General features: G+C 41.7%; 1 protein-coding gene across 2 annotated transcripts; it reads right to left on the bottom strand.

Annotated features, from left to right (window-relative positions):
• Positions 1-33,636: 33,636 nt before the first annotated feature.
• On the bottom strand, positions 33,637-43,777 carry LOC140731279 (tribbles homolog 1-like). 2 transcript variants are annotated; one of them, XM_073052883.1, is made up of 5 exons: positions 43,638-43,777; positions 43,449-43,526; positions 42,440-43,096; positions 40,724-41,016; positions 33,637-37,057 (listed from the first exon to the last, which is right to left on the bottom strand). In XM_073052883.1, the coding sequence occupies exons 3-5, from the start codon at positions 42,728-42,730 to the stop codon at positions 36,616-36,618; spliced, it is 1,026 nt and encodes a 341-aa protein (XP_072908984.1). In that variant the 5' UTR covers positions 42,731-43,096; positions 43,449-43,526; positions 43,638-43,777; the 3' UTR covers positions 33,637-36,615. The 2 variants fall into 2 exon arrangements, with proteins under 2 accessions (XP_072908984.1, XP_072908988.1); XM_073052887.1 differs by having other exon boundaries at positions 42,440-42,974.
• Between the last annotated feature and the right edge of the window lie 28,312 nt (positions 43,778-72,089).

Genomic DNA, 72,089 nt, shown 5'->3' with positions numbered 1-72,089 from the left:
TCTTCAGGTCATGCCACTCAAGAACTTGTGCTAATGTAATTCTGTGACGGTATGTGCTGGGTCATAACTATATGTGCTATATGTATGTACCTGAGCCCCAGAGGACCACTGCTTCATTTGGCTCTATACATCTGTATGGTTGAATGACAATTGAACTTCAACTTGAACTTAAACCTAAATTAGTGGAGATGCTTCCTCATGGATCCAGAGACCCATGCTCAATTCTCAATATCGATGCTGACTGTGTGGACTTTGCATGTTCTCTCTGTGACCATATGACCTTCCCCTGGCTGCTGCATGCAGGGTGGGTGGATTCATTGTCCACCATAGATTCCCCACAATGTGTAAGTGAGTGTAACAGTCTGGGAATAGTAGAAGGGAAAATAACATGGATACTCAGCCAACACTGAGTTGCTGGGCCTAATGGGTAGCATGGTAACACAACAGGTAGCACAACACTATTACAGTGTCAGCGACATGGGTTCAATTCCTGCCACTGTCTGTAAAGAGACTGCACAGTCTCCCTGTGACCACGTAGGTTTCCTCCGGGTGCTTCAGTTTCCTCCCACTTTCCAAAGATGTTCAAGTTAATAAGTTAATTGATCACATCTGTGTGATCGGGTGCTGTGGGGTCATTGGATTGGAAGGGCCTGTTACCATGTTGCATCTCTAAAGAAAGATGAAATAAATAAATCAGTTTGATATTAGACTCTATCATGTGATGATCACTGTTCCCAAACGGCCCTTTATCTACCATCATCGGAAATCAAAGATTAGCTCTATTTGTCACATGTAAATTGAAACATACCGTGAAATTTAAGTGTCGTCACACTTCCAGCGTCAACGTAGCATGCCCACAACTCAGTGACCCTAACCGTACATTTTTGGAATGTGGGAGGAAACCGGAGCAGCTGGAGAAAACCCATGTAGTCATAGGGAGAATGTACAAACTCCTTACAGACAGACGGAAATCGCGCCCCTGTCTACAGCTGGCACAGTGAAAGTGTTACGCTAACAGCTACACTAATGTGCTTCAGGGTTCAGAGAAGTCCTGGTGAATATCAAACTTTGAGCAGGATATTAGAGAGCAAATTGTGCTTAGTAACATAGAGTCATAGAACACTACATCACAGAAATAGACTCTTCAGCATATCTTGTCCATGCCTAACTAATATTCTGCCTTGTCCCTTCGACCTGCACCTGAACCATAGCCTTCTATATCCCTCCCATCCATATACATTTCCAAATTTCTCTTAAATGTTGAAATCAGCCACACATCCACTACTGCCACTGGCAACTCATTCCACATGCTCACTGCGCTCTAAGTGAAGGAGTTCCCCCTTATGTTCCCCTTAAACATTTAACCTTTCACCCCTAACATGATCAGCAACCTCTACTATGATTGAGAGTCTAATTGTAATCCCTCAACATCAGATCAGCAATCCAACCAGTCTTTCTGGCCTGGTGCTTGAACACATCACAATTGTAGCCAACAGAATATTGGCAAACTAATAACCATTGTTTTCTTATCAGTGAGAAACGAATGAGAGTGAATTGTGTTGGCTCATTTATTTACCGTTACTGTGCAATTGTAATTCATTACAGCATGCCACCACTGATCCAGAGATAATTATAGTGGTTCTGCATTCTATACTTAAGCTTAAACACAACCTTCATACAAAAAACAATTAGAAGGAATTGTAATTGTTTATTGATTTAGAATTTTATCAATGAGTCAACAGTTTATTGGTTCACTTTTATGGGCGGAACATTCCTTGTCTTAAGTAAATTGAGAAACTGTTTAATACCACCCATTATAGGCAGAAAAGCCTACGAAAAGTAATGGTACAGCCGATGCTATCACAGGAAAAGCCATTGTCACCATTGAGCACATCTACAAGGAGTGCAGACACAAAAAAGCAATATCAATTATCAAAGACTCCCACCATCTAGGCCAGACTCTCTTCTCACTGTTGCCATCAGGAAGAAGGTACAGGAGCCTCAGGTCCCTCACCACCAGGTTCAGGAACAGTTATTACCCCTCAATTATCAGGCTGTTAAGCTAGTGGGATAACTTTCTCTACAGATTACAGTGGGGATAACTTCACTCACTTCAACTCCAAACTGATTCCACTACAGACTCACTTTCAAACTCTCTAGAACTCATGTTCTCAGTATTTAAATATTTTGTGTGTGTGTGTGTGTGTGTGTGTGTGTGTGTGTGTGTGTGTGTGTGTGTGTGTGTGTGTGTGTGTGTGTGTGTGTGTGTGTGTGTGTGTATTTTTGTTGTTGTTATTATTTTCTGGGCTTTTTTTGCATTTGCACAGTTTGTCTTCTTTTGCACATTGGTTGTTTTTCAGGCTTTGTGTGTAGTTTTTCTTTGTTCTACTGTGAATGCCTGTAAGAAAATGAATCTCAGAATAGTATATGGTGACATATATGTACTTTGATAATACATTTACTTACTTACTGATTAGCATGGTGTTCTGCTCTACAAATATCCATTTGTAACGAGACAGACATTAACAATTCTCTTTATTCTTACTGCTAACACATCTGATGCAAGGTGATTATTGGAATCAAATAAGGATTAGTGAGAGATTATGATTTGGATTTAAGCAAGCACTAACTCATTTATGTGTCATCGCTTGTCACTCCATGTAACATTCTATGAATTAGACTGGGAGATTAAGAATTGTTTAGAATTCATGATGCCTTGAAAGTTCTTGGTTGCAAATGCCCTTTTCAGCCTCCAATGAATCCAAGGTAATGGCTAAATTAGTCTTTGTGTGGGGTGGAGAAAAGAGCACTCATGTCAAAGACAAGGATTAAGAATTGTTTGAAGTAGTTCTTCCAGCAGGGATATACTGCCTATCTGTACTTGGCTCTTAAGAAGGTAAAGCTCTGGCTGTAGATCTCCAGCTTCAACTGTTCAGGAAATTATCTTTAATTTATGATGACACTCTTGCAGGAAATCTTAATTTTAAGACAAGGTACCTTCTGTTAAATCCAGATTTTACAGTAATATGGTTGAAGAGATTCCCAATTCCTTTCATGATGTTTACTAGTGAGACTTGTACTTGTTTTGTGGAAGTGCTATACTCTTCGTCAGGAACCTTCGCACCATCGGCCACAAGCAGTACTTCCTGGTGGCCAAACATTTTAATTCTGATTCCTATTTCCATTCTGACATGTCAATTCATGGCCTTCTCTTGTGCCAAGATGAGGCCACCCTCAGATGGCAGGAGCAACACCTTACATTCTGTCCTGGTCGTCTCCAACCTGATGACATGAACATCGGTTTCTCCTTTCGGTAAACAAATTCCACCCCCGCCCACATCCTTCCCTTTCTCCTATGGTCCACTCTCCTCTCCTATCAGATTCCATAAGACCATAAGACAGAGGAGCAGAATTAGGCCATTTGGCCCATCAAGTCTGCTCTGCCATTCAATCATGACTGATCCTTTTCTCCCCTCCTCAGCCCCATTCTCTGGCCTTCTCCCCGTAACCTTTAATGGTGTGTCCATTCAAGAACCTATCAATCTTGGCCTTAAATACACCCAATAATCTGGTAACAAATTCCATAAATTCGCCACCTCCAACTAAAGAAATTTCTCCACATTTTTGTTTTAAATGGATGCCCCTCTATCCTGAGGTTGTGCCCTCTTGTCCTAGACTCCCCCAGAAGATTCCTTCTTCTCCAGCCATTACCTTTCCCATTCACCTGGCTTCACCTATCTATCACCTTCCAGTTAGCCTCTTTCCACTCCCCCAACCTTTTTATTCTGGCATTTTCCCCTTCCTTCTCAGTCCTGAAGAAGGATCTCGGCTCAAAACATTAACTGTTTATTCCTTTCCATCAGTACTGCCTGACCTGCTGAGTTCCTTCAGCATTTTATGTGACTTGGTTTGGACTTCCAGTATCTGCAGACTTTTCTCGTGGCTTTTCTCAGTTCTTCCATCTCCATCACATCTGTGTTCAGTTTGAGGTTTCTCATCCCAAGAAAATCTCATTGTCCACCTTTTTCAAAAGATTTTGTTTCCATTGATGTTGCCCTCAAACAATCAAACATTGCCCTCTGCCTTCACAAGATAAGGTTCCCCTTCTCCTTATCTATCACCCCACAACTTCCGCCATCTACATTGGGATCCTACCACTCTCACATCTTTCCTTTCTCCCCTCCGCTTTCTACAGGGATTTCTCTGTAGATGACTTCCTTGTCCACTCGTGCTTCCCCACTGTTTTCCCTCCTGCACTTATTCTTGCAAATATTTCAAGTGCTACACCTGCCCCGGCACCTCCTCCATCACCAGCATTCAGTTATTCCAGGTGAGTCAATACTTCACCTGTGAGTCTGTCAGGGTCATCTATTGTATCCTCTGTCACAGTGCAGCCTCCTCTACATCAGTGAGACCCAACATAGATTGGGGGAACCACTTAGTCAAGCACCTTCACTCTACCTGCCATGGAATGCAGGATTTCCCAAAGACCACCCCATTCCCACCCCCTTCTCTCTTTTCCATGCCCCATTCCAGTTCCTCTCTCACTCTTCTCCTCACCTGCCCATCACCTCCCTCTGGTGCCCTTCCTCCTTCCCTTTAATCCATAGTTCACTCACCTCTCCTATCAAATTCCTTCTTCATCAACCCTTTACCTCTTCCACATATCACTTCCCAGCTTCTTACTTCACCAACCCCTCCCCCACACCTTCCCCCTCACCAGGCTTCACCCATTACCTGCAGCCTGTACTCCTTCCCCTGACATTGCCTTCTTATTCTGGCTTCTTGCCCCTTCCTTTCTAGTCCTGATAAAGGGTCTCTGCACAAAACAGCAACCTTCCATAAATTTTCCTGACCCCTGCTGAGTTCCTCCAGCATTTTGTGTGTGTTGCACCTATAGAATGTGTCAAAATTTCCTGAAGAATTTTATAATCAATTACATCAGATTCAAAGTGTAGCCATTGTTGCAGGACACATGATAATCTTATTAAGGGAAAGATAAATGTTGGTCCAAGATCATTGAGGATAACTCCCTCTGATTTCTTCAATAGAGTGTCATTGGACTTTTTTATTATGTCTACCTGAGGTTGCAGACCAGATCCTCAGCTTATCCTCAGTGAAGTACAGTGCTTTCCTAAGACAATAAAGGCAGGTAAATAAAAAAAAGAGGAAGTGATAAGATACAATCTAGTGATCAGGATCAAGTTGAAGGGCTGATCCTGTGTCTCCTGTGGCCCAGTGACGGTAGTCAGCACCCACAAGTTCAAGTTCAAATTTATTGTAATAGACATACCTAACCAGATACAAATTTATTGTAATAGAGATACCTACCCAGGTACCTGATGCTTGGACTGAACAACAAGTGAATCTCTTGACCACATCTGCATGCTTTTATGCATTGAGTTGCTGCCATGTGATTGGCTGATTAGATATTTGCATTAATGAGCAGGTGTACAGGTGTACCTAATAAATTGGCCACTGAGTACAGGTCCATGGATAAAGTCATAGATTTTTACAGCAAAACTGCTAACATTAATATCTTTTTTTATTATTTCCTTCATATATCTTTCAACATTCCCCTCAGCTCCTTTTCCTGTTCCCTACTACTTAAATAGCAGTACAATAAACATCCCAACTGCATAACTTTGGAAAGCGATAGGAAATTGGAGCAGTTCTTCTATATGGAGAAAACCCACATGATTCACAGGCAGAAGGCACAATCTCCACACAGAGAGTAACATGGTTTAGGATTGAACCCATGTCTCTGGTGCTGTGACTGCACCACATGTGCCTTATAAAACACTCTGAAAAACAGGACTGAACCAGGGGCCTTCAGATCTTCAGTCTGATGATCTGCCAACTGAGCTACTTCAGATCTGAAATTTTACACATCTTCCTTAGATGGGCATTAATGAAGGATTCTGGGAGAGGGAAGGGTTAGATTGATCTTGGAGCAGATTAAAAGACTGGCACAATACCGTGGGCTGACGGGCTTGTACTATTCTGTAATGTTCTATCTTCTATATTTTCATCAAACTTTTGTCATCAACTCTGATGCAGTGAGTGACACTGATCTCTGAGTCAAACCTACCCCTGAGACTTCAGCACAACACCAGTGCAGTATGGAAAGTTTGCTGGATCTGCAGTTACTTCCACAAGGATCGTCACCTTGTCCTGGGAGAGAGACTTCTGAATTCCTGAGATACTGAAAGCCAAGCTGTCTGGTGCTTAGTTCCTGGTTGGGTCACCCATGGCAGTAAGATCAAGGGGGAGGTTCCAGACAAAGAGTGATCCAACCAAGACCTCAACGGTGGAGCTGGTAGAAGATGATGACACATCACAATGAAAGTGAAGGCGGAGGAAGGCTACAGTTCCTGAGTCATCGTGGCCTCCATGCCACTGGACTCTAAGCTTGATCTGTCTAGGAACATGTGGTGGCTGCCCATGCATCGGTCTCTCTATGTTAAACGAAGTCACACGTGGGCATTCTCCATTAAGGGAATCTATCCTAACATCCCAGGATTGGCTGCCACAATCTCCTAAGAACCCCTTTAGAGAACATCATACTCTGGTCAAGTTAACGCACTACAGGGAGACTGCTGCAACTTTTAGAATGCTGTCTTTCAGGTCCCGTTTAATGCCTCAGACAGATGTAACAGCATCAATGGTATTTAATGAGCAGTTAAAAGACTGATCACTTCTAATGTCAAGGACAACATCTGCCCCTAGCTCAATGTCGATGAAATAGTGCTTCATTGATTATTATCAGAGGGAATCTCTGTGGAATCCTGCTACCAATGCAGACTTCAAGGGGCTTCATTAATTGTACAGTAGTCAAGGTGACATGATAATGTAGTGATCAGCGTAACTCAGTTACTGTGCCAGCTGTAAGATGAGGGTACAGTTCATGCCACTGTCTGTAAAGAGCTTGTACATTCTCCCCATGACCGTGTGGGTTTCCTCCAGGTGCTCCAGTTTCCTCCCACAGTCTAAAAGACGTATGAGTTAAGCTTAGTGAGTTGTGGCATGCTATGTTGATGCTGGAAACATTGGAACACCTGTGGGCTGCACAGAACAATTCTCACTGATTTGATTTGATGCAGTTTCACTGTTTGCTTTGATATAAGTGTGACAAATATAGCTAATCTGTATCTCTACAGGATTCTGGGACATCCTGAAGTAGTAGAAGGTGTTGAATCCACCAATATCTGTCAAAACACATCAGTCAGAATTTCTTCCCCTTCCTACAGAAAGGGCTGTCAGTTCCAGCCATGTCAAGTCTTCATTCTGCCCATGTTATGCCAAATTGCTAAGCGTATTCCTGAGGGAGTAATACGGTCAAAGTCAAAGTACATGCAGTACCCTCAGATGCACTTTATTAGGCACACCTGCTTGTTGATGCAAATATTTAATGTGACAGCAACTCAATGCATAAACACATGCAGACATGTTGAAGAGGTTCAAAACCACAGAAAACACCTTGTTTATGAAAAAAATCAAAGGTGAATGGCCAGACTAGCTGAAGCAGACAAGAAGGTGATAGTAACTCAAATAACCACACAGTACAACAGTGGTGTGCAGAGCATCACTGAACACACAGCACATTGAACCTTGAGGTAATGGGCTACAGCAGCAGAAGACCAGAAACATACACTCACTGGTACAGAGGGTACCTAATAAAGTGGCCACCTGGAGATTCATTTTCTTGCACACATTTTTAGGAAACTAAAGAAATACAATAGAATTTATCAAAATCTATATATAAACAAAGACCATGTAGCCATCACTGAATCATGGCTGAAGGATGGTTGTAGTTGGGAGCTGAATGTCCAAGGTTACAGGTTATATCAGAGGGATAGGAAGGTAGGCAGAGGGGGTGGTGTGGCTTTACTGGTAAAGAATGGCATCAGATCAGTAGAAAGATGTGTAGGATTGGAAGAGGTTGTATCCTTGTGGGTTGAGTTAAGAAACTGCAAGGGTAAAAGGACGTTGATGGCAGTTATATACAGGCCTCCCAACAGTGGCTGACAGGCGACCACAGGTTACAACAGGAAATAGAAAAGGCAAGTCACAAGGGCAATATTATGGTAGTCATGGAAGATTTTAACATGCAGGTCGATTGGAATAATCAGGTTGGTAAAGGATCTGAAGAGAGTGAGTTTGTTGAATGCCAAAGAGATGGTTTTTTGCAGCAGTTTGCCGTTGAGCCTACTAGGGGATTGGCTATACTGAATTGGGTGTCATGTAATGAACCAGAGGCGAGTAGGGAGCTTAAAGTAAAAGAACACTTAATATGATTGTGTTCAACTTGAAATTTGATAGGGAGAAAGTAAAGTCTGATGAAACAGTGTTTCAGTGGAGTAAGGGAAATTACAGTGGTATGAGAGAGGAGTTAACCAAAGTAAATTGGAAGGAGCTGCTGGCAGGGATGTGCATTTCTGGGGGAAATGAGGAAGGTGCAGGACATGTGTATTCCAAAAATGAAGAAATACTCAATTGGTAAAATAGTACAAACATGGCTGACAAGGGAAGTCTAAGTAACTATACAAGCATAAGAAAGGGCAGATTTCCTTGTGTTTGCATAAAAAAGGGCACACAGCAAGCAAAATTAGTGGGAAGATAGAGGATTGGGAAGCTTTTAAAAAGCTACAGACAGCAACTAAAAAATCATTAGAAGGGAAAAGATGAAATATGAAAACAACTCTTCTAGGCACTAGTGAGGCCTCACCTTGAGTACTGTAAACAGTTTTGGGCCCCTTATCTTAGAAAAGATGTGCTGGCATTGGAGAGGGTCCAGAGGAGGTTCACAAGGATGATTCTAGGAATAAAACAGTTATCATATGAGGAATGTTTGATGGCTCTGGAATCCAGAAGGATGAGGGGGGATCTCATTGAAACCTTCCGAGTGTTAAGAGGCCTAGACAGAGTAGATATAGAAAGGATGTTTCCCATGATGGGAGAGTCTAGGACAAGAGGGCACAGCCTCAGGATAGAGGGGTACCCTTTCAAAACAGAGATGTGGAGACATTTTTTAGCCAAAGGGTGGTGAATTTGTGGAATTTCTAGCCACATGCAGCTGTGGAGGCCACGTCGTTTGGGTGTATTTAAGGCAGAGATTAATAGATTTTTGATTGGACACAACATCAAAGGTTACAGGAAGAAGGCCAGGAGCTGGGATTGAGGAGGAGATTTTTAAAAAAGATCAGCTATGATTGAATGGTGGAGCAGACTTGATGAGCCAGATGACCTAAATCTGCTCCCATGTCTTATGGTCTTATGACAAGCTATCAATGTGCAAAAGAGGGAAAACTGCTCAAATAATAAATAAATAAATAAATAGATAGATAGATAGATAGATAGATAGATAGATAGTACTGAGAACATGAGTTGCCGAGTTCTTGAAAGTGAGTCTGTTGGTTGTGGAATCAGTTCAGTGTTGATGTAAGTGAAGTTATCAACATTGGTTCGGGAGCCTGCTGGTTGAGGGATCTAAGGCTTTGGTACTCCTGCCTGATGCTAACAGTGAGAAGAGAGCATGGCCTGCTTAGTTGGGGTCCTTGATAGTAGATGTTGCTTTATTGAGGCTGTGGACCTTGTAAATGTAGGTAACATTACACTGAGCCTCTGCATCTGAATCACAGACCCAGAATATTTCGCAATTCCTAAAAATTACTGGATTAGGCCAATCTCTCCTAAAGAAGACAAAGTCCGAAAGACTAGACCAGCCGTAAAGAACAAAGTGATGAATGCGAATGATTGTAGGAATAGATGGAAGGTTCGTGATCTGGAGACTGTGACAACCCAGCAACGGAATTGGTTTTGAATTGGAATCAAAAGTACTTGCTTGAAGTAGCCACAAATACTGTGTCATGATCCTCTTGTGACAATGTTTTAGGGAGCTTGAGAGTGGGGAACAGAAAGTTGTGGCTTCTTTTCTTGCTCTGTCTGAAAAATGTGTTCATTTCCCAACAGCAGTCCAGCACTTTACTTTCCCACGGATTTTAGTTCATGACATCTCTGACTCTGTTGCATGTCTCATAGAAAAACTGCATAGAATTAGCCCATGGCTCACTGTAATTCTGATTTGAATCTTGCACAGGGCAATTCATCAGCTATAATAAAATCCAAATACTGCAGAAGCAGAAAATCTGAATTAAATCAGAAACTGCCAGAAAGGTTCAGCAGGTAAGGCAGCATCTATGGAAAGAGAAAATTAAGTAGAGTGCAGGAGAATGAGAGGAGGCATTGTTGAGGCCTAATTTGGTGTATTGTGTGCAGCTCTAGTCACCTACCTAGATGAACGATACTAATAAGATTGAAAGAGTACAAAGAAAATTTACAAGCATGTTGCTTGAAGGCCTGAGTTATAGGGAAAGTTTAAATAGGTTAGGTCTTTATTTCCTGGAGAATAGGAGACTGACAGGAGATTTGATAATGGTATACAGAATTAAGAGAGATATAGAGAGGGAGAATACAAGCAGGCTTCTTCCACTGAGTTTGGGTGAGACTAGAACTAGAGGTCATGGGTTAAATGTGAAAGGTGAAATGTTTAAAGGAAATATGAGGGGGAACTACTTCACTTAGAGGGTGGTGCAAGTGTGGAATGACCTGTGGTGGATGCAGGTTCGATTTCAACATTTAAGAGAAGTTTGGATAAGTACATGGATGGGAGGAGTATGAAGGATGATGGTTGAAGTGTAGGTTGATAAGACTAGATAGAATTACAGTTTGGCACAGGCTAGATGGGCTGAAGGGCTTGTTTCTGTGTTGTCATACTCTATGACTGTAAGGTTGATATTCTGTGCTTGTTTCTTTTTCCACTGATGCTGCATGGCTTGTTGATTGTTCACAGCTTTTTTCAGCCTATGTAATCATCAGATCATAACTTTGTATTCCCTACAATAAAATCCACTACAGATATGTTCAGCCTTTAGGTTAGTACTGCCCCTATATTTTGAAAATGGTGATTCAGTGCTTCTCATGTTTTCATAACTAAATTAACAATACTTGCAATAGGGTTCCTCCTCAGTTGTTTTGGAGGACCCACTAACATCAGCATTTTCACCAGTATATAGATAATGATTTAAAAAGTGGAGGACTATGTAAGTGCAAAGGATTAGATTGATTTCAGAGTAAGTTATAAGATCAGCTCAACATTGTGAGCCAAAGGACCTGTACTATGCTGTAATTTCTATGTTCCTTGTTCAGTTAAGAGTTAAGCTTATAAAAGAAAGATTATTCTGAAAGAGTTAGGTTGGCCCTCTTGATGACACTGTTGAGATTAGGTACCTGGGTTTGAAAGGAGATTCCCAGGAGTCTAACTATCCTAACTAGGCAAAACTATATTGGGAGATACTGGACTACATGACGAAGAGTTTTAGAGAGGGAATTCCAGAGCTTAAGACATTGCTGCTAAGGACATTATTGCTACGGAAGAGTAATTAAAGTTCCATGCCACCAGTCCACATGGGATTCTGATATCAGAACCTAACGATGACTTGTTGACCTGGGGGGGGGAGGGGGGAACACCACCAGCCCTTGTCCTCACTGGGTCTCCCAACCCGACATCTGACCACGGATATCCTTTACCACACATCAACAATGCTGACTTTTGAAGTCAGAGCACAGAGTGGAGGCCTAGATTCTGGTCTGACCTCTAACTCCCCCATATCCCAGGACCTAAAACCTAACTTGACCTTTCGCTCCCCTTCCTGTCCCCAAAAATGAAAGTAAGAAAATATAAGTGTGAGCCTTGACTGGAAAGTTGTTGCAGGTACTGACAGATGTGTCCAAGCTTTACTGCATAAATCAGCTTCTGGGCTTCGGAATCAGGTTCAGAATGAGATTCATTGTCACTGAAGTTTGTTGTTTTCACTATAGCAGTGCAGAGTGTTACGCCTGTACCCCCTCCTTTTTGAGAATCGCAAGATCGCTATTAAGTCAGGTCAGGAGACCCAGGAAATGAGAGAGAGACGTTTGGAATGTCCTGGCCCTCGGCGATACAAAGCCATGGAAAATGGCCATTGTCTCTTGGAGATGGAATTGTGTATTGAGTACTGTACTTCATGGAAGCCCTCAGGGAATGATCAGAGGGGGTTGGTTGAGGGATTGCATCATCCCGACCTGATTGACATCTGAGACCCTGTGAATCAGGATAAAAGAGGGTCTGTGGGAACAGCCCCTTGAGACGCACCAGAAGAAACGCTAGAAATCCTGTAACAGCGTAATAGCGACAGCCGGTGGAAAGCCCACGTGCGTCCTTTTCCATTTGCCTCGGAATTGGTGGGCCTTACCACGGAAGAACAGCTTTAACTAAAACAAAGGAGAAATCAGCCCCAACGACTCTCGAAGGATTGACATCATAAAAGGAATGGGCAAGTTTTAAACTCTCTCTTGACTCCAACCAAAGGCTGCAGCCTGCAGCTTGAATGAACTTGAGTGACTTTTATACTTCCATCAGACAATACATTATCCCCTAGACAACGATAGAGTTACTTCTTATTGATTATTATTATACCCGCGCTTTTAGATTTAGTATTGACGACGTATATTATCTGTATGGTTGCATTGATATTATTTTTGTGTATTTTTATCATAAATACTGTTAAAAACAGTACCATCAGACTTCAACGGACCTCTCTATCTTTGCTGGTAAGTGACCCAGTTACGGGGTACGTAACAAGAGCAAGATGTAAAAAATTACTACATTACAACATTATAACGAAAGATCAGTGGTGCAAAGGAGGAAATGCTTGCACAGAGCATCCTTATTCCTGAAACAATGCATCAGGAAAGAACAAGTCCTTTGCAGTGGTTTTTTATACATTGGTTACGACTGACAGTCTCCTTAGGTTGAAAGGGCATCATCAGTCCTGTATCTGAATCTGATTCCATCTAACTCTCAGGGTAGGCTTTCACTATTATTTTAAAGAACATCATACTAAACCGTATGGGAGTACACAGCCTTGTTTGTCCCCACTGGTGATTGGAAATGGCTCTGAAGACCCTTCATTATCTTTTACTCTGAGCATCACCATCATATGACTGTCAGACAATTGCAATAAACTTTTTGGGCAACCATGTCTTGCCATGATCTTCCATACACCCTTACAAGAGACAGTATTGAAAGCTCTAATGTGATTGCTAAAGATGGTGAGCAAGCTGGACTTCTGTTCTCAGCACTTGTCGTTGCCTTCCTGTAGTCAGATCTTGGTTATTTTTGATCCCTGGGTTCATTTTGGAGTTCTGGGATGAACAAGGCATCTTGAGTCATTGATTTTTAATTTTAAAGTTTAAACAAAGATACAGAGCACTTGAAACTAAGTGAAGAGCTGAGAAGCAAAGCAGAGATTCAGTGAAAAGAAGACAAAAATGGTGTCTTTATACCTTTATACTCAAAATAACAGAAATTCTTCAGATAGAAATAATCCAGTTAATAGATTTGTCTATTAGATAGTTAATAGATAGTTAATAGGTCCTACAGTTTGAGAAGGAGAAAATAAAGTCAGATGTATTAGTACCACAGTGGAGTAAATGGAATTACAGAGGGAGGAGAGAGGAGCTCGCTAAAGTTGCTTAGAAGGAGATACAAGCATGTATGACAGCAGAACAGCAAGGTCTAGAGCTTCCAGAGGCAATTCAGAAGGCACAGGATAGATTCATCCCAAAGATGAAATAGTATTCTAAAGGGAGAATGGTTCCACTGTGGCTGACAAGGGAAGTCAAAGACAGCATAAAAGCAAAGGATAGATTAAATAATATAACAAAAATTATTGAGAAGTTAGAGGATTGGAAAGCAAGTAAAAGCCAACAGAAGGCAGCTAAAAAAAAACCCATAAGGAATGAAAAGGGAGAGAAAAGATAAAATATGGAAGTAAAATACCCAATAATGAAAAAGAGGCTGTCAAACAGTAGATATATAAACAGTAAAAGAGAGGCAAGAGTGGATATTGGACCACTGGAAAGTAAGACTGGAGAGGTAGTAATGGGGGGAAAGGAAATGGTAGACAAACATAATAAATATTTTACATCACCATGGATGTCACTGGCAGAGTGGCAGAAATTCAAGAGTGTCAGGGGGAAAAGTGAGTGTCATTGCTATTACTAAAAACAGGTGCTTGGGAAGCTGACTGAAGGTAGATCAGTCACCTGGACCAAATAGACTACACCCCATTGGTCTGAAAGAGGACACTGAAGAAATTGTGGAGGCATTAGCAATGATCTTTCAAGAATCACTAAATTTTGGAAAGGTTCCAGAAGAGTGGATAATTGCAAATGTCACTCTACTTATCAAGAAGGGAGAGAGGTAGAAGAAAAGAAATGATAGGCCAGTTAGTCTGACCTCAGAGGTTCAGAAGATGTTGGAATCGATTATTAAGGATGAGGTCTCAGGGTACTTGAAGGCACATGATAAAATAAGTCATAGTCAGCATGGTTTTCTTAAGAGGAAACCTTGCCTGACAAATCTGTTGGAACTCTTTGAGGAAATAACAGATAAGATAGACAAAGACGAGTCAGTGGATGTTGCTTACTTGGATTTTCAGATGGTCTTTGACAAGGTGCTACACATGAGGCTGCTTAACAAGATGAGAGCCCATGGTATTACTGGAAAGTCACTATGGATAAGACCATAAGACCATAAGATACAGGAGCAGAAGTAGGCCATTCAGCCCATCGCATCTGCTCTGCCATTCGATCATGGACTGATGCAATTCTTCAAGTCATCCTCATTCCCCTGCCTTCTCCCCATATCCTTTGATACCCTGGCTAATCAAGAACCTATCTATCTCTATCTTAAATGCACCCAATTATTTGGCCTCAACAGCCGCTCATGGCAACAAATTCCACAGATTTACCACCCTCTGACTAAAGTAATTTCTCCACATCTCTGCTCTAAATGGACGTCCTTCAAACCTGAATTCGTGCCCTTTTGTCCTAGAATCCCCTACCATGAGAAATAACTTTGCCATATCTAATCTGTTCAGGCCTTTTAACATTCAGAATGTTTCTATGAGATCATCCCTCATTCTCCTGAACTTCAGGGAATACAGCCCAAGAGCTGCCAGATGTTCCTCATACGGTAACCCTTTCATTCCTGGAATCATTCTCGTGAATCTTCACTTTCTCACACGTCCATCACAAATATTCTCGAATTGATTACATTTTTTTAAGTACACGTCTGTTAAATTCCATTGTTGAATGTACGTATGACATCATTGCGCTTTCAGATCACGCGCCTTTAAAGTTAACCCTTAAGCTTCCAGATAGATTTTTGAAATTTTCACAGTGGAGATTGAGCCCCGTTTTGTTACAGGATCCAGCTTTTGTTAATTTTATTAAGGAGCAAATTTCTATATTTTTTGAATTTAATACAACTGAAGGAATGTCAAATCTGGCTATATGGGACACCTTGAAATTTTTTCTTAGGGGGCAGATAATCTCATATTCAGCAGCCTTGAGAAAGAAAACTAAAGCGGAATTGTCAGTGCTTATCAATAAAATTAAACAGATAGATAAAGCGTATTCAGTTAAACCTACTGAAGACCTATATAAAGAAAGGGTCAAACTTCAATCACAGTATGATTTGCTTCTGACCTTTCCCATTGAACAGCAAATTTTTAAATCTAAAAGTTTATTTTATATACATGGGGAAAAATCTGCCAAACTTTTAGCGGGTCAGTTAAAGGTTGGGATGGTCAGAAGACAGATTTTAAAAATTCGCCGACCAGATAGAACAGAAACTTTAGATCCTTATGAAATTAATAAGATATTTATGGACTTTTATTCTAATCTTTATTAATCTGAATTCTCTGATAGTAATATTATTATGAATAGATTTTTGCAAAGGTTAAATATACCTCAAATTTCGATTCAAGATGCTGATATGTTAGATGCACCTATTAAACAAGAGGAGATAGCCAAGGCTATATCCTCTATGGAATTAGGTAAAGCTCCGGGACCTGATGGTTATACGGTAGAATTTTATAAGACCTTTCATGAAATGCTTATACCACATCTTCATCAAATGTTCACTGATTCTACATCCTCTGGGAACCTTCCTAAAACTTTTTATGAAGCACTAATTTCATTGATTCCAAAAAAAGGAAAAGACCCACTGGAATGTGTATCCTATAGACCTATTTCTTTATTGAATGTAGATTTTAAAATTCTCTCTAAGATTCTAGCAAATAGGCTTGAGAGTATCTTGCCTAATGTTATCTCAAATGATCAAACAGGATTTATTAAAAATAGGTACTCACATTTTAATATTCGAAGATTATTAAATATCATTTATTCCCCCTCAGTCAAAGAATCTGAATGTATTGTATCTTTGGATGCAGAGAAAGCCTTTGATAGGGTGGAGTGGCCTTATCTATTTCAGGTTTTGACGAGGTTCAATTTTGGTCCAGGATTTATTTCCTGGATTAAACTGATTTATCATGCCCCGGTAGTTGTGGTTCTAACTAATAATCAAAAGTCTCTTTACTTTAGATTATATAGAGGTACCCGTCAGGGCTGTCCCCTTAGTCCTTTATTATTTAATTTGGCTTTAGAACCACTTATTATTGCTCTTAGGGATTCTAATTCTGTGCAGGGTATTAGGAGAGGGGATAAATTACATAAAGTTTCGTTATATGTGGATGATTTATTAGTTTACATTTCAAGTCTTAAGAAATTTATTCCTTCTATGTTATCTATATTTATGGAATTTGGTACTTTTTCTGAATATAAACTTAATATACATAAAAGTGAATTATTTCCTATTAATAATTATCTTGAATATTATGATCAAATACCTTTTAATATTGCCAAAAACCATTTTACTTACCTTGGTATCAAAATTACAAAAAATTTTAAAGACCTGTATAGATATAATTTCTTCCCTTTAGTTGAATATACTCAACAGGTGCTTTCTAAATGGTCATCTATGTCGATGTCATTGATAGGTCGAATAAATGCTATAAAAATGGTTATTCTACCGAAATTTTTTAATATATTTCAAGCAATTCCCTCTTTTGTTCCAAAAACATTTTTTGATAAAATAGACTCTCTGATTTTGTCTTATGTTTGGAATAATAAAAGTTCTAGAGTGAATAAACTTTTATTGCAAAGATTTAAAAAAATGGAGGACTGGCTTTACCAAACTTTAGATTTTATTATTGGGCAATTAATATTCATTATATTACTTTTTGGATTTATGATATAGACGACCAAGATCGCCCTTTATGGCTACAACTGGAGGAAAATTCAGTAGTGGGGTTTTCGTTAGCTTCTTTATTAGGAGCTCCTCTTCCCTTTTCGCTCTCCAGAATAGGTAGACAAGCTCTTAACCCTATTATTAAACATACTTTAAAAATTTGGTTTCAATTTCATAGATTTTTTGAATTAAATGATTTTTTATTTTCTAGTAATATTTATTCTAATTTCTTTTTTAAACCATCAACTTGGGATAAGGCTTTTCTAACATGGAAAATTAAGGGAATAAAAACTTTTTAAGATTTTTTTTTACAAGACTAATGTCTTTTTCACAGTTAATGGATAAATATGATATCTCTAATACACATTTTTTCAGGTATTTATAGGTTAGGAATTTTTTAACGTGATTTTTTACCAAATTACCCCTTGGCTTGCTCTTTAAATTTGGTTTATGTTATTTTTCAGTTTAAACCTTTTCAAAAATGATTAATAGCTATCATTTATAAACAGTTAATGAATGCTCGCATATCGCCTAATGATAGGGTTCAACGCACCTGGGAAGTAGAACTTCAACATTCACTTTCAAATAACCAATGGAGTAAAATTTATTATTTAGTCAATAATTCATCTATCTGCGCACGCCATATCTTAATTCAGTTTAAGATAGAACATAGGGCCCATATGTCCAAAGATAAATTGGCGCATATTTTTCCTAATATATGCCCTATTTGTGACAGATGTAACACAGAAGTGGCTACTCTAACCCATATGTTTTGGTCATGTGTAAGTTTAAATAATTTTTGGAGGGATGTGTTTAGAATATTATCTAAAATTATAAATATGGATGTTCAACCTAATCCACTCACAGCAATTTTTGGGATTTTTCCAGAGGAAGCAAGCAAAATGTCTGCTTCCACCCAACATGTGATATAGCTTTTTCAACTTTACTGGCTAGGAAAGCTATTTTGCTACATTGGAAAGAATCTAACCCACCTACTGTTTTCTATTGGCTCTCCTCCATTATGTCATGTCTAAGCTTGGAGAAAATTAAAATCCGGACATTTGATACATCCTTTAATTTTGAACAAGTCTGGCAACCCTTTATTCAATATTTTCACATGATTTAATTTACATTTATTTATTTATTTTTCTTTATTCTCTTGGGAGAATATCCTTATCCATGAAGGTTCGGAGATGACTGGAAGAATGTGTTTTTTTTCTCTCTCTTTTTTTAAAGTTTATCCTCAATTGGACTGCCCAATCTTTCCTTTTTTTTTCTCTTTCTCTTTTTTTGTTTCAGTTTAGTTAGTGGTTTTTTTTTTTCTCTATCAATAAAACTTCCAATCTTTTATTTTACGATTGCTATGAGGAGTTGTAATTTCTTTCTGACCATTGTATATATAACAGCATAATATATTACCTATTTGATTCTGATATTATATACTTTCTGTTTTTACTATTGCTGTTTATATGTCTTTTATATTATCTACTTGTTAAACTCCTCTTTCGATTTGTATATTCTTTATTTGAAAATCAATAAAAAAGATTGAAAAATGAAATCAAAGTTATACGCAATACTCCAAGTGTGGTCTCACAGTGCCTTATAGAGCCTCAACATCACATCCCTGCTCTTATATTCTATACATCTACAAATGAATGCCAACATTGCATTCGCCTTCTTCACCACCAACTCAACCTGGAGGTTAACCTTTAGGGTATTCTGCACAAGGACTCCCAAGTCCCTTTGCATCTCTGCATTTTGAATTCTTTCTCCATCTAATTAATAGTCAGCCCATATATTTATTCCAACAAAGTGCATGACCATACATTTTCCAACATTGTATTTCATTTGCCGCTTCTTTGCCCATTCTCCTAAACTATCTAAGTCTCTCTGAAGGCTTTCTTTTTTCTCAACACTATCCACTCCTCCACCTATCTTTGTACTATTGGCAAATTTAGCCACAAATCCATTAATCCCATAGTCCAAATTATTGACATACATTGTAAAATGCAGCAGTCCCGACTCTGACTCCTGTGGAACTCCACTGGTAACCGGCAGCCAGCCAGAATAGGATCCCTTTATTCCCACTCTGTGTTTTCTGCCAACCAGCCAATGCTCCACCCATGCTAGTAACTTCCCTGTAATTCCATGTTTTTTTTTATCTTGTTAAGCAATCTAATGTGTGGCACCTTGTCAAAGGCCTTCCGAAAATCCAAGTACACCACATCTACTACATCTCCTTTGTCTACTCTGCTTGTAATTTCCTCAAGACACTGCAGTAGGTTTGTCAGACAAGATTTTCCTTTCAGGAAACCATGCTGGCTTTGGCCTATCTTGCCATGTGCCTCCAGGTACTCCATAATCTCATCCCTAACAATCGATTCCAACAAATTCCCAACCACTGCTGACAGGCTGACAGGTCTATAGTTTCCTTTCTGCTGCCTCCCACCCTTCTTAAATAGCGGAGTAACATTTACAATTTTCTAGTCATCCGGTACAATGCCAGAATCTATTGATCCTGGAAAGATCATTTTTAATGCCTCCACAATCTCTCCAGCTACTTTCTTCAGAACCCGAGGGTGCATTCCATCAGGTCTGGGAGATTTATCCAACCTCAGACCATTAAGCTTCCTGAGCACCATCTCAGTCATAATTTTCACTGCACAAACTTCACTTGTCTGTCACTCTTCCCTGACACTGCAGATGTCTTCCAGTGTGAAGACTGATGTAAAATATGCATTTAGTTCCTCTACCATTTCTGTGTCTCTCATTACAATATCTCCAGTGTCATTTTCTATTGCTCCTATATCTACCTTCAACTCTTTTTCACTCTTTGTATACTTAAAAAAGCTTTTAGTATCTTCTTTGATATTAGTCACCAGCTTCCTTTCCTAATTCATCTTTTCCTTCCTAAAAGCCATCTTAGTTTCCTTCTGCAAGCTTTTAAAAGCTTCCCAATCCTCTATCTTCTCACTAGCTTTGGCTTCCTTCTATGCCCTCTCCTTTGCTTTTACTTTGGCTCTGACTTCACTTGTCAGCCATTGTAGTGTCCTTCTTCCATTTGAAAATTTCTTCTTATTTGGAATATATCTGGCTTGTACTTCCCTCATTTTTCGCAGAAACTCCAGCCATTGCTGCTCTGCTGTCCTTCCTGCTAGTGTCCCTTTCCAGTCAACTTTGTCCAGTTCCCCTCTCATGCCATTGTAATTTCCTTTATGCCACTGAAATACCAACACATTGGAACATAGTTTCTCCTTCTCCTTCTCAAATAGAAGATTGTTTGACTAACAGGAGGCAAAGATCCAGAATATTAACTTTTGTGTGGATGCAGTTGTCCCTGTTAGAACTGTTCGCTGCTATCCCAATAATAAGCCCTGGATCACTAGTCACATCAAAGGCCTCCTAAACCAGAAGAAGAGGGCCTTTAAAGATGGTGATCGGTTGGAGCTTAAAAGAGTTCAGAAGGAACTCAGAGTACAGATAAGGGGGGGCAAAGGAGCAGTATAGGAGGAAGCTAGAACAAAAGCTGCAGAAAAAAAGCATGAAGGAGGTGTGGGATGGGATGAAGATCATCACTGGATGCAGTGCAAAGCGGGGGGCGAACATAAGTGGAGATGTGGAGAAAGCAAACCAGCTGAACAACTTCTTCAACAGGTTCGACAGCTCAATCTCATCTTCACCGCAGAAATCCACACCAGGCTTACTTCCCTCACAGGAAAATAACCACTCACAGGAGACCTTGCCCACGCCCAGGATTACGGCTGCACAGGTGGAAGGTCAACTGAGGAAGATCTGTACCAGCAAGGCGGCTGGACCGGATGGAGTTTCCCCACGATTACTGAGGGCCTGTGCGACTGAGCTGGGAGAACCACTACAGCGCATCTTCAACATGAGCCTGGAGCAGAGAAGAGTACCCAGACAGTGGAAAACATCCTGTATTGTCCCGGTACCGAAGAAACCACAACCAAAGGAGTTGAATGACTTCAGACCTGTAGCCTTGACGTCGCACGTGATGAAGACCATGGAGCGGCTGATAATACAGAATCTGAGGCCACAAACCAGGCACGCCCAGGATCCTCTTCAGTTTGCGTATAAGGAGAAGGTGGGAGTGGAGGATGCTATCACGTATTTGCTGCACAAATCACTCTCTCACCTAGATGGGGTCAGTTGTGCTGTGAGGATTACATTCCTTGACTTCTCTAGTGCCTTTAACACCATCCAGCCCAAGATCTTAAGGCACAAACTAACGGAGATGGGAGTAGACTCTCACATGGTGGATTGGATAGTGGACTACTTGACAGATAGACCTCAGTATGTGCGGTTGGGAGACTGTAGGTCTGACACGGTGGTAAGCAGCACGGGGCGCCGCAGGGAACCGTACTCTCTCCGGTCCTGTTCACCCTGTACACATCAGACTTCCAATATAACTCGGAGTCCTGCCATGTGCAGAAGTTCGCTGATGACACGGCCATAGTGGGGTGTGTCAGGAATGGACAGGAGGAGGAGTATAGGAAACTGATACAGGACTTTGTGATATGGTGCAACTCAAACTACCTGCGTCTCAATATCACCAAGACCAAGGAGATGGTGGTGGACTTTAGGAGATCTAGGCCTCATATGGAGCCAGTGATCATTAATGGAGAATGTGTGGAGCAGGTTAAGACCTACAAGTATCTGGGAGTACAGTTAGACGAGAAGCTAGACTGGACTGCCAACACAGATGCCTTGTGCAGGAAGGCACAGAGTCGACTGTACTTCCTAAGAAGGTTGGCGTCATTCAATGTCTGTAGTGAGATGCTGAAGATGTTCTATAGGTCAGTTGTGGAGAGCGCCCTCTTCTTTGTGGTGGCGTGTTGGGGAGGAAGCATTAAGAAGAGGGACGCCTCACGTCTTAATAAGCTGGTAAGGAAGGCGGGCTCTGTCGTGGGCAAAGTACTCGAGAGTTTAACATCGGTAGCTGAGCGAAGGGCGCTGAGTAGGCTACGGTCAATTATGGATAACTCTGAACATCCTCTACATAGCACCATCCAGAGACAGAGAAGCAGTTTCAGCGACAGGTTACTATCGATGCAATGCTTCTCAGACAGGATGAAGAGGTCAATACTCCCCAATGCCATTAGGCTTTACAATTCTACCGCCAGGACTTAGAACTTTTTAAAAGCTATTATTAATGCTTTTTGAGATAGTGATTTAGATGCATATCATATTTTTTTTACTGAGTTAAGTATTGTATGTAATTAGTTTTGCTACAACAAGTGTATGGGACATTGGAAAAAAGTTGAATTTCCCCATGGGGATGAATAAAGTATCTATCTATTTATCTATCTATCTATCTAAAGGGGATTGGTTCAGGGTTAGTGCTAGTGACAGGTGTCATTTTGTATGAGTTGGTAGTGGGACCACTTCTTTTCATGTTATGTGTCAACAATTTGGATGATGGAATTGATGGCTTTGTGACCACGTTTGCAGATGATACAAAGGTAAGTGGAAGAGTAGGTGATGTGGAAAAAGCAGGGAGTTGGCAGAAGGACTTGGACAGCTTGGGAGAATGGACAAAGAAATGGCAAATAAAATATAGTGTCAGAAAGTATTTGGTCATGCACTTTGGTAGAATGAATAAAGGCATAGGCTATTTTCTAAATGGGGAGAAAATTCAAAAATCAGAGGTGCAAAGGGACTTGGAAGTCCTTGTGCAGGATTCCCTAAAGGTTAACTTGAAGGTTGAGTCAGTATTTAAAATGGCAAATGCAATGTTAGCAGGTGTCACTTTATTTGATTCTGGCTATTTTATAGGTTAATTGGTATCAATAGAATTTTGTAATCTCTAGTCTGAGTCTCTAATACTGCTTTTTCTTTGTCTTGTCTTTGTTCTCTCAGCTCTCTCTTGTTTACTTTCTTCTCTTGTAACACTTGATAAAATGACTGTGAGCAAAAGATTCTATGCCTTATTCTTAATTTCTGAAGAAACTCTGGATTACAAATGCATCAAGATCTAACATCATCAATAATGTGTTTACTGGTGTCCTGTATGGAATCAAATATCCCAGACTTCTTCACAGCCTTGGTCCAAATATGGACCTGAATCTACCAAATATTTTAAGGCCTCAATAGAGTGGATGTGGAGAGTTTGTTTTCTGTGGTGGAGGAGTCTAAGACCAGAGGGGACAACCTCAGAATGTGTAATGTCCCCAAATCATCGGCATATACACTTGAGATTTTGTCATAGAGCATATCTAACACTGAGAATTAGACATCAAATGGGACTGGTTCCTGACCCATATTGCTCATTTTGCCCCACAGAACCGTTGGCTCTTTTATACATGTTTTATGGGAATGTCTAGGGGTTTTTGGTTTGTGGGGGAAGGTTATCAGTACTCTTACAGAACTAATGGGGGTACAATTACCAATGGACCCCGCTGTACATCTTCTAAGTGATGACTCCCACCTTTCCCTTACGGACATTTGGGCTTTGATTTTCAGTATCAGCTCTCAAAATAGCCAACGATGGTACACAGAACATCAGGACTTGACTTCCAGGCTTAACTGACCAGACATCTAAACCTGGGAACGCTCAACGTCCATGGATATCTGTATGACCCAACAATCTTGGGCAGCCTGAAATCCATGGATGTCCTCTGCCACATGTCCATAATGACTGACCTTCTAGCGCAGTGTGAAGGTCCAGACTCTGGATGTCCTTTGCCGTATATCCATGTCACTGGCCTTCGAGTACTGAGCAGAGGCCTAGACTCAGGCCTGACCTCTAACTCATCCACATTTCTGTCACTAAATCCAATCTGACCACAAACGACTTCTTGCCGAATTCCTACCCGACAGAAAAAACACCTCAAGACTGGAACTCTGCATAGTGCTCCTTGCTGTTCCAATATCTTCTGACCTGTTTTTTTTTTTGTTGGCATTATTAGCCATTAACCTTCAGATGTGACACACTTCCATTTGAATCTGTAGCTTGGTTCCACGGTGCAGCACTGAGAGAATGTTACATCGTCAACAGCTCTATGCTTTGACTGAGGTGATAAACTAAGATCCCTCAGCACAGATGTAAAATATCCCTTTGCAAAGCTCTGAAGGGCACCAAGGATATTATCTCTATTGCCCAGGCAAACATTCGTCCCTTAATCTACAAAACAATTGGAAGTTGTCACACATACAGAACTCTGGAGGAACTCCCCACCACTAAGCACATCTTTCCCTCTCTACCCCTCTCCGCTTTTCGCAGGGATCATTCCCTCCGTGACTGCCTGGTCCACACGTCCCTCCCCACAGATTTCCCACCTGGCACTTATCCCTGCAAGCGTAAGTGCTACATCCGTCCCTACACCTCATCTCTTACCACCATTCAGAGCCCTAAACAGTCCTTCCAGGTGAGGCAACACTTCACTTGTGAGTCTGTTGGGGTAATCTATTGCATCCGGTGCAGCCTCCTCTACATCGGCAAGACCCAACACAGATTGGGGAACCGCTTCGTCGAGCACCTCCGCTCTGTCCGCCACAACAGACAGGATCTCCCAGTTGCCACCCACTTCAACTCTGCTTCACATTCCCATTCGGATATGTCCTCCTCTACTGCCATGATGAGGCCAAACTCAGGTTGGAGGAGCAACACCTCATTTACCGTCTGGGTAGTCTCCAGCCCCTTGGTATGAACATCAAATTCTCCAACTTCCGGTAATTCCCTCCCCCTCTCTTCCCCCATCCCACTTTCACTCTGCCTCCTCTTCCAGCTGCCTATCACCTCTCTCATGATTCTACCTTCTTCTACTACCAATAGTGCTTTCCCCTTACATTCCTTCTTCACCTTTCCTGCCTATCCCCTCCCTGCTTCCCCTCCCCCACCCCTTGATCTTTCCTCTGATAGGTTTTTCACCTGGCACCTGCCAGCCTTCTCCTTCCTACCCTCCCCCCACCTTCTTTATGGGGCCCTTGCCCCCTCCCTCTTCAGTCCTGACAAAGGGTCTCAGCCCGAAGCATTGACTGCTCATTTCCACGGATGCTGTCCAACCTGCTGAGTTCCTCCAGCTTACGCAAACTCTGGAGGAACTCAGCAGGTGAAGCAGGATCTATGGAGAGGAATAAAGAATCTACATTTTGGACCGAAGCTCTTCATCAGGACTGGAAAAGAGGGTGAAAGAAGCCAGAATAAGAAGGTGGGGGGAGGGGAGGGGAAGGGGCACCAACTGGCAGGTAATAACTGAGTAAAGGTGAGCGGGAAAGTGGGTGGGTGGGGGAGGAGAGGGCAGGATGAAGTGAGAAGCTGGGAGGTGACAAGTTGAAAAGCTAAAGGGCTGAAGAAGGAATCTGATAGGAGAGGTTGTCCACAGGGAAATTCTGCTTGTTGCTGACGAAGCGAAGGTGCTTGACGAGGCGGTCCTCCTATCTGCACTGGGTCTCATTGGTGTAATGGAGGCCACATATGGAGCACCAGATACAGCAGATGACCCTAACAGACTTGTAGGTGAAGCGTGAAGCCTCACCTGGAAGGACTGCTTGGACCCTAAGCGGAGCTAAGACATCAGTGGGGAGAAACAAATTGGAAGATGTCAGCACATTGCAGTGTCTGAGATCATATTGTATGTATAATTTTGACTGCATTCCCTACTTTACAGCAGTGACTACATTTTATTTGTTGTAAAGCATTTTGAGCCATCCAAAGCATGCATGAAATGTTACTTTTTAAACCCTTTGTTTAAAAAGGGTTCTAGAAGTAAGCCTGGAAATTATAGACCTGTCAGTTTGACATCAGTGGTGGGTAAATTAATGGAAAGTATTCTTAGAGATAGTATTTATAATTATCTGGATAGACAGGATCTGATTAGGAGTAGCCAGCATGGATTTGTGCGTGGAAGGTCATGTTTGACAAACCTTATTGAATTTTTTGAAGTAGTTACGAGGAATGTTGACGAGGGTAAGGCAGTGGATGTAGTCTATATGGACTTCAGCAAGGCCTTTGACAAAGTTCCACATGGAAGGTTAGTTAAGAAGGTTCAGTCGTTAGGTATTAATGCTGGAGTAATAAAATGGATTCAACAGTGGCTAGATGGGAGATGCCAGAGAGTAGTGGTGGATAATTGTTTATCGGGATGGAGGCCGGTGACTAGCGGGGTGCCTCAGGGATCTGTTTTGGGCCCAATGTTGTTTGTAATATACATAAATGATCTGGATGATGGGGTGGTAAATTGGATTAGTAAGTATACTGATGATACTAAGGTAGGAGGTGTTGTGGATAATGAGGTGGGTTTTCAAAGCTTGCAGGGAGATTTATGCCGGTTAGAAGAATGGGCTGAACGTTGGCAGATGGAGTTTAATGCTGAGAAGTGTGAGGTTCTACATTTTGGCAGGAATAATCCAAATAGAACATACAGGGTAAATGGTAGGGCATTGAGGAATGCAGTGGAACAGAGAGATCTAGGAATAACAGTGCATAGTTCCCTGAAGGTGGAGTCTCATGTAGATAGGGTGGTGAAGAAGGCTTTTGGAACGCTGGCCTTTATAAATCAGAGCATTGAGTACAGAAGTTGGGATGTAATGTTAAAATTGTACAAGGCATTGGTAAGGCCAAATTTGGAATATTGTGTACAGTTCTGGTCACCGAATTATAGGAAAGATATCAATAAATTAGAGAGTGCAGAGACGATTTACTAGGATGTTACCTGGGTTTCAGCACTTAAGTTACAGAGAAAGGTTGAACAAGTTAGGTCTCTATTCATTGGAGCGTAGAAGGTTGAGGGGGGATTTGATCGAGGTATTTAAAATGTTGAGAGGGATAGATAGAGTTGACGTGAATAGGCTGTTTCCATTGAGAGTAGGGGAGATTCAAACGAGAGGACATGATTTGAGAGTTAGGGGGCAAAAGTTTAAGGGAAACACGAGGGGGTATTTCTTTACTCAGAGAGTGATAGCTGTGTGGAATGAGCTTCCTGTAGAAGTAGTAGAGGCCAGTTCAGTTGTGTCATTTAAGGTAAAATTGGATAGGTATATGGACAGGAAAGGAGTGGAGGGTTATGGGCTGAGTGCGGGTAGGTGGGACTAGGTGAGATTAAGAGTTCGGCATGGACTAGGAGGGCCGGAATGGCCTGTTTCCGTGCTGTGATTGTTATATGTTATATGTTATATGTTACATAAATGCACATTTTTGTTTTTACATAACATTTTTTTAGATATTTATTGCATCAATCTGAACCAGTGAAAAACAGTGTTGCTGAATTCTGCTTGACCCAAAACTTTCACACTTCAATTCCCTTTCACCCCTGTCTAAAAATTTGGCTAACTGACTGGCTGTCTGATGTCTTTCAGTACAAAATACCAAAATTTTAATTACTGTTTGCTGTTCAATATTTTAAGCTTTTATGATTAATGAAATGATGCAGGAACTGAAGAATGAATCAGAGATATAGTCAGCTGTTTGCTAATGATCCAAAGCAATTGTTCCGAGAGAGATTCAGTGTCAGTCTGAGGAAAGTGACTCTCAGTGAAGAACACAAGGAGCCACATCTGATCCTTCCCAGGGCTTTAACTCCTTTGTTTTTGGCTCAGTTTTCTTTGGATGAGGTGATCTGACTGCTCTCCTTTAAAGGGTTGGAGAGATCTTGCTGGAATTCAGCAGAATGTTGAGATTGAACTGATGTTTGATTTGTACTGTAGATAGTAAGCAAATCACAGGAAATGGGGATAAGTACAGGAGATTCATATAGGTATCCATGAGGGAAATCTAGGTGGGACAAGATCAGCCATAATCTTATACAATGGCAGAAAAATCTCAGGAACTGAATGGCTTCGTCTGACGACTGTTTATTCTCCTCCATGGCCTGCTGAGTTCCTCCAGCAGTTTGTGTGTGTTACTCTGGACTTCCAGCAGCTGCAAAATCTCTCGTGTTTCTGTCTTTTTATGACTTTGTTACTTTCTGTGAATTGTGACAAATGTCAACTGTAAATTGTCTAAGGTGCAGACTATTAACTCAGTGATGAACTGGTTTAATGAATTCACCGGGGTAAGGTTTACTTGATTGACTATAGAAGGTCCATTTGGACCAGGTATCAAGATTTTTCTCTCTACTCCAATCCTCACACCAACCTTGATTATAACAAACTGCATTCTGGAATAACCAAGTGATCCAATAAAAACCTGGAAATCTTGAAATTAATTTCACAGAATTAAATGAAGAGTATAGAAACCCATTGATGAATGGAATCACTCCTCTGATGAAGGGTCTCGGCCCAAAACGTTGCCTGTACTTCTTCCTATAGATGATGCCTGGCCTGTTGCATTCCACCAGCATTTTGTGTGTGTTGCTTGAATTTCCAGCATCTGCAGATTTCCTCGTGTTTCTATTTTTAATTCCCTCATCTTTACCCAGATTTTATCACTCACCTACAATGGCCAATTAAACCAGCAATCCATCTATTTGACGTACAAGAGTGCCTGAGTACAGACGAAGTACAAGGAGAACGAGCAAACTCCACACAGGTAACAGTGGAGGCCAGGATTGAAGCCGAGACACCCAGGCAGATGGAGTTCAACCCAGAAAAGTGTGAAGTGATTCACGTTGGAAGGTGGAACTTGAGGACAGAGTACAGTTAATGGGAAGATTCTTGGCAGTGTGGAGGAACAGAGGGATCTTGGGGTCCACATCCATAGATCGCTCAAAATTGCCAATAAATTGATAGGGTGGTTAAGAAGATATATGATGTGCTGGCCTTCATTAATTGGGGGATTGAGTTCAAGATGTTGTTATCCTATAAAGCATGATTAGACTACACTTGAAATACTGTGTTCAGTCTGGTTGCCTCATTATAGGAAGGATGTAGAAGTTTTAGAGAGGATGCAGAGGAGATTTACCAGGATGCTATCTGGATCAGGGAGCATGACTTAGGAAGATGAGTTGAGTGAGCTAGAGACTTTCGCTTTGGAGTGAAGGATGAGAGGTGACTTGATAGAGGTGTGTAAGATGATAAAACACATAGATTGTGTGGCTAGCCAGAGACTTTTTCTCAGGGCAGAAATGACTAACATGAGGGGACAAAATATTCAGGTAGTTGGAGGAAAGTATAGACAAATGTCAGGGATTTTGCACAGAGTGCTGGGTGCATGGAACACCCTGCCAAGAAGTGATGGTAGAAACAGATATATTAGGAACAATAAAAAAATCAATAGAAATAAAGACACTAAGATTGGTCTTAGTGTGGTTTAAAGGCCAACACAACATTGTGGGTCAAAGGGTTCTATACACTTTGTTATATATACATGTCTACTGAGTGTGCAAGAATGCCAGGGTCCAGAGGAAACCATGGGGAAAATGTCCAAACTCCACACAAGTAACACCAGAAGTCAGGACAGAATCCATGTCACTGCAGATGTGGGAAACGTTTAAGCATGTTGACACGCTCACTCTCTAAGTACTTTCAAAGTTGAGATATTGGAACCAACAGGAGGTTATGATTGAGGCATAGGATCAGCCATTTATTTATGCTAAAGGTAGACTGTAAAGTTCTGCTGGACCTTCTGTGTAGACTTCTATATTGAAATTGGCATTAAGGGCAAATACACAGGAGGTTCTACAGATGCTGGAAATCTAGAACAGCATACACAAAATACTGAAGGAACTCAGCAGGTCATGCAGCATCTACTGAGAGGAATAAAGAGCCTATGTTTCAAGCCGAGACCCTTGGTCAGAACTTATACAGCACAGGCTTTTACACACTGTCGGCACTTTATTCCCTTCCATAATTGCTGCTTGACTTGTTGAGTTCCTCCAGCATTTTGTATTTGTTGCTCCTGATTAAGGGCAAATTTACTGAGGCAACATATTAGTTGATGAAACTGAGACAACATATTTGTTGACTTCAGTAGAATTTTCTGTTTTTGTTGCATGCCAACAGTTATAAGAGAGAGATTATGAGCTTGCTAGATGGATATCTGTTACCAGAACCAAATATATATCTTGGAATTTCTGTACAAGGGTCATCTTTCATGTGTAGATGATGACTGGACAGTATCTACAGAAGCATCTGTGTCAGTTTGTGTCATGCTCGGATCTGTAAGTGAGACACTGTTGGAGTTCCAGCAGAAATTGCCACAAGCTTTGAAGTGCAAGCTATGTCACAGCACGTGTTTCATGCTAACAGTTGCAAAAGCTGCCCTAATAATAACCAACAAAGAGCGCTAACACAAGAAAGCAGTATCCATCATCAAGACCATTCTCACTGCTGTCATCAGACAGGAGGTATAGGAGCCTCAGGTCCCACACCATCAGGTTCAGGAACAGTTATTACCCTTCAACCAATAGGCTCACTCACTTCAACTCTCAACTGATCAGTGAACACAACCTGCGGACTCACTTTCAAGGATTCTATAACTCAACCTCTCATTCTATTTATATATGTATCTCTATCTATCTATCTATCTATTTATTTATTTATTTATTTATTTATCATTTCTTGATTCTTTCTGTGTCTCTGTGTGTGCTGACAGATGACAGCACCCAGGTGTGAAGGATTGACAAATTCCCATGTTGAGACAGAGATGAGAATTTATTCTTCAGAACTCTAAATCAACCTCAGTGGCTTAACCCCCACCTCGGATACTCAGACCACATCTCTGTTATGCTAATCCCAGCATACAGACCGCTCGTCAGGCGCTCCAGACCAGTTCTGAAGCAGGTGAAAACCTGGCCAGCAGGAGCCATCTCTGCTCTTCCAGACTGCTTTGAGCACACTGACTGGCACATGTTCAGGGAGGCTGCAACCGATGGTGACTCTACCAACAGAGGAGTACACAGCATTAGTGACCAGCTACATTGGCAAGGGCATCGACAACATCACTGTGTCCAAGACCATCACTACACGCGCTAACCAGAAGCCATGGATGACCGCGGAGGTGCGTGCGCTGCTGAGGACCCGTGACTCCGCCTTCAGAGCAGGCGACAAGGCAGCTTTAACAACGGCGAGGGCCAAACTGTCCCGGGCCATCAGAGAGGTAAAGCATGCACATGCCAACAAATCCACAGCCACTTCCAGGACAGCAGCGACACATGGCGCATATGGAAGGGCATCCAGGACATCACCAACTACAGGATAACATCACCTGACTGTGTGGGTGATGCCCCTCTCCCAGATGCGCTGAATAACTTCTATGCTCGTTTTGAGGTGGAAAATGACGTGGTGGCGAGGTAGTCCACCCCTCCTCCGAATGACCAGGTGCTGTGTCTCACCGTGGCTGATGTGAGAAGAACTCTGTGCAGGGTCAACCCACGGAAGGCTGCTGGACCAGACAATATTCCTGGCAGAGTGCTCAGAGGACCAGCTAGCAGATGTTCTCACTGACATCTTCAACATCTCCCTGAGCAGTGCCACCGTTCCAACATGCTTCAAGGCTGCCACCATTGCCCCCGTGCCGAAGAAGTCAGTCTAAGCTTGCCTTAGTGCCCTAGATTAAAGAGTGAGAATGAGTCAAAGTTTCAGCTACATGAGTCTATCAGGTAAGTAAGTCTCTGGCTTGTAGTTAGCAACAATGTAAATGAAAATAGAATTCTTTTTAACAGACAAGTGCTCAAATTAATGTACAACAGAATAAGAAGCCCTTAGAATCATACCAGAGAACATTATTAATGGAAGGAGAAATAAAATGCATGCTAGCACTCCAGATCATAAGACATAGGAACAGAATTAGGCCACTTGGTCCATTGAGTCTTCCTTCCCATTCCATCATGACTTTTCTCTCTCAACCCCATTCCATATCACCATATAACAATTACAGCACGGAAACAGGCCATCTCGGCCATTCCAGTCTGTGCCAAACGCTTATTCTCACCTAGTCCCACCGACCTGCACTCAGCCCAAAACCCACCATTCCTTTCCTGTCCATATGCCTATTCAATTTTACTTTAAATGACAATACTGAACCTGCCTCTACCACTTCTACTGGAAGCACGTTCCACACAGCTACCGCTCTCCGAGTAAAGAAATTCCCCCTCGTGTTACCATTAAACTTTTGCCCCTTAACTCTCAACTCATGTCCTCTTGTTTGAATCTCCCCTACTCTCAATGGAAAAAGCCTATCCACATCAACTCTATCTATTCCCCTCATAATTTTAAATACCTCTATCAAGTCCGTCCCCCCCAAATTTCTACGCTCCAAAGAATAAATACCTAACTTGTTCAACTTTTCCCTGTAACTTGGGTGCTGAAACCCAGGTAACATTCTAGTAAATCTTACGCATTCTCCTGCCTTCTACCTATAACCATTGACCATTGTTAATTACAATTGCTAATCAAGAATCTACCAACCTCCGCTTTAAATATACGCAAAGACTTGGCCTCCACAGCCTTCTGTAGCAGTGAATTCCACAGAATAATCACCTTCTGGCTAGAGAAATTCCTCCTCATCCTTGTGTTAAAGGGACTTTCTTCTATTCTGAGGCTGTGCTCACTGATCCTAACTCCCTCACAATAAGAAACATCCTCTCCATGTCCTTTCGATATCCAGTAGAGCTTCAACAATATATTTAAGACTATTTTGGCACTTAGCTGACAGCAGGAAACACAAAGAACCATGGAGTTTCCAACCCTCTTCAGTTCTGTGTTGTAACAAGAAGTGTTAAATCCGGGAGCTGGTTGCTGGTGTTGAAGGGACACAGCAGAATGCCAGTGCTATCTGTAATGTTTCTGGTATCCTTCAAAGAAAACCAGCCTGTCAGTTTCCTCTATGGACAGGTTAGTCACCAGGTGAAAACAACATTCCATGTAGCATGGTAACTCAAAGCATAATTGTAAGTACATCAATTCAAAGATGATGCCCCTCTCAAAATCATTACAGAGCATAATTTACTTATCTCAGTATCTCTGCATCAGGTGAACAGGAGAAATTTCATACAATTTCAAATAGTCTGGTTGAGAGGTGTTACATCAACAATCTCACACTGAATCTCAGTAAGACCAAGTAAATAGGTGCAGCCTTCAGGAAGGGGAAGTCGAGGGAACATACACCAGTCCTTGTTAAGAGTCAGCAGTTTCAAGTTCCTGGGTGTCAACATCTCTGAAGTACATCCCAGGCCCAACATGTGATGCAATTATGAAGAAGGTATGCCAGTGGCCATATTTCATTAGGAGTTTGAGGAGATTTGAAATGTCATCAAAGACTCTAGCATATTTCTACAGGTGTACGATAGAGAGCAATGTAACTGGCTGTATCACTGTCTGATATAGAGGGGCCACAGCACAGGATCAGAACAAGCTGCAGAGGGTTGAAATCTCAGCCATTCAATCATGGGCACTAGCCTCCTCATCATCAAGGACATCTTCAACAGTAACGGCTCAAGAGGGCAGCATCTATCATTCACCACCTAGAATATGCCCTCTTCACAGCAGCGTTGAATACTAAATATACAATCTACCACCTATCAAACATTGGACTTCCATTAACATAGCACACAAGACATGATTTATTCAGGTATTTTTGACTTTATAACTGTTCTTTGAGAATTGTACATATTTACATAGTTTACATTTCTAAAATAGTGTCTAGTATTCATCAGCAGGACGTCACTGCCAGTATTGTTTCGTATTTGCCAGTAGTAATATTTTTCAAAGCTGTATCATAGATACGATAAGCTGTAACCATGAGCACACCAGAGAAATAGAAATATTTCAATGTCCGTTAAACCTCTAACCTCATGATTATTATCTGACAAGTATTGCTTGCAAGGATTGACACAGTTGCTTTCACACATCAGCACAATATTTTCTAACAATATGGAACAGAAATGACAAGACACCAATTACATGGACACTGTACATGAGGTATAAACAAAATATACACAGCAGTTAATGAAGGTTGCAACATTCAACTCTAGCCTGATCTTGCTGCTTTGGTTTCACCCCTACATGTGATGACTTTATTGAAGAGCTAGTTAACGAGCTCTTTAACAGATTGAAGAAAAACAATCTTTGAGATTACGAGCACAACAAAAGGGACAAAGCAAAAATTGATCATGGTCATCAAGTGAGAGAATGTATGGATATCTGTATAACATTTTAAAGTTCAACACAATCGTCTTAAGTGATGTTTCACAATGATAAAAAAAACTAAAAGCTGAGATATGTTTACAGTTTGCCTAAGCTCTCAAGAGGTTCTCAAGTAATGAGTGCAGGAGTAACATCAGTGCTTTTTAATGTAAATTGTCCTATAAGGTTTTGTAACTGTATTAACATATGTACCCTTCCACAAATTTGCTCTTAAAGGTCCTCTTTTAAGTTCTGCAAGGAAACTAGGGAGAGGGCAAAATCGGGCAAATACTTCACAATAACTAATGTATTCTCATGGTATCCATATCACATTCTGAAACAGTCAAGATCAAAAAGCCAAGCAACAATGAAGTATTTTGACTCTTCTCAAAATTATTTGCTTCATTCATGTCAAAATTAATGTTTGCACTTGAAGAATGGTACAGATCTCTTTCACTTATATCTTCTTTTAAAGACTGGCTGTATCTTAAAACAGCATCACCATATTAATTCAAAGTAGATGTTCTACATCAAAAAGGGCTAGTAAAGTTGAAGGGTTTTCCTATTTGCTTCTTGAAAGTTTCCACATCCTGAATTTAACAATATCGAAAACTCGGAGTGCATTATGTAACTATGCTACAATTGTTCAAGAACTCCAAGCACTTTTGTACACTACCTGAAAAGATTGAACATGCTTTTTATATGTACACACGCAGCAACTGTTTAATCCTATTGGTCAATATTACCATTTGAGATTGACCAGTTGTCAAAATGGTAAGTTTCAGAATACTTCAAAATCATCTTGAGCAGCAACACTATTTGTGGTACATGATGAGAAGGAGGAATTATAGGGTTGTGCCATTATCCGAAGCTGATAGGAAGAATGTTTTACTAAAAAGAGGGATGATTCATTGACTGCGTTATATCAAACTTACATGTAATGTGATGGTTAATGCAGTCAGTCATAGAATGAACAGGGCTAAATGACTACATAAAAGAAAGCACAAGTACTGGGAGGTTCTATCAGCATTTCTGGGCTCATTTCGCCTCAGCCCACCACATCTGCCTGATTAAAGGCAGGAGCCCGCAACAGGCAGGAAGTCAGATGCTGGCACATCTGACCTCACACTTCCTATTCAAGATGCCATTGAGCCCAGTGGCTGTCGTGCTGGAGAGAAGTTCCAAATGTGGTTTGTAGTGAAGTATTAAAGTTCATAAATACTTGCTAGTATTTTAAGATGTTTTTAATTAAGTATATTTTGATATTTTTAATTTTGCAAATCTTTCTATGGTTTTTGAATGCCCAGGGGTAAAGTATCAGCAAATTACTTGATACCTTTCCAACTCATGGGAAACTTCTCAGCAAGGTCAGCTTATTTGGTCCTCAGCATCTGGAAGAGCCCCAGCCCTTGTTCCAAAGCTTTCCACTTTGTGAGGCCAATCAAATGGAGTTTATGCTCACTCCCCTCATCGGTGCCTTACCTCCCTGTGACAAATTCTCCCTCACACACTCGTCAGCTCCCACCCATCAACACCTGAGGACATTTATAGTCATCTACCTACCAACAGAAGCAGCTGTCTCAGTTCAGGACCACATACCCATAAATACATCAGCTGATCCCTATTTTTACGACATTTAAATAACTAACTTCCATTTATCAGAAGGTTCACATGATATCAAATTGGTCATTGTACAGTGCATAGCTTAAGAGCACCCTAAGGGTACTAGTTCACATTGCCAAGCTTCAATGCCCTCAGTGGGTTGGCACATACTCCTGGATGGCCCCAAGTCTCAGCGTTGTCATGGGACAGAATGGCCCATGCAGGTTCCGCTCTGAACTCTAAAGAAACCCCGTCAACAGCCTGACTCTTAGAAAACAGCCATGAATGAATCCACCAGTCTTCCCAAATAACAGGCCAGTCCACAGAAAGGACATATTACAAAAAACAATCACATACAAATTAACGAAATTCACAGCCTTTTCAATGTTGAACAGGTAATAAGTTAAATGCCTGTATTGGTTGCCTTTTAAATATATCTTTAAATGAATAAATAGTTTAGGAATTGATATGAGGATATGAATTTCAACTGCACCAAGGATTCCAAAAGAGTTCTAACAAAAGTTAGAGTTAAAAGGGTATCTCAGTTCCTCTCCCCGCAAATGCTGCCTGTTTATTCTAATCTACACTGACGTTACATTGGGATCCAACTAAACAACTGTTGTTGTGGTAAGTTGCACACAGAGAGTTAAATACCCACTCAGATGATGTTTGTTCTACACGTTAGGTGAATGGAACAACATTCAATAATAAAAGATTTGGGTGGACAACCTTAGAGTCCTGACTCTCTTCCTGTCGATATAGAAATTCCTCACTTTGGTGTCAACAGAGCCTTCCTGTCAGTCGTTCGCAGGCTTAGGAACAGTCTGGTCAGAGGTGGGATAGTCCTGATCAGCAGGGGCTTGCCGAGAGGCGGCCTGGAACCAAGGGTGCATCAGGATCTCACTAGCTGTCAGTCGCTCCAGGGGCTCACGCCGCAGTAGGCTATGGATCAGACACTTGGCTTTGGGTGAGACGCTGTCCGGGATACAGAAGTGCCCGCGCCGGATCTTATTGAAAAGGGCACTGGGGTCAGAATCGTGGAAAGGATAGCGTCCCACCAGGAGGGTGTAGAGCATGATGCCGAGACTCCAGATGTCCGCTGCCTTCCCAGAATAACATCCACTCGTGTTCAGTATCTCTGGGCTTACGTAAGCCGGACATCCATGCTTATCAGACAGGGAGTCATCCTTTCCCTTCAGGATATGAGCATCATCCAAGTTTTCCAGCCTCAGCCAGCTCCTGTGGGAATGGCAGACAAATAATCAGCACTGTGCTTAAAAACAGTACAAGGCAAGAATGGATGTGAAAACCAGCCACTCTTTAGTGAAATACCACTGCCCCGTTCCACACACACAAACACACAACACAGATGTGTTGCATGCATACACACTTGTGCTTACCGAATAACTCATCCCCTCACATTTACTCAGTGAACACTTTGGACAGAATTTCTTGTCTTCCCTTTTCAAAGTTCTGCAGTAATTTGATTTTGTAAAGCTGCTGAAAGTATTTATGCTGTTTGATCAGTATTGATGATATTCTAAATAAAACAGCCTTGTAAAATTTGAATGTGTGAACATTTAAATGCAGATTTCACATGTTGCTTAGTGCAATTAAAAATACATATTTTTAATAGAGTAAAAGCTTTGGAGCTAAAAGGCCATATATTTATAACAAGTACAATTAGACTGATGCTATGCTTAGCATTTGCAGCTACTGAAGAGCAGATCAATCAGGTGATTGAAGGGATGTGCCCTACATTTGAAGCCGGAATCTGTGGAAAGGGCAGAATGTTCAGCTCTTCTGTTTTGTAAATGGAAAACATGATGTGTGTGTGTGTGTGTGTGTGTGTGTGTGTGTGTGTGTGTGTGTGTGTGTGTGTGTGTGTGTGTGTGTGTGTGTGTGTGTGTGTGTGTGTGTGGTATCTGTGTGTGTGTGTGTGTGTGTGTGTGCGCATCTGTGTGAGTCCAAGAGAGTGTGTGTGCGTGTGTGTGTGTGTGTGTGTGTCTGTCTGTGAGTCTGTATGTGAGTCTATGAGTGAGCACATGTGTGTATGAAATAAAAACACAAAATGCTGGCAGAACTCAGCAGGCCAGACAGCATCTATGGGAGGAGGTAGTGATGACATTTCGGGCCGAAACCCTTCATCATATGTGTGTATGTATGTGTCATGTCGGTGTGTGTCTATGAGAGTGTGTGTGTGTGTGTCTGTGAGTCTGTATGTGAGTCTATGAGTGAGTGTGTGTGTATGTGTGTGTGTGTGTGTGTGTGTGTGTGTGTATGTGTGTGTGTGTGTGTGTGTGTCGTGTCTGTGCGTGCATCTGTGCACGTCTGTGTGCGTGTGTATATATTATGGTCCCTTATGACATTGAATCAACAATCAGCACCTGCTTTGACAATGAGAGTACCTTGCATTGCAACACCACCCACCCTGTGTTGCCAAATCTGTAGCACATGATGAAGGGGGAAAATATAACATGCATCTTGCTGGTTGCGGTAATTCACATCTTTCTAACTAATGTGCTATATAAATACTGCTGTTAACCTTAATACCTGATAATGTGGATTCTCACGTGAATTATATACAACCTACAGCAGCGGAACATTACTGGCTGAGTTACAGACAAGGGGGTTTAGCTACAAAAATATAGGCCAGTTATTCAAAACTGTGAAGTGTGATGCATAGAAATTACTTCTCCTGGAGTACTGAGTCTCTCAATTCTCTACCGCTGGGACTGCTGGAGAACGTACACATAGTTAAAGTGGCGAGAGAGATAAACATTTAAAAGTTTATAGGAGCTGGGTGTAGAAGAGAACATAAATTCAAGGAATTTGCAAGATGCTGAAAATCCAGAATAACACACACACAAAATACTGGAGGAACTCAGCAGGTCAGGAAGCGTCTCTGAAGAGGAATAAACAGTCGACATTTCAGGCCAAGACCCTTGAAGCCATGATGGTAGTGAGTGGCAGGGTGAGCTGGAAGGCTCTGCTTCTGGTATGTTCTTACACACCACATAAACCTTCACCCACCCCACTTCATCAAACTCTACCACCAAACTGTCACACATTCGTGAGTTTATTAAGCTTCCTCTAAAAGGCACTGCACAATTCACCTAACTGTCCCATGCTACAGTCTAACCTCAACTGTGAAATAAACAAACTGAAATAGAATTGGAATTCACTTACCTCACCATACAATAATTATAACTCAGGCCAAATTGTTTTGTTAGTCACATAAAGAGGGTAATTTTGCTTAGGCAAATACTGTGGTTTATATCTGAGACAAGACCTTTTCTGCAGTTTAAGTAGCAATTTTGCTTTCGTTTGTAAATGCTGAGGGAAGATCTGAAATGGGAACATGCAATCAAATCTTTAATCACCATAGCTTTTGGGAATGGCCCCCTTAAGAATGTTGCTGCAATCCTGTGCTTAAACATCTATCAAAGCTGCATGCATCATTAGCCACAATTTTAAATGTTTATTATTTCTATTAATAATTTACTCATTTAAAAAGGCTGTAGATAATAGCATTTCTGTAAACCTGCACTTGCCCAACTCCAGTCTATAAATGTTTGATAACCTTGTGCAATATGCTTTATTCATCTAAAATAAACAATAGTTTTGAAATATTGAGAGACCCATTGAGTTTTGTCTCTATTGTTGCAAATATATAGAATACAATTACAATTCACTAAAAAAAATTTAAAATTATTTTAAAACCAGGAGAACAAGTGGATGCAGGTCTGATTTCAACATTTAAGAGAAATTTGGATAGGCACCTGGATGGGAGGGGTATGGAGGACTATGGTCCGGGTATGAGTCAATGGGACCAGGCAGGATAATAGTTTGGTATGAACTAGATAGGCATGAGGGCCTGTTTCTGTGTTGTGGTGTTCTACATCTCTAAAAGAATAAATCTATATGTAAATCATTGCAAGATGTAACTATTTTATGGCTTATTGCCTGAGAACACCAGAAGAACTTTAGGGAAGTATTAACCTATTCCCATATAGATATTCCCCTAGTAGAAACTATTCATTCAGTATTTTGTGTGTGTTAAACCATCCTGAGGTTCTATACTGAGCATTTAGTAAAGCTGTACAACTTTCCTTGATCTAACAGGAGCACAGAAATATTGTCTAAACACCTGGAGATTCACTGAAGCATTTACAAATTCACAAAACGGTTACTGATTACTATTTTGGAAATGTAGTCTTTTTATTTAACAGGTGATTTAATAATCATCTTCTGACCGTGCTTATTAATTAACTCTGGTTTATAAAACTCCAAACCTTATTTGTCACCATATACTCATTTTCTTGCAGGCATTCTTTGATCCTTTGGAATAATATCCTATGCTTAAGAAATCAATTATTTTACCAGTCACGTCTAGAAGTTGTACTAACATGGCATTAAAATTTCAAAAAGGAGTCAGATTAACCAATTTCAATTAAACATGTCGGTTATATTACAGATACAGCACACACAACCTATTAAAGAAACCACATTCAGCACAAGTGTAATCTGAGGGTTATGACGTGCTTTTTTCATTCTGTGTAAAAGATTATGGTGGCTTCCAAGGGATTTTAAATTAATTTATTCACTGACTGCGTGTACCACATTTTATGGAAGATCCACCACCGCTCGTTGCCCTCGGTTCGTTTGAAGAGGGCGGTTAGGTGGAGCACGATAGACGCAAGGATAACAGATTTTCTTACGGACTTTGTTTTGGCAAAATGTGATATTTTCATAGCGTTACTGTGGATAGCTTTTGTGTTTTTTTTAAGAATCAAGTTTTGTTAAGATTACTAGCCCAGCAACAGAACCAGCCGCTCAGAGCTGGGATTAAGGTGAATGCAATCGCTTTGTTTTCGGTGTTGGATGCACCCGTTTTGAACGCACCTCTGCTCATCAACAAAGACGAATTTCCTGAGTTTGAGGTCTCGCAGGACGATGCCGGAATCGTGGCAATGGGCCACAGCCGAGACGATCTGGTGAAAGAGGCGCGCCGCTTCCTCCTCGCCCAGGCGCTTGCGGTTCCGCATGTACGAGTGCATATCGCCATGGCCCCTCTCCAGCAACACGTAGCACTGCCGTTCCCCGAGGATTACTTCCTCGATCGCAGTGATGTTGTCGTGGAGTGACATCTGCAGATACGGTCCGATTTCACCCTGGTATTGCCTAATGTCAAAAACCTGTGGATGCGAAACAACGTCTTATTTCTAAAACACTCAACGCGTTTGCTATTTATGCGAATGGAAAGGTGTTTTAACCCTTATTTTATCGAGCAAGTCGCAAAATCCCGAGTTTAGGCAAATTAACACGTTAACACAAAAGCAAAGTAGTGCTTATCCGCTAAAATCCGATTTGATAAATGTTGATGATACCTGTGCGGAACTTTGATCTGATCCAAAAGGTCATCGCTGGGCCACCGTTCACACAAATGCTGACTATTTCCAGCAGTTGGAGTTAATAATTCAGAACAGGTGGTGAGTGGTAAGGAAAAAGCTGCTTTTAACTGCTTCGCAACACACACACAAAATGCCGAAGGAACTTAGCAGATCAGGCAGATAGAACGTAGAACAGTACAGAACAGAAACAGGCACTTCGGCCCACAATGTTTTGCCGAATCAGCTAAAACGTACAATAAAATAACAAAGACCTACCTCCTACCTGCACAATGTCCATAACCCTCCATCTCCCTCACATCGGTGTGCCTATCCAAATATTTCTTAAAACCCTCTAATGTATTTCCCTCTACCACCATTGCCAGGCAACACATTCCAGGTATCCACCACTCTGAGTAAAATACTTAGCCCTCACATTCCCCTTGAACCTACCCCCGTCACTTTCAATGCATGCCCTCTGGTATTAGACATTTCAACCCTGAGAAAGATACTCTATGATCACTCTATCTATGAACGATCTGGGTCCAAAACGTCGACTGTTTATTCCCCTCCATAGACGCCGCTCGACCTGCTGAGTTCCTCTAGTATTTTGTGTGTATTGCTATAGATTGCAGAGCCTCCTGTGTTTGCAAAGGGGAAACGAGGGGTGCAAAACAAAAAAAAAGCCACAGAAACTGGCAGGGGAAGGGCAGGTGGGATTGGCTGGACAGGCATGGAAATTATTAGACAAGGTGTCAATAATACCTGTCAAAGGTTAATACGTGTCAAAGGTTACGGGGAGAACGCAAGAGAATTGGGTTGACAGGGATAATAAATCAACCCTGACTGAAAGTTAGAGCGGACTCTATGGGCCGAATGGATTAATTTTGCCCCTATGATTTATGGTCAGCATGGAAACTGTGGGCCGAAGGGCCTGTTCATGTAAAATGTCCTTTAATATCGCGATCGCCCCACTCATTCAGGAAATCTCATTGCTGCCCTCTAGATGGCGGCACCGCCATGCGCTGCTTAAATACACTAAACCGCATCCCGTCAGATGGTAAAACGCCTCAAGTTGGGTACAAACTCCCAACTAATTTACGCAGCGCCGGGGAGTCAAACACACAAGGCAGGAGAGGAAGAGAAGTTATTAAAATTATGTTCTGAAAAAGGCAACCCCATCTAAATATAAAACAGTCGTGACTTTTTTGGAGTGTTTTTTGTTCCATACCTTGCACACAAATTCCTTCCCGGTGTGGCTCCCGATTGCCCTGAAGACATTGTCCCTCTCTGGGTTTTGTAGCAAGAGGTAATTTCCTATCCGAGCCCACGCCTGGCTGCTGCAGGGGCTGTTTGGAATCGGGCTGGGGGATCCCGGGGCGGAGAAGTAGGCAGCGTCCGGGGAAGAGTCGCTCAGCCGCGGGCACTTAGGAGCCGGCTCTTCGGCCTCCAGTCGCTTCGGTCTCCATCTGCCATTGCGGAGGATTGGGATGGGGCTCGCCCTGTGCACGTTTAAACTCATCAAAGGGAGCTGGAGATCTAAACAAAAAAAAAGCCGAAGGAATCCTTCTCCAAAGCAGGGAAGAGCGGGTGGGTTTTTTTAATTTCACTGTGGTTTGCAACAAGATTGTACTCCGCGATGCGCAAGGAGGACGGCGGACGCAACTTGTAGGGATGTCTCTTTCATTCCTTGATGGCGAACACCCTTCCTCTAGGGTGGTTGATGCAGCAAGGAGAGATCCTTGAAACAGTTTGCCCGGCCGCTTCTGCAGGAAAAAAAATCAAAAATACATCCAATCCACTGTCCCCGGTACCGGGATGAAATGACTCGCTCGTTTCTCCGGCAGCAGGCAGCGGCGCTTGTTTCCAAAGCAAGGTCGCGGGTGTTCTGTGCAAAAACAAAATAGCCTCAGCACTTGTGTGCAGGTGGTTCACGGGCGAATTACCTCGGGGTAACCGGTCGGGGTGAAGGGGCGCATTGCAAACTTTAACCGGTCTCCGTGCTTGTAACCAGCAGGGGTTGCAACTGGAATCAAAGTTGCTCTGTTCCACAAAAAGTTACAGTAATTTAGAGGGAGGTGGGAAAGAGAGAGAGGGAGAGAAAGGGAGAGAGAATGCCTCTGTGGAATGCAGGCTGGCTCACAGTGTGTCTGAATATAACAGTCTGCAAGATTGCAACATCACCCTCTGGATGAGAGTCACCAAGCAATAGAGAGCGGCAAAAACACAGATACTTTTACCTGTTCTACGCAGTCTGGCACCGCCCTCGACAGATTCTTTGTTGAAGCGGCGTATCGATTTATTTGCTTCTTATCCCACTGTACACGGACAAAACAAATTTCGAAACAGATCAAGATTTGCAGTATTTTCTATATTACCTGAGCAACAAAAATACTTTTTCTATTCATTTCACGATCTAACCTACTTACCGCTGTTAATGCACAAAACAAAAGATTTCTTGAAGTCATGAGCCTATCAAACAAAGTGATTTGTAAGTTTTCCCTCCATTATTTCTGAGCGTAACCTTACATATATTACGGTAAATTCTCTCCTTTCACAACACAATCATGACCATCACATGGGCTGTCTTGAATGACGCAAGGTTCCAGTCTAGGCAACTCTCTTGACGTAGAGGCACGTTAAATGACTCTCCAACGGCACCTATACCAGGTCATTGCAACGGGCAAATGTATTTTTCTTGAGGCGTTGTGCAATAGCATTTCAAAGTAACCAGGTCGTGTTTTACCCGTGAGAAAACAAAGCAGACTAGTGCAAAAATGGAGGAAGTTGGATTTGAAGTAATCCAAGACCCTAAAATTTAACACAGCTATTTTAATCGTCGTGCGCTGATCATCAACAAGATCTGACACCGAACCAGATACTGTATCAGGATAGGTGCACAGCCAAAGGTAATTTAGGTAACATCAAAAAGAAGTGGCGAATTTTACAGATTACAGGTCCGGACCTTTGAAGCACATACTGTTTGTAGTCTTTTGTTTAAGTCGCAGTATTTCTGATGAGTGTGTACATTAAACTTAAATAGATAAATAAATTTAAATGCAGATATTTAAGCTGAAATTATTTTATAAAGACACTTGAAAATTAAAATAAATGCAAAGATTGAAGTTAATTCATGAAATAAGATATTTGACTAATGTTATCCCATCCTTAAACAAGATAGTCACCGGATTGAAGTTTCGTGAACGAGAACCCCAGCCCTTCCTAGAGGTCGAAGATTTTGGAGAATACGTTCAATTTTTTTTGCCTTTTGATTCTTGACTTTTTATGTAGGCTTAGTAGCTTCTTTCCTCACAACCACTCCACTATCTGCTCTGCCACTCTGTTTCCCATCCACCTGCAACTGGGGTTTAAATCTCTCCATCCCCTTCCCCCATGTACCCATGCAGTATTAACAAACCTACCTGCCAAGGGTATTAGTACCCCTCCAGTTCAGGTGCAAACTGTCCCTTCTGTACAGGTTCCACCTTCTGTGGAAGAGAGCCCAATAATCCAAAAACCTGAAGCCCTGCCTCTTGCACCATCTCCTTAGACTGTTAAACTGTAATAATAGGCATCTTTTAGTTTCAAGAGACCATGGATTTGTGCCTTGGAAAGTTTCCAGGGTGCAGGCCTTGGCAGGGTTGCAAGGGAGACCTGCAGTTGCCAATGCTGCAAGTCTCCCCTCTCCACACCACCGATGTTGTCCAAGGGAAGGGCAAGGTCTGATACAAGGGCCGTGTCGTCACAGAGCAATGTGTGGTTAAGTGCCTTGCTCAAGGGTACAACATGCTGCCTTAGCTGAGGCTCAAACTAGCGACCTTCAGATCACTAGACCAACACCTTAACCACTTGGCCACGCATCAACACTGTTAAACTGTATGATCTTCCTATATCTAGCTTCACCATATGGCGTGTCATTGCTCTGTAGGTCCTATCCTTTAACTTAGCATCTAACTCCCTGAACTCATTTTGCAATACCTCGTCACCCTTCCTACCAAGGTAATTGACACCAACATGGACAAGGACCTGTGGCTGCTTAGCCTCCCACTAGACTCGATCCGAGATCTCTCTGACCCTGACATCCGGGAGGGAATAAACCACCCAGGAAGCTGGTTCTCATCCACAGAACCTCCTGTTTGTACCTGTAACCAAAGAATCCCCTCCCACTACAGCTGCCTCCTCTCCCCCTTCCCTCTAAGCCACCTGCCCTGGCTCATCCCCTAGTAGGAGATCTAGTATTGCACTCTCTAATTAGATATATTTCTTATTATAATTCTTACCGTACTTGTTTTTATTTATTTTTATGTATTGCACTGTACTGCTGGCACAATGCAACAAGTTTCACCAAGTATGCCAGTGATATTAATTCAGATTCTGATTAATGCATCCCACAATTTTGTCAACAAGTTATTTTTTGATAAGTTATTCCTGCTCTTGTAAGAAAGATGTCCGGGTTATAACCATGTTCTTCGTTCTGTTGAGTGGTTCAAACCTTTACAAAGATTTATGAAGCAGAACTGATGTTCCGCTTTATCTTATAACAGGATGCTGAGTTTCTGAGCGATGTGGAATGCAAGTACATTTGGTGAGAACCTACATTACTGACAGCTAAAGCTAATGATTGGAGAATTCCACCAGGCAAGCAGAAGGCCAAATACCTCCCATCTCCTAATTGCCTGTAATTTTCATAAGGATCACAAACCTCTGTAGAAATAGAATAAGTAACTGGGAATTGTGCTGACAAGTTGATTGTGTTGACCTTCATTAATCATGGGATTGAGTTCAAGAGCCACGAGGTAAGGTTGCTGTTCTGGAAAGCTCTGGCCAGACTACACTTGGAATATTGTGTTCAGTTCTGGTCTCCTCGTTATAGAAAAAATGTTCAAAGGAGATTTACCAGTAAGCTGCCTAGATTAGACAGCATGTCTTATGAGAATGGGTTAAGTGGACTAGGGCTTTTCTCTTTGGAACAAAGGAGGAGGAGAGGTGACTTGATAGGGGGGGTGCACAAGTTGATTGAGTGTATAGCCAGGACAAAATGGCTAAAATGAGGTGGATATATTTTTAAAATGATGGAAGAAAGTTTAGAGGGGTGTTAGAGGTACATTTTTTTGCATAGAGAGTATTGTGTTTGTGGAATGTCCTGCCAGGGGTGATGTAGAGACAGATACATTAGGGGCATTTAAGACAGCTGTAGGCACATGAATGGTAGAAAAATGGAGGGCTACACAGGAGGGAAGTGGTAAATTGATCTTAGAGTAAGTTAAAAGGTTGGCTCAGAGGAAGGATCTGTACAGGCCTGTTATGTTCTATGTCAAGTTTTGATTCCTACTGCTCCAAGAATGATCTTTTGATGTTATGTTGTGGAAGGGGTTTGAGCAGGAATGTAAATTATGCTGCTTTAGTAAAAATCTACCGTACTAGATTGATCACTTGCTGAATCAACTGGACTTACTACTTTTTTTGGCCACGGTCCTTTGATTTGGTATGTAATGGTAGTTATACACATTGTGTGTTTAACAGTGACGTGATTGGTGGGAGACAACCATGACTGCTACCCACTCCCTTTGTTCGCTGCAGTGTATTCAATTTATCATCATCTATACCTCACAGGGTTAACCTTTGATTCTCTGTATCCACTGTCTCTGGGCACTAGGTCACCCTCAGAAGGTAGGCTGACAATTTTCCATCAAACTCTGACCTCATAGCACCATTTCGTCATTTTGTCTACTTAACCTAACGCCAGATTGACCAAAGCCATACCTTTTGGTCTTGTCACCCTCATACCTCTTCCCAATTTACCTCCATCCCCCATTCATCCCCAATGTTGATTGGAGGCACCTTTGTTGAATTTATTCTTCATTCTATCCACCACAAAAGGTGGGAACTCCCCAGTGGCCACACGTGTTAATTCAACTTCTCATTCTCATTCCAACATATGGGTCCTTAGCCTCCTCATGATGATGCCACTGTCAGGTTGGAGGAGCAACACCTCATATTCCATCTGGGTAGCCTCCAACCTGATGGCATGAACATCAATTTAACTTCCTGTAATTTCACCCCCTCACCCTTCTTTCTTGTTCCATTCCTCATTCTGGCTTCCCTATTACCCCTTCTTTTCTGTGCACCTGTCCATCACCTTCCTCTAGTGCCCATCTCCTTCTCTTTCTGCCATAGTCTACTAAGGTATCCTATCAGATTTCTTTTTCTTCGGTCTTTTGCCTCTTCCACCTATCACCTCCCAGATTCTGCCTTCATCCCCCTAACCCATTCACCCACCTTCCCCCTCACCTGTGACCTGCCAACTTGTGCTTCCCATCACCCCACCTTCTTATTCTGGCTTCTACCCTCTTCCTTTCCATTCCTGAATGTCGACTGTTTATTCCCCTCCATAGATGCTGCTGAGTTCCTCCAGCATTTTGTGAGTGCCACTTCTTTTTCAGTTCAGCACCCAGACTGAACATAATGCAACACAAATCTTTGTATTTCATTGATCCTATTCTATCCAAAAATAAACCTCAGATGTTTTTCGTGTCTGGATCAGTTAACCTCAACAACTCCTTTCTATCACTCTCAATGTGCCTGAAATCTCATGCACTGTCTGATACACACAATTGAATTCTCCAAGGTTCTTCTCACCAGCAGTACTTTACCAGTGTTTTTCCACTGAAATGTCATCATCTGCTTTCACCATTCAATTTTCCTCATCAAGAACTTTGTGCCTCTGATCTCCTTCTTGAAAAAGAGCAGGACGTCTGGATTAAAGAATACTAAAAACTGAGAGAAAGGAGAATAAATAAAAAAGAGAGAACCCAAATAACAGTGAAAGACATTAGTTTCCAGGCAGTGTGAATAAAGGACATGAAGGCTTTAGATGGTTCAGAAGGGAGAGGGAGAGAGGCAAAACAGGTGGGGGCATAGCGCTATTGATCAGAGATAGTGTCACAGTTGTAGAAAAGGATGAAGACATGGAGGGATAGTCTATGACGTTTCTGTGGGTGGAAGTTAGGAACAGAAGGCTTCACTAACTCTACTGGGTGTTTTTATAGACCACCCAATAGTAACAGGGACATCGAGGAGCAGATAGGGAAACAGATTCTGGAAAGGTGTTATAGTAACAGGGTTGTCATGGTGGGAGATTTTAATTTCCCAAATATCGATTGGCAGGTCCCGAGAGTGAGGGGTTTAGATGGGGTGGAGTTTGTTAGGTGTGTTCAGGAAGGTTTCTTGACACAATACACAGATAAGTCTACAAGACAAGAGGCTGTACTTGATGTGGTATTGGGAAATGAACCTGGTCAGATCTCTCAGTGGGAGGCATTTTGGAGATAGTGATCACAACTCTATCTCTTTTACCATTACATTGCAGAGGGCCAGGAACAGACCAGTAAGGAAAGCGTTTAATGGAGTAAGGGGAAATATGAGGCTATCAGGCAGGAACTTGGAAGCATAAATTGGAAAGAGATGATCTCAGGGGAATGTACAGAAGAAATGTGGCAAATATTCAGGGGATATTTGCGTGGAGTTCTGCATAGGTACGTTCCAATGAGACAGGGAAAGGATGGTAGGGTGCAGGAACCGTGGTGTACAAAGTCTGTTCTAATCTAGTCAAGAAGAAAAGAACAGCTTACGAGAGGTTCAAAAAGCTAGGTAATGATAGAGAGCTAGAAGATTATAATGCTAGCAGGATGGAGCTCAAGAAAGAAATTAAGAGAGCCAGAAGGGGCCATGAGAAGGCCTTGGCAGACAGGATTAAGGAAAACCCCAAGGCATTCCACAAGTATGTGAAAAGCAAGAGGATAAGACAATAGGTCAGAGAATAGGACCAATCAAATGTGACAGTGGAAAAGTGCGTATTGAACCAGAGGAGATAGCAGAGGTACTTATTGAGCACCTTGCTTCAGTATTCACTATGGAAAAGGCTCTTGGTGATAATAGTGATGACCTACAGCGGACTGAAAAGCTTGAGCATGTAGATACTAAGGAAAAGGATGTGCTGGAGCTTTTGGAAAGCATCAAGTTGGATAAGTCACTGGTACCAGACGAGATGTACCCCAGGCTACTGTGGGAGGCGAAGGAGGAGATTGCTGAGCCTCTGGCAATGATCTTTGTATCATCAATGGGGATGGGAGAGGATTGGATGGTTGCGGATGTTGTTCCATTATTCAAGAAAGGGAGTAGAGATAGCCCAGGAAAATATAGACCAGTCAGTCTTACTTCAGTGGTTGGTAAGTTGATGGAGAAGATCCTGAGAGGTAGGATTTATGAATATTTCGAGAGGCATAATATGATTAGGAATTATCAGCATGGCTTTGCGAAAGGCAGGACATGCCTTACGAGCCTGATTGAATTTTTTGAGGAAGTGACTAAACACATCGATGAAGGAAGAGCAGTGGATGGAGTGTATATGGATTTCAGCAAGGCATTTGATAAGGTATCCCATGCAAGGCTTATTAAAATAGTCAGCAGGCATTAGATCCATGGGGACATTGCTTCGTGGATCCAGAACTGACTTGCCCACAGAAGGCCCACAGAAGTAGTTGTAGACGGGTCATATTCTGCATGGCGGTCGGTCACCAATGGTGTGCCTCAGAGATCTGTTCTGGGACCGCTACTCTTCGTGATTTTTATAAATGACCTGGATGAGGAAGTGGAGGGATGGGTTAGTAAATTTGCTGATGAGACAAAGGTTGGAGGTATTGTGGACAGTGTGGAGGGCTGTCAGAGGTTACAGCGGGACATTGATAGGATGCAAAAATGGGTTGAGAGGTGGAAGATAGAGTTCAACCCAGATAAGTGTAAGGTGGTTCATTTTGGTAGGTCAAATATGATGACAGAATATAGTATTAATGGTAAGACTCTGTGGAGAATCAGAGGGATCTTGGGGTCCGAGTCCATAGGACACTCAAAGCTGCTGCGCTGGTTGACTCCGTGGTTAAGAAATCATACGATGCATTGGCCTTCATCAATCGTGGGATTGAGTTTAGGAGCTGAGAGGTAATGTTGCAGCTATATAGGACCCTCATCAGACCCCCCCCCCCCTTGGAGTACTGTGCTCAGTTCTGGTCACCTTACTACAGGAAGGATGTGGAAACCATAGAAAGGGTGCAGAAGAGATTTACAAGGATGTTGCCTGGATTAGGGAGCATGCCTTATGAGAATAGGTTGAATGACCTTTGAACAATGGAGAGTAAGAGTTGACCTGATAGAGGTGTATAAGGTGATGAGAGGCATTGATCGTGTGGATAGTCAGAAGCTTTTTCCCAAGGATGAAATAGCTAGAATGAGAGGGCATAGTTTTAAGGTGCTTGGAAGTAGGTACAGAGGAGATGTCAGGGGTAAGTTTTTTGCACAGAGTGGTGAGTACGTGGAATAAGCTGCTGGCGAAGGTGGTGGAGGTGGATACGATAGGGTTTTTTTTAGAGACTCCTGGACAGGTATATGGAACTCAGAAAAATAGAGGGCTATGGGTAACCCTAGGTAATTTCTCAGGTAAGGACATGTTCTTGCACAGCTTTGTGGGCCAAAGGGCCTGTATTGTGCTGTAGGTTTTCTATGTTTCTAAGCTTCCTTTGACTTTAGTATATGAATCAGAATCAAAATCAGGTTTATTATCACTGGGAAGTGATGTGAAATTTGTTAACTTGGCAGCAGCAGTTCAATGCAATACATAATCTAGTAGAGAGGAAAAAATAGAATTAAAAAAAATAAATAAACAACTAAATCAATTGCAGTATACATATATAGAATAGATTTTTTTAAATGTGCAAAAACAGAAATACTGTATAGTTAAAAAAAGTGAGGTAGTGTCCAAAGATTCAATGTCCATTCAGGAATCAGATGGTAGAGAGGAAGAAGCTGTTCCTGAATCACTGAGTGTGTGCCTTCAGGCTTCTGTACCTCCTACCTGATGGTAACAGTGAGAAAAAGGCATACCCTGGGAGCTGGACGTCCTTAATAATGGATTCTACCTTTCTGAGACACCGCTCCCTGAAGATGTCCTGGGTACTTTTTTGGCTAGTACTCAAGATAGAGCTGACTAGATTTACAACTTTCTGCAGCTTCTTTCAGTCCTGTGCAGTAGCCCCTCCATACCAGACAGTGATGCAGCTTGTCAGAATGCTCTCCATGGTACAACTATAGAAGTTTTTGAATATTTGTTGACATGACAAATCTCTTCAAACCCCTAATAAAGTATAGCCTCTGTCTTGCCTTCTTTAACTACATCGATATGTTGCGACCAGGTTAGATCCTCAGAGATCATGACACCCAGGAACTTGAAACTGCTCACTCTCTCCAGTGATAAAATGGCCACTGAGATATACACAATGGCCATTTTAGCAGGTACACCTGTGCACCTGTATGTTAATACAAAGAGCTAATCAACCAATCATGTGGCAGCAGCTCAATTGATAAAATAATGCAGACATGATCAAGAGGTTCAGTTGTTGTTCAGGCCAAACATCAAGGAAGAAATGTAATCTCAGTGACTTTGTGGAATGGTTGTTGGTGTCAGACGGGGTGGTTTGACTATTTCATAAGCTGCTGATCTGTTGTTTTCATCTGTTTCCAGCCTCTAGAGTTTATGGAGAATGATGCAAAGAAAACATCCAGTAAGCTATGTTCCCACTAAGCTGTGCGTGTGTGCATGCACACACGTTTTTCAACCAGCGCACAAAGGAAATTAATGTGCGCACAATAGGTTAGTTACCTAAAATAATGTAGTACAGTCGGCCCTCCTTATCCACGAATTCCACATCCGCAAATTCAACCAACCGCGAATCGCAAAAACCCGGAAGTGCTCTTCCAGCACTTGTTGTTCGAGCATGTACAGACCTTTTTTTCTTGTCATTATTCCCTAAACAATGCAGTGTAACAACTATTTTACATAGCATTTACATTGTATTAGGTATTATAAGTAACCTAGAGATGATTTAAAGTATACGGGAGGATGTGCGTGGGTTATCGTGGATCGGGATCGAAAAAAATCGGAAGTTCTGTTACTAAGTAAGTCAGAACAGGTACATCCGGTATTATTTAGCGTCAGTTAGTCAAACGTTTGTCTTAGTATATAGTATATATTTTACCTTTCTATGCATATAAGACACTTAATGTTTCAGTGCTGGGCTCAGGGACGGAAGTTCCCGAGTTCGATATAGTGACAGACCGCTGCCGAGTGCGCTCTCCACCGTGCTGGGTTGATGTGGAGAATCAAAAACCCAAAACCCCAAAACCCAATAATTAAACCACTGCGTTGCTTAGTAATAATTGTAGCTTTCATTGGGGTAGAGCCTTTCTCACTTTATCCTTTAAAATTGTTTTGATCATTAACCGACGTAGCCTAACGCTTTTCCAGTGACTGATGGCGTTTCACCTCTTTCTGATCGCTTTATCATTTCCACTTTATTTTCAATCGTGATTGTGATTATTTTCGTGAACAGAAACATTGCGGATGAATAAAAAGATTGAAAAAGAAAAGAAACATTGCGGATTCAGACCTCTGCCGCCGGGTCCTAATGTCCACCGCACTGATACAGGCTAAATAAGGTCTGGGGTTCCACAGGGTCCTAAGATCCACCGTATTAAGCCAGGTTGAATAAGGAACTTGAGCATCCGCGAATTTTGGTATCTGTGAGAGGTCCCGGAACCAATCCCTCGTGGATAAAGAGGGCCAACTGTAATTAATAATTATACTTATTGAAAATAATCTCTTAGCTAAATGTTTCTGTTAACTAGTTAGTCGGTTTTCAAATACCGCAATGCACGTCACTAATTTACGTCACCTCACCTTTCCTGTTCCGGTTTGTACAGCTGCATCACGGCGGCAGCCATCTTTGGCGGACAGAGTTCATATCATAAAGTTTCAAATCCTGTAGCTAGCTTACTAAGCATTTATTGAAAAAATATTGATTCACTGTGTCGAATTCAAAAGAAGCGAAGGGCGTGAAGTGCAAAAGAACTGCAAATTTGTTTAAAGCTGAATGGCTTAACAAAACAGTAGAAACTGCTACACCGAAAGCTCATGAGGTCGTGAACGTTCAGCTACAAGAAATATTTATGTATGATTCGGAAAATGGAGTTATCTGTTTGTATCGTCGTGATGCGAAAGTTGCTGGAGAATTTGCTGGTGGAAAGAAGTGGTATGATATTTGGAAACTTGACTTTTTGAAGCGTCATTTGACAAGTAAATCGCATTTGTTCACTTCAATCTAGACACTTTGCATTGCAGGCAATAAGAAAAAATTATGAGGCACTGATCACGTACTTTGAAGATCAGTCAAATGACCTTGTGGCTAAATACTGTCACAAGAAATTGATAAACATCACATACAAAGTAGCTTTACAGGTTTTAAGTGATGTCTTTGATGAACTGGCTGCACTGTGCAAGATTCTGCAAAAGAGTGGCCTGACACCGATTGATTCACTTCATTTTGCGCAAGGCAAAATTAACAAGATAAGAAAGCAGTGTCTGGGAGACAATGTTTCATGGAGTGACAAAGTTAAAATTTTGCTAAGCCAACTGTGAAGAAAAAATCACAGTAGATACAAGTTTGCTGTTGACTTTCATAAAAAGTCTTTGTATTCATTTAGAAGAAAGGTTTCCTGAAGATGAGGTACAAGGATGGTCAGCTTTTGATTTCTCTGCAATTGCAGATTGCGACTTCACATTTGGTGATGAACAAGTTAATGCTTTATGTCTAAAATAACATGATTTTCTAGCTGAAAATACTGTAATAGTTAGCCTAATGAATCAACTCAAAAACAAGCTGAGAAATCGTTTAGGTGAACATCATTTGGATATGTTAGTGAGAATCAAAAGCTATCAATTGGATGGAAGTTTTATTAGTCTAGATAGAATTTACAAAGACAGAAATGCCAAATGCCAAGGACAGGAGAGAGAAAAAAATAACTGAGTGACTTAAATATGTACAACAACACACACAAAATGCTGGTGGAACACAGCAGGCCAGGCAGCATCTATAGGGAGAAGCGCTGTTGACGTTTCGGGCCGAGACCCTTCGTCAGGACTAACCGAAAGGAAAGATAGTAAGAGATTTGAAAGTAGTGGGGGGAGGGGGAAATGCGAAATGATAGGAGAAGACCGGAGGGGGTGGGATAAAGCTAAGAGCTGGAAAGGTGATTGGCGAAAGTGATACAGAGTTGGAGAAGAGAAAGGATCATGGGACGGGAGGCCTCGGGAGAAAGAAAGGAGGGGGGGAGCACCAGAGGGAGATGGAGAGCAGGCAAACAACTAAATATGTCAGGGATGGGGTAAGAAGGGGAGGAGGGGCATTAACGGAAGTTAGAGAAGTCAATGTTCATGCCATCAGGTTGGAGGCTACCCAGCCGGTATATAAGGTGTTGTTCCTCCAACCTGAGTTTGGATTCATTTTAAATATGTATGTTATTTTGTTGTTATTCTGTGCGGTTTTATGTAAAATATTTTGTAAACCTATATAAACTGTGCCATGTGTGCATTCAGTGCACACATGCTTTTGTCACAGGAAAAAAAATTTGCACACATAAGATTTTTTGAGCACACTGACTACTAAAAATTAGAGGGAGCATTGCCAGTAAGTGACAGTTCTGTGGGTGAAAATGCCTTGTTAATGAAAAAGGTCAAAGGAAAATGGCCAGATTGGTTCAAGCTGACAGGAAGGCGACAGTAACACAAATAACCACATGTTAAAACAGGTTTACAGAAGAGCATCTCTGGGTGCACAACACTTCAAACCTTGAATTGGATGGACTACATTAGCAAAAGACCATGAACATGCACTCAGTGACCACTTTGTTAGGTACTGGAGCTCTCAACTTGGTACCAAGGGAGCTCTCAACATTGTAAATAATTTAATTAAAAACACCTGAATGGATCAAACTATGAACTTAAGTTATCAATGTCTGCATAAAAAGAAGTGTTTCTATGACTAGAGTAGCCTTTTGAATCACAGTATTATGTATGTAGAGGATGAGGTCACAGTTCTTTGCTCATTTTCTTGCTGATGTACAGAGGAATAAAACCAAACCAACATAGAACAGTCAGTATAAAACATTGTCGATCATTTCAAATTAATATGTTTTTCATGGAAAATCACATCATCTCTGGCTCAGCATGATCCCGGGGAAAAATGTTTAAAATACAGAATATTTGATGATAAGGCACTGGGACTGTCATGGTTCGATTAAACAACACACAATAAGAGATATCTGTAAATTGTCATATGCAAAGTGGAAAGATGTTACTTTGCAAGCATACTTTGATTGAACTTCAAGTTGGCAGCACGAAGCAGTTTGCAGCGGCCTCTCCGGAGTTGATATCTGTTATTTGTCAAGTGGGGTACCGTGCACAATCCTAATCTGATGAAAAACAGACGTGGGAGCACGGCAGAACATCTGGAAATCTCCAGGAAGGCCTTCTTCAATGCTGCTGCTGTTGTGAGGTCCGGGTCTCCGCTGGGAAGAGAGACCCGGAAGGATTGAAAGGACTCGGGATCGCGTTGCCGGTGGCCGGTGGTGGGGGCTTTGTAGTGCACTCGGCAGAGGATGGTGCTCAGAGAGGCTGTGCCGGAGGAGGTGGTCGGACGTACTCGGAGTCCGCTGCGGTTGGGGTGCTTTCACTGTGTGCTGCATCTGCAAGGCTGAGTCCATCGGCACCGTGGAAGTCCATAGCGGGAGTATTCCCTTGCCGCCTGTGTGGGATGACGAGTCTATCTGGACCCTGAGGACTTGTGGAAACTGTGTGGTGGTTTCTTTTGAACTTAAAGTCTTTTAACGTTTTTGGACTATTTTTACTGTGCCAATGGTCTGTTTTTTTTAATCAATTATGGTATTGTTTGAGCTGTTGTAACTATGTGGTTTTGTGTCGGTCTTGTAGCTTTAGTTTTTGGTTTGTTAGGTGGTAGAGTTGGTCTCCTGACTTGGTGTGTCTGAGTAGTCTTGTTTTGTCTGGTGGATTTGGAGCTCCTTTCCGGGGAACGCGCTAAGACAGCAGCGCGATATTAATATGCAGCAGCCTCTCCGGTCTCTGGATTTGGGAATTGCCAAACGTTATGTGGATTTTCTGGTGTAGTCTGTTTTGTCGTGTGCTTTTGTGATATCATTCTGGAGGAACGTTGTTTCATTTTTTAACTGCATTATAGTTGTGGTTTCTAAATGACAATAAACCAAAATTCAATTCAATTCAATAATATATACAGTTCTGTAACTAAATAATATTCAAAGATTCTAAGTACATTTATTACCGATGTATGCAGTATACAATCCTGAGATTCGTCTTCCCAAAGACAGCCACAAAACAAAGAAAACTATAGAACCCATTCAAAGAAACCATCAAGACTCCTCCATGTGCAAAAAAGAACAAATCAGTCAACCAGACAAAAAAAAACAAGCAAAAAAATCACAGAATATAAAAGACAAAATTGAAAAGAGTCCAGGCATATTCAGTACTACTCAGTATTCGTTATCCTGATTCAAAATCATCCAAAATAGCAGCAATAAAAGGAGCGATGAGAAACCAGAGCACATCATAACGTGAACTGCAGACTCCAATCCACAAACCATGTCAATCAAACCTTCTCCAAGATCCAGAACTCCGGCACCATTCTCCGACAGCATTGAAGGAGAGAGAGAGAGAGAGCTTTCAAACACAGGGGCCATCCTTTGGGAGCAGCAAGTGAGAGATCGTCGCACACAGACACCTTCCTCTGACAGCAGCAAGCAAGAGATTGGTAGGCAAACTCTCGCCTTTCACACTCAGCTCAATGATTGTAATCTTACCTGGCATTTTAATCAGTGAGATCGGAGAGAAATGGAGTCAATCATGGGCCCCATCTCCAGGCTTTTTGGCTTCAAAGCCATATACTTCACTCAAACCCTCTGAGGGAGCAGTATGTCACTCATGTCATATACTAGATTACTTATATAAAAGCAGCAGGTTATTTCAGGGATTTCTGACTAAAGTAAAATGTTAATTAAATGAGCAGTGGAAGGGTCTACAACTGATTCTGATCCCAGACAAGTGCAGATGAAATGAATTACAGTTCAGTGAAACTCACTTAAACTCACAAGTGCACAGTTATGGAATGAGATTGGCATTGGGTACAATTCTGTTTGCGAGAAAATACCTCACTGTGTACATGTACAGAATGGTAGTTAGGTGAAATTCCAGCAAGCAATAGTACAAGAAAGTGTCAGATTGTGGAGATGTGGTAAAGACAAAAAAATAATTGTGCACAGATATAAAAGACTTAGTCACTCAAGACATGGTCCTCTTCTCATTACTACCATCAGGGACAAAGCCCAGGAGCCTAAGGACCCACACTCAATGTTTCAGAAACGGCTTTTTCCCCTCCACCATCAGATTAATGAACACTATTTCACTGTTTTTTGCAAACAAGAGAAAATCTGCAGATGCTGGAAATCCAAGCAAAACACACAAAATGCAACAGGTCAGGCAACATGTATGGAAAAGAGTACAGTCGTCATTTTGGGCCTAGTCTGCTGAGTTCCTCCAGCATTTTGTGTGTGTCACTATTTTTTGCTCTCATTTTGTACTTTGTTTAAATTAATTTTATATATATTTTTTCCTGTTGTAATTTATAGTATTTTTATGCCAGTGATATTAAACCTGATTCTGATTCTGATTAAACCTCAAAGTCAGAACACTGCTTAAATTTTCTTAATAAACTGTGTTCAATCAACTTGATGTGATACTCAGGAGTTATATGCAATGCAGGAATGGGTCAACATCAAAAAAGATGAGAGTCATTGTGTCTTGTATGTTTACTTTTGAGAATGTGCCCTAGTATCTATTCACCCCAGTGGTATGCAGAAGACTCCAGAATGAAGAATCATCCTAAATACTGGTTGATCCACATTCATAACATAGAAGAGTTTTACTCTTAATGCTGTTTGGAGCAAAGCTTCAATAATTAACAGATTGGTCTCAAGTAGTTCCAACAATGAGTCATTCCAATTGCATCACCTTTCCCACTGCAATCTAATGCAGTTAACAATTCTGCTTGGCATTCACTAGAAATTACGAAATAACAAAGATGACACAGATCCATTTATTTAAAGTGGTACTGTTGAGTGTTCTCAGTAGGTCCATGGGCAAGTGACTGTCAATATTGGCAGTCCCCAAGCTGTAGACTCACTTTAAAGGACTCTACAACTCATGTTCTCAGTATTATGTTTACACTTATTTATTATTTTATTTGCACAGTTTGTCTTCTTTTGCACATTGGTTGTTTGTCAATCTTTGGTTCTGTGTAGTTTTTTGTCAATTCTATTGTATGTCTTTGTCCTGCTGTGAATGCCTGCAAGAAAATAAATCTCAAGGTAGTATATGGTGACATACAGTATATAGACTGTGGTAACAGTGGACAACAAATTTTTTTGAAAGTGCTGTTTCCTCGGAAATTTTTTAATGTTTTATGATAGACTGGTTGAACTGAACACAAATATAATTTCAGACTACTTGTATCACGTATGGATTTGGAGAAACAAATTAACTTTTTGATGGTGATTTTCAGCAACCCAAAATCCACAAGAAACACCCAAGAGTATTCAGAAAGCAAGGTCTTTGTTGTCCGGTGTAATAAATTTACTTCAAATTTTGATTAAGTCACAGGAAGAACTGAGGTTCTATTCCAAATCTGTGTTGGATTATCCAGTTTATAATTTGTGTGTTCCAGATTACTGTCCTCATGGTTTGGAGGATTGAAAGTTGAATCTGGCCACCCAGTAGTACTGAGTAGAAATGATTTTGCATGGAAAGAGGATAAAAAGAAATGAGAATCTTTAAAATCTTCATTACGTCTTTGCTTGAATTCAAAGTGGTCATATCTCACGTACAAGCCTTAACATTTAACATCTTTAAAATTTAAGATCATAAAAATTAGCCCCTTAAAGGTAAAGATAGGTAGAGCAAAGGAAAAAAATTTCATTGTCAGCTTGGATGTTGAAGGATGTTGATGGCTATATTTTTAGCAACACGTAATGCCACTAATGTACGTCTTTCAGGTGAGATATACTAACAAGTCTGTCTCAGCAGTCCTAGGTGAAATCAACATGATGTTATTTCAAGGAAGGGTGGGGACAACAGTCCTATGTTTGCCAGAGCCACAATTTCAGACTCAGAATCAGAATCAGGTTTATTATCACTGCCATAAGATGCAAAATTTGTTTTGTGGTATTTGTACAAAGCATACATAAAATATCACAATAAAAATATATATCAAAAACCAGAGGTCAATGAGCCAGACCTCATTGGAAGATCAGAGGTGGAGAGGGTCAGCAACTTTAAGTTCCTAGGTATTACTATTTCAAACGACCTGTCCTGGGCCCAGCACGTAAGTGCAATTATGAAGAAAGCACAGCAGTGACTCTACTTCCTTAGGAATTTGCATAGGTTCAGCATGACATCTAAAACATTGACAAACTTCTATAGATGTGTAGTAGAGAGTATATTGACTGCTTGCATCACAGCCTGGTATGGGAACACCAATGCACAGTAAGAAAATTTTACAAAGATTAGTGGATACAGCACAGTCTATGACAGGTAAAGTCCTTCCTACCAGTGAGCACATCTACAAGAAACATTGCCACAGGAAAGCATCATCCATCATCAGAGACCTCCACCACCCAGGATATGCTCTCTTCTCACTGCTACCATCAGAAGAAGGTACAGGAACATCAGGACTCGCACCATCTTTGTTAACTAGTAAGTTTAGAGAGAATGCCAAGCAGGATGTTGGAATGCTCCTCCTGCAGGATGTGGGAAGTCAGGGAGACCTCCGGTGCCTCTGACAATGACACCTGCAAGAAATGCATCCAGCTGCAGCTCCTAACAAACCGTGTTAGGGAACTGAAGCAGGAGCTGGATGACCTCTGGATCATTCGGGAGAATGATGAGTTTATAGATAGTAGTTTCAGGGAGGTAGCTACGCCAAAGGAGCAGGGCACAGGTTGTGGTCAAGCGAGGGAAGGGGAAAAGGCAGGCAGAGCAGGGCTCCCCTGTGGCCATTCCCCTCAACAACAACAACAAGTATACCAATTTAGATACTGTTGGGGGGGGGGGGGGGTTGACTTACTTGGGACAAGCTGCGGAAGCCGGATCTCTGAGTCTGGTTCTGCAGTGCAGAAGGGAGGGTGGAAGAAGAGGAGAGCGGTAGTGATAGGGGACTCGATAGTTAGAGGTACAGACAGGAGGTTCTGTGGTCGTGACAGAGACTCCCGGATGGTTTGTTGCCTCCTGGGTGCCGGGGTCAGGAATGTCTCTGATCGCATGCACAGCATCCTGAAGTGGGAGGGTGATCAGCCAGATGTCATGGTACGTTTCGGTACCAGTGATGTAGGAAGAAAGAGTGAGGAGGTCCTGAAGAATAAGTATGGAGAGCTTGGTAGGAAGTTAAAATCAGGACCTCAAGGGTAGTAATCTCAAGATTGTTACCTGTGCCATGTGCCAGTGAGGTTAAGAATAGGATGCTCTGGAGGATGAACATGTGGCTGAGGAATTGGTGTAGGGGGCAGGGTTTCAGATTTTAGGATCATTGGGACCTCTTCTGGGGCAGGTGTGACCTGTACAAGAGAGACGGGTTACACCTAAACTACAAGGGGACCAATATCCTTGCAGGGAGGTTTGCTAGTGCAATGGTGGGGAGGGGGTTTAAACTAGATTTGCAGGGAGATGGGAACCAGAGTGCCAGAGCAGATAGTGGAGCGGGGTTGAAAATAAATGATGTTAAAAGTTCATGCAAAGTCAGAAATAGAAGGGTTGTGTGTGGTGGTAATAATCTTCTGAGGTGTGTCTATTTTAATACGAGGAGTATTGTGGGGAAGGCAGACGAGCTGAGGGCATGGATTGACACATGGAATTATGACATTATAGCCATTAGTGAAACTTGGCTACAGGAGGGGCAGGACTGGCAGCTTAACATTCCAGGGTTCTGATGTTTCAGACGTGATAGAGGCAGAGGGATGAAGGGTGGGGGGCTGGCATTGCTAGTCAGGGAAAATGTTACAGCAGTGCTCAGGCCGGTCAGATTAGAGGGCTTGTCCACCAAGGCCATATGGGTGGAGCTGAGAAACAAGAAAGGTATGACCACACTAATGGGATTGTATTATAGACCACCCAATAGTCAGCGAAAATTGGAGGAGCAAATCTGCAGAGAGATAGCAGACAACTGCAGAAAACATAAAGTTCTGATAGTAGGAGATTTTAATTATCCACATATTGATTGGGATTCCCATACTGTTAAAGGTCTAGATGGGTTAGAGTTTGAAAAATGTGTTCAGGAAAGTTTTGTAAATCAATATGTAGAGGTACCAACTAGAGAGGACGCAATATTAGATCTGCTATTAGGAAACAAGTTACGACAGGTGACTGAAGTGTGTGTTGGGGACCGCTTTGGGTCTAGTGATCATAAAGCCATTAGTTTCAATTTGGTCATGGATAAAGATAGATCTGGTCCTCGGGTTGAGGTTCTAAACTGGAAAAAGGCCAAATTTGAAGAAATGAGAAAGGATCTAAAAAGTGTGGATTAGGACAGGTTGTTCTCTGGCAAGGATGTGATTGGTAAGTGGGAGGTCTTCAAAGGAGAAATTTTGAGAGTGCAGAGTTTGTATGTTCCTGTCAGGATTAAAGGCAAAGTGAATAAGAATAAGGAAACTTGGATATGGAGGTATATTGGAAATCTGATAAAGAAGAAGAGAGTGATGTTTGACAGGTATAGGCAACAAGGAGCAAATAAGGTACTTGAGGAGTGTAAAAAGTGCAAGAAAATACTTAAGAAAGAAATCAGGAGGGCTGAAAGAAGACATGAGGTAGCTTTGGCAGTCAAGGTGAAGGATAATCCTAAGAGCTTCTACAGGTATATTAAGAGCAAAAGGATAGTAAGGGATAAAATTGGTCCTCTTGAAGATCAGAGTGGTCGGCTGTGTATGGAACCAAAAGAAATGGGGGAGATCTTAAATGGGTTTTTTGCATCTGTATTTACTAAGGAAACTGGCAAGGAGTCTATGGAAATAAGGCAAACAAATAGTGAGATCATGGAACCTATACAGATTAAAGAGGAGGAGGTCCTTGCTGTCTTGAGGCAAATCAGAGTAGATAAATCCCCAGGACCTGACAGAGTATTCCCTCAGACCTTGAAGTGTTGAAATTGCAGGGGCCCTGGCAGATATACTTAAAATGTTGGTATCCACGGGTGAGATGCCGGAGGATTGGGGGATAGCTCATGTTGTTCCGTTGTTTAAAAAAGGCTCTAAAAGTAATCCGGGAAATTATTGACCAGTAAGTTTGACGTCAATAGTAGGTAAATTATTGGAAGGAGTACTAAGAGATAGGATCTACAAGTATTTGGATGGACAAGGACTTATTAGGGAGAGTCAGCATGGCTTTGTGCGTGGTAGGTCATGTTTAACCAATCTATTGGATTTTTTCGAGGAGGTAACCAGGAAGGTGGATGAAGGGAAGGCAGTGGATGTTGTCTACATGGACTTCAGTAAGGCCTTTGACAAGGTCCCACATGGGAGGTTAGTTAGGAAGATTCAGTCGCTAGGTATACATGGTGAGGTAGTAAACTGGATTAGACATTGGCTCAATGGGAGAAGTCAGAGAGTGGTAGTGGAGGATTGCTTCTCTGAGTGGAGGCCTGTGACTAGTGGTGTGCCACAGGGATCAGTGCTGGGTCCATTGTTATTTGTCATCTATATCAATGATCTGGATGATAATGTGGTAAATTGGATCAGCAAATTTGCTGATGATGCAAAGATTGGAGGTGTAGTGGACAGTGAGGAAGGTTTTCAAAGCTTGCAGAGGGATTTGGATCAGCTGGAAAAATGGGCTGACAAATGGCAGATGGAATTTAATGCAGACAAGTGTGAGGTATTGCATTTTGGAAGGACAAACCAAGGTAGAGCATACAAGGTAAATGGTAGGAGACTGAGGAGTGCAGTAGAACAGAGGGATCTATGAATACAGATACAAAATTCCCTAAAAGTGGCATCACAAGTAGATAGGGTTGTAAAGAGATCTTTTGGTACATGGCCTTTATAAATCAATGTATTGAGTATAAGTGTTGGAATGTTCTGGTGAGGTTGTATAAGACATTGGACAGGCCGAATTTGGAGTATTGTGTGCCGTTTTGGTCACTTAATTACAGGAAGGATGTTAATAAGGTTGAAAGAGTGCAGAGAAGTTTTACAGGGATGTTGACAAGGTTTACAATGACTTGAGAAACTGAGTTACAGAGAAAGGTTGAATATGTTAGGACTTTATTCCCTGGAGCATAGAAGAATGAGAGGAGATTTGATAGAGGTGTATAAAATTATGATGGGTATAGATAGAGTGAATGCAATCAGGCTGTTTCCACTGAGGCTAGGGGAGAAAAAAACCAGAGGACATAGGTTAAGGGTGAAAAGGGAAAAGTTTAAAGGGAACATTAGGGGGAGCTTCTTTGCACAGAGAGTAGTGGGAGTGTGGAATGAGCTGTCAGTTGAAGTGGTAAATGCAGGCTCACTTTTAACATTTAAGAAAAACTTGGATAGGTACATGGATGAGAGGTGTATGGAGGGATATGGTCCAGGTGCAGGTCAGTGGGACCAGGCAGAAGAATGGTTTGGCACAGCCAAGAAGGGCCAAAAAGCCTGTTTATGTGGGGTAATTTTCTATTGTTCTATCAGGTTCAGGAACAGTTATTACCCTCAATCATCAGGCTCTTGAACAAAGGCAATAACTCAACTTCACTTGCCTATTATTAAAATGTTCCCACAACAAATGGACTCACTTTCAAGGACTCATCATCTCATGGTCTTGATATTTATTTACTTATTTAGGTAGTTATATTTGCATTTGTACCATTTGATGTCTTCTACATCAGGTTGAATGCCCTAAATGGGTTGTCTTTCATTGATTCTGTTACAGTTAATATTCTATAGATTTGTTGAATATGTCCACAAGAAACTGAATCTTAGGGTTGTATAAGATGACATATATATACTTTGATAATAAATTTGCTTTGAACTTTGAACTTTTTAAATTAAGTAATGCAAAAAGGGAGCAAAAGTGTGAAGTGGTTCATTTTGGTAGGTCAAATATGATGGCAGAATATAGCATTAATGTTAAGACCCTTGGCAGTGTGGAGGATCAGAGGGATATTGGGGTCTGTGTCCATAGGACGCTCAAAGCAGCTCCTCAGGTTGACTCTGTGGTTAAGAAGGCATATGGTGTATTGGACTTCATCAGTCGTGGAATTAACTTTAGGAGCCGAGAGGTAATGTTGCAGCTATCTAGGACCCTGGTCAGACCCCACTTAGAGTACTGTGCTCAGTTCTGGTCGCCTCACTACAGGAGGGATGTGGAAGCCATAGAAAGGGTGTAGAGGAGATTTACAAGGATGTTGCCTGGATTGGGGAGCATGCCTTATGAGAATAGGTTGAGTGAACTCGGCCTTTTCTCCTTGGAGCGACGGAGGATGAGAGGTGACCTGATAGAGGTGTATAAGATGATGAGAGGCATCGATAGTGTGGATAGTCAGAGGCTTTTTCCCAGGGCTGAAATGGTTGCCACAAGAGGACACAGGTTTAAGGTGCTGGAGAGTAGGTACAGAGGAGATGTCAGGGGTAAGTTTTTTTTACTCAGAGTGGTGAGTGCGTGGAATGGGCTGCCGGCAACATTGATGGAGGCGGATATGATAAGGTCTTTTAAGAGACTTTTGGATAGTTACATGGTGCTTAGAAAAATAGAGGGCTATGGGTAAGCCTCGTAATTTCTAAGGTAGGGAAATGTTCCGCACAACTTTGTGGGCCGAAGGGACTGTATTATACTGCAAGTTTTCTATATTTCTTAAAATAGTGAGGTAGTGTTCATGGGATCATTGTCTGTCCAGAAAACTGATGGTGGAGAGGAAGAAGCCGCTGCTAAAACGGTGAATGTGTGTCTTCAGCCTCCTGTACCTTTTCTCTGTTGTAGTAATGAGAAGAGGGTATGTCCTGGGTAGTGGGGGTCCATAGCAATGGTAACTACTTTTTTGAGGCACCACCTTTTGAAGATGTCTGCGATGTGGGGTGTCTAATGTCCATGATGGAACTGGCTGTGTTTACAACCCTCTGCAGCTTTCTTCAATCCTGTGCCCCTCCATATCAGGCAGTGATGCAATCAGTCAGCTCTCCACAGTACATCTGTAGAAATTTGCTGAAGTCTTTGAGACATACCAAATCTCCTCAAACTCCTAGTGAAGTATAGCTGCTGACATGCCTGCTTCATAATTATATCAATATGTTGGGCCCAGAATAGATTCCTACAGATGTTGAATCTACATGATTCGAAAATCCAGATAACCTAGTTAAGGCATAGAAAAGTCTTAATTATCCAGGTAACCTAGTTAAGGTGCAGAAGAGCAGGCAGTGTGAGTGACTTATTATGCCACATTGCAGGAAAGATATGATAACACTCGAGAGGATTTAGAGGGCATTTACAAGGATGTTGCTAGGGAATATATTAGTTATAACGATTGATATGGTTGTGTAGAATTGTTTATTTAGAATGGAAGAGAATTAATTAAGTGGTACAGGAATATGAGATACCTAGATAAGGTAACCATAAATAAAATATTTCCTGTATCAGTGAGCTCAATTCACAGGTACAAAAGTTGAAAGAATTTGGAAGAAGGATTAGTATAAGAAAGATTTTTTCACCCAAGGAGGAGCAGGATGTCAGTTATTAGAAGGTAGAAGAGTAAAACCTCACCATTAAAAAGTTCAATGTAAATTTATTATCAAAGACATATTCGCCATATACATCCCTAAGATTCTTTTTCTTGCAAGCATTCACAATAAATCCAAGAAACACGATAGAATCAATGAAAGACTGCACCCAACAGGACTGACAAATTACAAGTGTGCAAAATCAAAACAACAAACTATGCAAATACAAAAGGAAGGAATAAATAAACAAACAAATAAGCAATAAATATTGAGAACTTGAGATGAAAATTCCTTGAAAATGCGTCCATAGATTGTTGGAGCAGTTCAGTAATGCAGTGAGTGAAGTTCATCAAAGTTATGCCCTCTGGGCCTGATGCTTGTGGGTAATAACAGTTGTGAACCTGGTGGTGAGTGTGCTGCGGCTTCTATACCTTCTTTCTGACGGCAGTAGCAAGGAGGTGGCATGGCCTGCATGGTGGGGGTTGTTGATGATGGATGCTGCTGGCCTGCAATAGCTTTCTGTGGAAGAGGCGGTTTTTGTACAGGTCACACCTGCCCTAAAAGAGATCCCAATGATCCAGAAATCTGAATTCCTGCCCCCTGCTCCAATCCCTCAGCCACATGTTTATCCTCCACCTCATTCTATTCCCATACTCACTGTCACATGGCACAAGCACTAATCCGGAGATTACTACCTTTCCAATCCTGGTTCTCAACTTCCTTCCTAACTCCCTGTAGTCTGTTTGAGCTGGGCTGAATCCACAAATTTTTATAGGCTTTTCCATTCAAGGGCATTGGTGCTTCCATACCAGCCCATGATGCAACCAGTCAATATACTCTCTACTACACATCTATAGAAGTTTGTCAAAATTTTAGATAACATGTCAAATCTTCACAAACTTCTAAGAAATTAGAGGTGCTGCTGTGCTTTCTTCATAATTGTACTTATGATCTGGGCCCAAGACAGTTCCACCAAAATAATAACACAGAGGAAGTTAAAGTTGCTAACCCTCTCCACCTCTGATCCCGATGAGGACTGACTTATGGACCTTTGGTTTCCTCCTGAAATCAATAATCAGATTCTTGGCCTTGCTGACATTGAGTGAGAGGTTGTTGTTATGGCACTTTCTTCTTCTTCTTAAGTCTGTCACCTGTACTGGAGCATAAGTCACTGACAGCAGCTCACCAGATTCCTGTGTCCTGGGCTGAAATGTGATCAGCCCCATGGCTTCTGCTTTCACCCCACAACATGTCTTCTAGGTGAACATCTTTCCTCTCACAGAGATAAGGTCTCTAGAGCTTCTGTACATGTTTCTGTAGCTCTGAGCTTTTACAGGATAGGGCTGCTTGCCTCGTGCCCAACCCTCCTCCTTTTGCAACTGAGTTTGACACCAGATACCATGGACACCATTCAATCTCCCTGCTATATTCTGATTTGTCACCAGCCAAATGTGGTGTTGTCAGCAAACATAAATATGGAATTGGAGCTGTGCTTAGCCTCTCAGCCATAGGTAGAAAGTGAAAAGAGCAGAGTGCTAAGCATACAGTCTTTTGGTGGACTTGTGCTGATGGAGATAATGGGGGAGATGTTGCCAATTTGAACTGGGGTCTGCAAGTGAAGAAATCGAGGATCCAGTTGCCAAGGTCTTGAAGCTGATTGATTCGTTTTGGGAGATGATGGCATTCAATGCTGAGCTGTAGTCAATGAAGTGTATCCTGGTGTACGCATCTTCACTTTCCAGATGTTCCAGGCTGAATGAAGAGTCAATGAAATGGCATCGGCTGTGGATGACCTGGAGTAGATTTAAGTCACTTCTCAGGCAGAAATTGATAGGTTTCATCACCAATCTCTCAAAACAATTCATCATTATAGATGTAAGTGAAAATCATTGAGGCAGGTTACCACATTTTCTTAGGTACCAGTATAATTAAAGCATGCGGATGTCTCAGAGTGACAAGGCAAGAGTTAAAGAGAATTTTTAGCCTCTGACTGTATCGGATCATGTTTTTAGTATCTGCCTGCATGGGGGTAGGAAGAGAACAGCCAAATATTCAGACTTCCCAAAATGCAGTCTAGTGATCAAAAGGTAGGAATGTCTGGATGTGCAGATGTAGGAAACAGGAGTAATCTTATTAGTGAAGTGGCTAGCACAATGTCTTATAGCACCAGTTGGGGTTGATTCCAGCCACTGTCTGAAAGAAAGAAGTCTGTACATTCTCCTCATGACCGTATGGGTTTCCTCTTAGTGCTCCAGTTTCCTCCCACATTCCAAAGACATATGGGTTAGGTTTAGTGAGTTGTGGTGCCACTTGTGGGCTTCCTCCAAGCGCAATCCTTGGACTGTGTTGGTCATTGTTGCAAATGACACATTTCATTGTATGTTTCAATTTAATCTTTAAACATCTTTCACCTTCTATGGATCAGCAATGAGCTAATGGCTATGCTGGCAATACCCAATGCTATTTTCTGTGATTATATTAATATTTGTGTAAATATTAATATTGATACATCTATACACAATCTGTTAGTTGTTTCTCACAACAGAGAATACACTTTGAAAAGTATTTCTTTGGCTGGGCTGGAGTGTAGTGTAATGTTGTTGTCAAGTTTGGTTGAGTTATCGACAACTCATGACAACCCTAAAGGTATTGTAATTGTCCACAGGGCTTCGTGGCAAGATACGGAAGTAGATTCCCAACCTTTTCTTCCACGCAGATACTGCTGCTACCCAGGTTTCACTTTAAGAGGTTGGTCGGACGTGATGACTTAAAGGGTTTTCAGTGGCTTTTGTTCAGTTTTTTTTGTTTTCAATAAATAAGTTGCTACAGCTTTTCTAAAACATAAACAGCCTCCGCCATTTTATTTGTGAAATCCTACATTGTTGACCTCAATGCTCAAGGATGATTCTGGAGTTATTGCAGTCACTTTGAAACTGCCAGAGTTTTGGGAGCAAAATGCCATCGCTTGGTTCGTATAAGTTGAGGCCCAGTTTGCCCTGCGAGAAATCTCCACCAATAACAGCAAATATTTCTATGTAGTAGCCCTGCTCAACAGTTCCATGGCTGTGAGAGTAGTGAGTCTGCTTGAACACTGCTTCTCCTGCATAGTGCACTTAAAGGCAATATCCCTAATCAAGAGCTTGACTGGTCACGGACACGACCAGGGCATTTGATGAGAGCAGACAAGCTCCTTCCAATGCGACCCTACTGGCACATCTGCTCCCCAGTGTACCTATTACCATTATGACTGACGCTTCAGACAATGCAGTGGGCGCTGTGCCCGAACAGTTGGTTGGAGGTGTGTGGCAGCTGCTCGCCTTCTTCAGCCAGCAGATCCATCTCCCCCGAAAGGATGCACAGCACGTTTGACCGTGAGCTCTTGGTCTCTATCTGGCTGTCTGCCATTTTTGTTTTTTTCTTAAGAGCTGCCATTTCACAGCGTTTGTTGACCACAAACCTCTCGTGTACATGATAGATGGCCAAAATATCAGACCCTTAATCTGTATGGTGGCAATGCACTGGGCCTACCTACCAGAGTTCAGAACTGATATACCATTTATCAAAGGGAAACATAATGCCGTGGCTGATTGCCTCTCACAGCCAGCTGTTCAGGCTGGCATGGCTGCCGACCAAGTTACTGACCCAGAGGTTCAGGCTTACAGATCAGCAGTCACATTCCTGTGATTGATTGATATTATCTTTGGGGAAGCTAAGGTTTCTCTCCTGTGCAATGTCTCAACTGGTTGCCCTCACCCCATAGTGCCCACAAAATGGAGGTAGACTGTTTTGACTCCATACATGGCCTCTTGCATCCATGCCGGAAGGCCTCACAGAAACTAGTTGCACTAAAGTTAGTGTGGCATGGCCTCAGAAAGGACATGCATGATTGGACTGCAGCTTTTGTGGGGTGCCAGCGGGCAAAAATTAATCATTATGTTCAGGTGCCATTGGCACCTTTTGAGGTCCCTGAACAATGGTTTGACCATGTCAGTGTGGAACTTGCTGGTCCCCATTATGGTTTCACATACCTCCTTATCATGGTGGACTGTATCACCAGGTGACCAGAGGTTATCCCTCTAGCATCGACGACGGCTACAGATGTGGCTCGGGCATTGATCAGCAACTGGTTTGCTTGGTTTGGTACCCCATCTGATATTTCCTCTGATCATGCTCCCCAATTCATATCAGATATCTGGTCTGTGATGGATCATACCTCAGTGTTAGGCTACATCATACCTGCAGCCCAAAGGCCTAAGTGAGTGGTTTCTTCGCTCCTTAAAGGCTGCTCTGAGGGCATCCCTGATGGATGGGTGTTGGCACAATCATCTCCCATTTGTCCTGCTGGGGTTTAGAATTGATCCAAAGGAGGACCTGCAGTCATCCACGGCTGAGTTGGTATATGGGCAGCCATTATGAGTGCCTGGTGATTTCATCCCTGATGCCAGGACCACTTGGTCGGCCTCTCAACAGCATTCCACCATCCTCAGTAAATTCAGTTCTTTTTCATCTATTCCTGCTTCCCATTATGGTGTGCAACACTCTTGGGTTCTTGCTGACCTACATTCTACCTCGTTTGCTTTCGCCTGCCATAATGCTCACCAATATTTTTTTAGGTCCCTTTACAATGGCCCATTCTGTGTTTTGGAATGGAGAGAAAAGACTTTTATCGTAGATAAGAAGGGTAAACCTGAGTATATTTCAGTTGATTGCCTTAAACAGGCCCAACAAGATTTGGAGGACTTCACTACCATGCCCCTGCCATCATGGCATGACCATGAGTGTGACAACACATCTCTGGATGAGCCAGAGGCATCTGCTGTTCCACCACCAATGGAATACAGGACCCGCGCCGAGTGGCTCATCTGAGCTCTGGACAGGCTGGTTTTAGTGAATTCTGGAAGGCCTGTGTCGGGTAACGTATTTGGGAGAAATGTACACAATTCGCAACCACTGAAATTGAGTTGGGGTTTCACTTTGAGAGGCTGGTGTGACGTGATGATGTTATTACGTAAAGGTTTTTAGCACATTTTGTGTTCAAATTTGTTGTTCAATAAATGAGTTGCTATGACTTTTCTGAAACATAAAACACCTCAGCCATTTTATTGATGAAAACCATAGGAGAAACATGCAAAATAAAGGCTTTTTCTCATGTGAACAAAATCCATTTTGGAACTATTTTAATGCTAAATAAGATATTTCAATTCTAATGACATATCAATATATTTGAAATGAAGTGGAAAGGCTGAGCAATTTCAAATTCCTGGCTGTCAATATCTCTGAGGATCTAACCTGGTCCCAATATATCGATGCAGTTACAAAGAAGGCACAACAGTGGCTATATTTCATTAGGAGTTTGAGAAGGTTTGGTATATCTCCAAAAACACTCAAAATTTTCTACAGATGTACCCTGGAGAGAATTCTAGCTGGCTGCACCACTGTCTGGTATGGGGTGGGCGGGGTGATGGTGGTGGCTACTGCACAGGATTGAAGTAAGCTGCAGAGAGATGTAAATTTAGTCAGCTCTGTCATGGAGACTAGCCTCTGTAGCACCCAGGACATCTTCAAGGAGCGATGTGCCAAATAGTTGGCATCCATAATTAAGGACCCTCATCACCCAGTTCATGCCCTCTTCTTATTGCTGTCATCAGGAAGAAGGTACAGGAGCCTGAAGGGAAACACTGAACGATCCAGGAATTGCTTCTTATCCTCTGCCATTCGATTTCTGAATTGACATTGAACACATGAACACTACTTCACTACTTTCTTATTTCTATTTTAGCACTACTTATTTGATTTAGCAATTATATATATATACCTACTGTAATTCACAATTTTTATTCTCTATTATTATGCATTGCATTGTACTGCTAAGGCAAAGTCTTGTCAACATATCTCAGTGATATTAAACCTGATTCTGATTCTGAATTTTTCATCATCGTATCTATAAACTGTACACTTTGGATTAAAGCTCTTTTATTCAAAATGGTGACTTATATAATGAAAACATAATTTTTGCTGTAATTTAAAAGAAGCACAACTCTGTACAAACAGTGAGTAACGCACATACAAAATGCTGCATGAACTCAGCAATTCAGGCAGCATCTGTGAAGTAGAATAAACAGTCAACGGTTCAGGCCAAGACCCTTCATATGGACAAATCTATGGATAGGAAT

Source organism: Hemitrygon akajei, chromosome 1 (genome assembly GCF_048418815.1).
Source record: "Hemitrygon akajei chromosome 1, sHemAka1.3, whole genome shotgun sequence".
Classification (NCBI taxonomy): Eukaryota; Metazoa; Chordata; class Chondrichthyes; order Myliobatiformes; family Dasyatidae; genus Hemitrygon; species Hemitrygon akajei.
Note: the sequence above shows the minus strand (reverse complement) of the source record. Positions and strands in the feature narration are given on the sequence as shown.

What these genes read in the sequence shown, in the direction of transcription:
- LOC140731279 (XM_073052883.1), bottom strand. Translation starts at nt 42,730, where the DNA reads ATGAGTTTAAACGTGCACAGGGCGAGCCCCATCCCAATCCTCCGCAAT. An exon ending in GGAAGGAATTTGTGTGCAAG is followed by an intron (nt 41,017 to 42,439) that starts GTATGGAACAAA and finishes TCGCATCCACAG; the next exon opens with GTTTTTGACATTAGGCAATA. An exon ending in GTCTTTGTTGATGAGCAGAG is followed by an intron (nt 37,058 to 40,723) that starts GTGCGTTCAAAA and finishes CCATTCCCACAG; the next exon opens with GAGCTGGCTGAGGCTGGAAA.